The 57761-nt window shown below is 28.6% G+C and overlaps 5 protein-coding genes, 1 long non-coding RNA gene, 1 other non-coding gene and 1 pseudogene across 10 annotated transcripts; 5 read left to right on the forward strand and 3 right to left on the reverse strand.

The window, feature by feature from the left end:
• Positions 1-18216: 18216 nt before the first annotated feature.
• LOC111296877 (non-canonical heme oxygenase HOZ, chloroplastic-like) lies at positions 18217-23270 on the forward strand. Its single transcript, XM_022891351.2, has 13 exons — positions 18217-18559; positions 18755-18817; positions 18946-19032; positions 19834-19932; positions 20363-20458; positions 20610-20675; positions 20775-20865; positions 21126-21193; positions 21287-21352; positions 22039-22089; positions 22264-22328; positions 22713-22796; positions 23058-23270. The coding sequence occupies exons 1-12, from the start codon at positions 18392-18394 to the stop codon at positions 22768-22770; spliced, it is 978 nt and encodes a 325-aa protein (XP_022747086.2). The 5' UTR covers positions 18217-18391; the 3' UTR covers positions 22771-22796; positions 23058-23270.
• A 718-nt stretch (positions 23271-23988) lies between these two features.
• LOC111296878 (uncharacterized) lies at positions 23989-26395 on the reverse strand. The gene is made up of 5 exons (XM_022891353.2): positions 26211-26395; positions 25552-25768; positions 24736-25030; positions 24361-24438; positions 23989-24243 (listed from the first exon to the last, which is right to left on the reverse strand). Exons 2-5 carry the CDS (start codon positions 25764-25766, stop codon positions 24193-24195), a joined length of 639 nt encoding a protein of 212 aa, XP_022747088.2. The 5' UTR covers positions 25767-25768; positions 26211-26395; the 3' UTR covers positions 23989-24192.
• Positions 26396-27622: 1227 nt separating this feature from the next.
• Positions 27623-31060, forward strand: LOC111297410 (uncharacterized). 3 transcript variants are annotated; one of them, XR_016326248.1, is made up of 7 exons: positions 27623-28053; positions 28147-28233; positions 28798-28901; positions 29013-29070; positions 29160-29204; positions 30018-30500; positions 30877-31060. It is a non-coding gene; the product is annotated as an uncharacterized LOC111297410 (long non-coding RNA). The 3 variants fall into 3 exon arrangements; XR_016326249.1 differs by lacking the exon at positions 30877-31060 and adding an exon at positions 28516-28574 and having other exon boundaries at positions 30018-30834; XR_016326247.1 differs by lacking the exon at positions 30877-31060 and having other exon boundaries at positions 30018-30834.
• Positions 31061-35823: 4763 nt separating this feature from the next.
• Positions 35824-36387, forward strand: LOC111297008 (arabinogalactan protein 13 pseudogene; annotated as a pseudogene). Its single transcript, XR_016326250.1, has one exon. The product of XR_016326250.1 is annotated as an arabinogalactan protein 13 pseudogene (transcript).
• A 1513-nt stretch (positions 36388-37900) lies between these two features.
• LOC149515576 (small nucleolar RNA U19) lies at positions 37901-38045 on the forward strand. The gene has a single exon (XR_016326422.1). It is a non-coding gene; the product is annotated as a small nucleolar RNA U19 (small nucleolar RNA).
• Positions 38046-40741: 2696 nt separating this feature from the next.
• Positions 40742-42543, reverse strand: LOC111297346 (uncharacterized). The gene is made up of 2 exons (XM_089769052.1): positions 41566-42543; positions 40742-41068 (listed from the first exon to the last, which is right to left on the reverse strand). Exons 1-2 carry the CDS (start codon positions 42331-42333, stop codon positions 40952-40954), a joined length of 885 nt encoding a protein of 294 aa, XP_089625178.1. The 5' UTR covers positions 42334-42543; the 3' UTR covers positions 40742-40951.
• Positions 42544-45242: 2699 nt separating this feature from the next.
• On the reverse strand, positions 45243-49537 carry LOC111297192 (5'-adenylylsulfate reductase-like 5). The gene is made up of 4 exons (XM_022891828.2): positions 49043-49537; positions 46902-47083; positions 46037-46161; positions 45243-45911 (listed from the first exon to the last, which is right to left on the reverse strand). Exons 1-4 carry the CDS (start codon positions 49202-49204, stop codon positions 45481-45483), a joined length of 900 nt encoding a protein of 299 aa, XP_022747563.2. The 5' UTR covers positions 49205-49537; the 3' UTR covers positions 45243-45480.
• A 449-nt stretch (positions 49538-49986) lies between these two features.
• On the forward strand, positions 49987-53760 carry LOC111296793 (eukaryotic translation initiation factor NCBP). Its single transcript, XM_022891251.2, has 6 exons — positions 49987-50381; positions 51413-51508; positions 51659-51763; positions 51915-51992; positions 53107-53226; positions 53315-53760. The coding sequence occupies exons 1-6, from the start codon at positions 50199-50201 to the stop codon at positions 53444-53446; spliced, it is 714 nt and encodes a 237-aa protein (XP_022746986.2). The 5' UTR covers positions 49987-50198; the 3' UTR covers positions 53447-53760.
• The last annotated feature ends 4001 nt before the right edge of the window (positions 53761-57761 follow it).

Below are 57761 nucleotides of genomic sequence, written 5' to 3' on the forward strand. Positions count from 1 at the left end.
GAAATAACTAAGAGGCTGATACTAAATTAAGTATAATTTTAATTAATAATATTAATTTAATAAAAATAATAAATATAAATAAATAAAAACAATAACTATAACATAAATTATAATTCATTAAATTATTGAAAAATCAAATTAATATATATTTTTAATATCAAACTAGTATAATTACATATGTTATGTTACTTAGAAAACTTCTTATAATTTATAATATAATTTAAAATAAATTATATATTTTTAATTACCATGAGTATACCAGCATATCAATGTATCATTTAAAATAAATTATATTATCTCTTATAGTTATAATAGTAGTAGTATCAATTATCATGTGATTCAGAATAAAATATCTAACAAGCTATTGATTTGTATGTATACATATATACATGTTACATTTACGTTGTAATTATATTATTAAATTTTATTCGTGTAATTTAGAATAAATTATATAATAAATTACAACTATATTAAAATTCAAAATAAGAAACTATTGAATAATGAGCTATAATTATACTAAAATGATTATCTATATTGTAGTTACACTATTAATATAAAAAAATTACATATTAAATATATATCATAAATAAATATTTAAAAAATTTATATAATTATATTAAATTTGTAATTATGAATTATAATTAAAAGTTTAAAATATTATTAATATATTTATATTAAATTAAATTAAATTAAATTAAATATAAACACTTATTAAATTGTTAAACTTGACCAAGATATTTTTCATGCACCTGTACTCATATTGGACTATTTAATTAAATTTATTTTTGTATCTTATTTTTATCAAAATTTATGTCGACATGATTAATATCAAATTTTGTGCCAATACTTGAAAATTAACTAATATCGAAAATTCCTTTCACCGCTGCCTTGTGAATCAATTTTTACTGTATTCAAATTCTTGATATATGAATTTTTTTTCCTTTTTTCGTTGCAGGCTGGTTATCAAGGATGTACTTTCAAGCTTTGAATTCCTATTCCTAGAGGTGCAGAAGATGGAAAATGAGATCATCTTTTATCAAAGATTTTCTAGTCTTTAAAGAAACTTTTCTTGATATTTTACTTGTCATCTGTTGTTAATCATTGGTTTTACTTTTTATGTAAGGCATCTGCTCCGAGATTCTCATCTTAATTTCTTTTTCACAATGAAAATGAAATTTATACCATTCTGGCAAAAGCCACTGAAATAAATGGGGAGGACAAGGAACATTATCTTATTTGGTTTAGTAATTTATGTAGGAATAACGGGATCGTCTTTTCATATGGGTTCTTCCCTGAGTGGTTAAGACTTCATGTAGAACAACAATAGCTCGAGAGAACACTTTGGAATCTTTGATTGTGTTATATGCATTTGTTTTCTTGTTCAATCTGGTTTTTTATGCAAGTCCTTATGTATATTTTAGGGATGTGAAAACCCTCATAGTTGATATGCTCCAAGGTAACATTTTTTTTTATATTTTGTACATAATTTGAACATGATTATAAAAATGAAAATATCATTATACCTTTTTATTATTTTATTTTTTATTCGATAATATATATTTTTTAAAAAGATATGTAATTTATTTTTATTTGATACAAATTTTATGTGTATAAATATTATTATAAATAAAGATAATATAAAAAGAAGATATTTTTCTTTTTTTAAAATAATTTATTTTTTATGAAAAGTTAATTAAATATAAAATTTTTTATATATTATAAATTTTAATATTGGAAACTATCCTTAAATTACCCTAATATTTTCAAATTTTTATTCTAAGAAAAAAATTGACATTTTAATTTTTTTCTTAGCATTTTTTAAAGTTTCTTTTATTTTTATTTATCTTATTTTATTTTTATTCTTAAAGAATTTAGGAAAAATTGATATTTCAAAATTTTTTTAAATATTTCCAAAATTTTATTCTAAGAAAGAATTAATAGTTTAACTTTTTCCTTAGATACTTTAGAAAATAAAACTTTTCATTTTTCATTTTTCTTTTGTTCTAAAAGTATTCAAGTAGAATGATATTTATTTTTACAAATATCTTTAAAAAAATATTTTTTCACTCAAATTTTCCTAAATATTTTTTCACAACTATTTTATTTTTCATATTAAGGTTCACTCAAAATAGAATAAAAAATAATAAACAATAATAAAAACATAAAAACAGTCAGAAAAATGACAAAAATAAAATTTTATAAAAAAAATACTAAAAATGCCGTTGGTCAGCGCTGGTCAAAGATTTAGGGATAGTTCAACTCGTTCGCCACAGTTCAACAATCTGTAGCGGTTTTGAGCGATTCAAAGTGATATTGATCGATTTGGTACGATTCAAGTCGGTCTAGATTGGTTCAATTTAAGGGGGATAGGTTTTCAGGTTGATTGTGCAGATTTTAGGTTGGGTCACAAGTCGGCACAAAATTCCTTTGCTTGAAACAATATTGTTTTGTTTTTTTAATAAAAGTAAAAAATTTCTTATTTCATTTTTATTTTTCACTCTCTCTCTCCCCAACACTTTTATTCTCTCTGTAATCCTCAAACAATCGACCAATCTCAAAACTCAGAAACCTGCAGTTGATCACTATCACAGGCTATCATTGCCGATCCCTTAAAAAAGCATAAAGCTAAAAAAATACTCTTCTTTGCCTCTTGATGACAAATCTAAGTGTGGTTTTACAAAAAGCCCCCAAAAGCCTAAATCTTAACTAAAAGTTTCAGGTAAATTTTTTTAAAAATCTTTGTTGTTTGTTTGTTTGTTTTTTTTTTTTTTTCTAGTTCTCAAGGATGTGTTGATTTGATTTTTTTTATTTTTTTAAGGTTTGTGGGTCTCAATTGGTTTAGGCTCTTTTATTTTTATTTATGTGGTGATGGGATGGGTTTTGATTTAAGGTTTGTAAGGGTGGCTGATGGTTTTCTTTGTGGCGGTGAACCAAAAAAACAAAAAGGGTATGCCAAAAAAATATTTGGATGATTCTGTTTTCTTTTCGTGTCTGTGTTTATAGGCTATATTTATAGAACCTTTTAGGTGCTCAAATCCTAGAAAATCTAGGATTGAGGATAACTTTTGAGATTCAACCGATGACTTTTAGTCAACGTTTTGATGCTACAAAATTAGGTGGCAGTAGGTGGTGGGAGGCTGGTAGTTGGCATGTGGTGTAGTAAATGCATCAAGGATTTTTGGTGAATAAAAAAGAAAAAAGAAGAAAAATAATAAAATAAAATAATAATAACAATAATAATAATAATAAAAAAGATGAAAATTAAAAAATAAATAAAAATTTAAAATGATCTAATGCGAAAGTAACTCGATGAATGTAATTAAGGTATTCAACCAAACCTGAATAAAATCAAGAATTGATTCAAATTTATTTTGACATAACATTTAGTTTTTTAGATAAATTTAGTACTTATAGCTACTTCTTTTTACATATTATTGAATATCTGAAATATAATAAAAACAAAAAGACAATAATTTTATCCAAGCAAACATATATGAAAGAAAAAAACACTAAACATGATGAAATTTTTAAATATATATAGTCACACACATGAACAGGTATTAATGATGCAATCTCAAACACATTCGAACCCTTTTTTTTTTTTTACTCTTTTTAAACATAAGTTCGGCAACTTTTTAAAAATTTGAAAAAATTCTTATAAATAAAGGCTAGACAATTTTAAAATTTAAAACATTATGCCCAAAAGACTTACGAATCATTCTTATCAACTTGAGATTATTCTTGAAGGTCTTACAAGTCTCGATATCTATAAATGCTTATCTAAACGGAGGTTTTACAATTCTAAAATATCATATAAAAAGAGCACATCTTAAACAAAGGTATTGAAACTTTAAAAACTCATCTGGTGCCAATTAGATTGTGCTTACTATCTTATTGATGTCAGTTAAACTGAACTTAAATCATATCGGTGATAACTAAATTAGGCTTAAATCTCATTAGTGCTAGATAAACTAGACTTAAATTTTATCGATACCAGCTAAACTAGACTTAAAATCTCATCAGTGCCAACTAAGCTGGATTTAAATGTCATGGGTGCCATCTAAATGAGGCTTAAAATTTTATTTATGCTAGCTAAATTGGACTTAAATTTATCAATGTCAACTAAACTGGACTTAAAATTTGGATGCAAACTAAACTAGCATTAAAATCCTATCAGTGCCAACTAAACTTGGCTTAAAAATCTCATCAAATGTTAGCTAAAGTGGACTTAAATGTTATCGGTGTTGTCATAACATATAGATCCATAAATCTATAGCTAGACTTAACAAATAGATAGAGTTACCACCAATCTTTTTTACCAGGGGTGTTTGGTCACCTAAGAAATTTATCCTTTTAAAGAGTTTTTAAGCTTGACTAAGGGTCCTTAAAAGAATAAGTTTGAGTCTACAAACCAGAACAGGGTTCAAGATTTCGGTTGCATATGAGGAAGGTCATAGCACCCCTACATGCCCATCCGAAAGATGGTATCATATTATTTTAAATTCATCTTAGGGTCTTGGTTCTAATGATTTTAAAATTTAATGTTCAAATATTGAGAATAATTCTTAATATTCTTCCATCAATTTGGTAAAGCTCTTAAAAAGATTCCCTCACCTCAAAAATATTCAAGAATCTCATTTGATTTCTTGAAAATGCTCTGTTGTCAAAAAAAATTTTTAGTTTTTATTTTTGTCAAAACTATATCTAATTATTCCACCATTTGAGCCAAATTTAAAAAAAAAATTTTGTTGGATTTCTAAATTTTTCACCATTTGGGCATATTTAGAATTTTTTTTCTCTTTTTTTTTTTGGAATGAAAATAATATGACAATTATTTCTCTTAAAATTTCATTTAAATTCTTCCACCATTTGGGACAAATTTAAAGAAATTTTTCACGTAGATATTTCTTAGAAATTTACCATTTGATATTTTTAAGAATCTCATCCTTAGATAATTGTCAAATATTTTCAACCAAAAACTTTTATTTGAAAAAAATATAATTACTTTTATTGAAATTTTATCTAAATTATTTCATAATTTGGGACAAATTTAGACAAAATTCTCACCTAGAGATTTCTTAAAAAATTTACCATTTGAAATTTTTAAGAATTTTATATTTGCGTAATTAGTATTTAATTTTAAAATTTTAAAATTTTAAAATTTTTTATTTCTTTTCTTTTTTTTGCTTGAAAATAAATATTAATTATTGTTATTAAAACTTTATCTAAATTATTCTACCATTTAGGACAAATTTGGATAAAATTCCTCACATAGGAATTTTATAAAAATTTACCATTTGAAATTTATATAAATTTCATCATTGGATAATTATTATTTATTCTAAAAAAATATTTTTTTATTTTTTATTTTCTTTCTAAATTCAATCATGCAAAAATACTAAAGAAAAAAAACAAACACAAAAATAAATTAAAAATATAAAAAAATACAAAAAAAAGACAAAACGGCTTGGCTAGGAATTTGACGCGGCTCAGCTCTAAGCACAGAAAACGGCTCAAAAGAGCGGATTGAAGGCATGGCTCGGCTTGGCTAGGAATTTGGCGCGGCTCAGCTCCAAGCACAGAAAACGGCTCAAAAGAGCGGCTTGAAGGCATGGCTCGGCTTGGCTCAGCATCTAAGTTTGGTTGGGACGCGGGTCAATGGACCGGGTTGTGATCGGGTTGGATCACCCACTAATAAAACGTGCGGATCTTGATGTTTATTAGGCTCCAAAATGACATCATTTTTAGTGGGTATATAAGTCTAAATCTTAATTTTTTTACCAGAATTTCCCTTCTCCTCTTTCTTTTCTCAGTTTTTTTTTCCCTTTCTCTCTACAAACCCATATTTTCGATTGAATATTTTACCAAAAACTAAGAAAAGCTATCGAAAATTGGAAAATGTTGCCAAAAAATTCAAGTTTTGTAAAAAAATTCATTGGAATCTAGAATTTTTCTAGAGAATTTCCAAAAAAAACTGCTAAAATTTTGAAAATTTTCCTAAAAATCCTATGATTGTTGTAGCTTTTCTAAACAAATTTTCCTTGCTTTTGCTTTCTGTTTTTCTCTATGTTTCGTGTCCTTTGTTGGCCTCTGATTAGTGGGTATTTATAGAGTTTAATTAGAAGAATTTCTGATTAACTCTAACTCTCACTTTGATAATATTCTTGCCTTATCCCATAGAAATTCAGTCTATATATGACTCTGCCCCTGATCGACAGAACCTTCTTCTCTTTTTTTAAAATTTTTTTAATCATTATCTAACAATAAATAAATAGTATACATAATAACCCAATGATATCGAGCTTAACCATTTGACCCCATTGGACCAAGCCCAATTGATCCGGACCTAGACCAAATTGAGTGTCTAAGGTGCTAGCTAAATTTGACTTAAATTTTATTGGTACAAGCTAAACTGGGTTTAAAATCTCATTAGTGTTAGCTAAACTAAACTTAAATTTTATCGGTGTCAACTAAACTAAGCTTAAAATCTCATAAGTGCCAGTTAACTAAGCTTAAAATTTAGCGGTACCAACTACATTAGGTTTAAATTGCATCTCTTTCAAAATCTCTTGACATTATCTTTTTAAAAACTCAACTTGTTGTCATATCTTATATTTTTTAGTCATTTTTTCAACAACCTTGCCCTTTCTGCAAATTCTTTTTTGACTTTTGAAACTTTTTTCTTCATTTTTGCCTCTTGTCAAACTATTTTCTCCTTTTCTTTTTTTTTCTTTTTCTTATGATAAACTTCCTTATCTTTTTTTATTTTTTTTAAACTCTTTTATGAAATACTTTTTTCTTTATTTTTCCACAACTAAAAATGTTTCTCATCTCTTTTCTTTTTCTCAATATTTACAAAGTCTACAAATACAATAATGACACAAATGCCTATTCTCAACAAATAATGAAGGTGCAAATTTCTTCATGCAAATGCAAGAATCTATGTTATGATGAAACTTTTTCATGATACAAACACTTAATGCAAATGAAAGTGACTTTTTAATGATGTCGATGTCAATGTTTTTTTTATGTAGATGACCTTACAATGATACAAATATGAATTTCTTTATCATGGCACAAATGTACCTAACAAAAATGCAATTGTATAACTTTTTACTAGCAAATTTCTTTTCATAATGCAAATGCCTTTTATGATGCAAATATCAATGTTTAAAACGGTGATGCAAATGTGTGTCAAAAGATGTAAATGCTAAATATACCCTTTTTTTCAAAATTTTTCTCTTTTAATTCTGCTTATTTCTTTTTACTTATCAAATTAAGTCTTTGACATCTCTCCAATAGGATTTCAACTTGCCATTATCCTATTCCTTCATCTATTGTTTGTTTCTTTACCAATTTATACTTTTTTTTTCTTTTTAAACAGACTTTCTTAATTTTTCTTTCTTTTTCAACACATTTTCCTTTTTATTTCCACCTTTAAGATACAATATGCAACATGTATTTGGACTTGATTTCAAAATTAAGAAGACAACCACCATATTCTTTCTATAAAAAATATTTTTTTGAACAATATTAATTCTTCAATGAAAGACATTTTCTTTCTTGAATTCGAATTGGTCTAAACGTTCCCACGATTTGATAATTTTCTTTTAACTAAGCATGGTTTCCTTATTTTTCACAAAAATTCATAATTGATCATCTAGAAATTTTTAAAACTATTAATAAAATTGCCTCACATAATTAAATTCCTCGACCAAAGGCAATAAAATATCCAAACAAATATGATTTTGAGAGTTGAAAAAAAATTGACTTTCCCTATTATAAATGAAAAAGATGACAATTTTTTTTAAATAGATTAACGGTTCAGCACGTCAAGATTGCAATTCATTCAAGAAGGCTTCAGCATTTCAAAACAAAAGAGATGGATTCATTTTCATATAGGCTTTGAAACATAAATTTTTCTAACAGCATGAATCTTTTCGAAACCAAATATGTTTGACACTTTTTTTTAGCCTCTAAATGTGGCATTTTGATCAATGTCAAGATTAGCTGTAATGAGTTCAAATTTTTGAAAAGTCATTTAGGAATGAGAAAAGAATATTCAAATTTTCAAAATCAATCCTTTTAATGGATTTCAAACTTTTAAGGCATCGATATTCTTGAATTTTTTACAAGTTTGAGTTGTTTCATATTGGCTTTTATTGTTTTGCTTAGCTTTAAAAGAAGCTTCAAAGTCTTTCAAATTTGTTCTAGACTACCCTTTTTGGAGGGTTTTCACACTAAAACTACATCTTTTTGTTTTTGTTAATTGTTTCATCATGCACTTAAGAATACAAAATTCATCCAAATTGGATTGATAACTTAAAAGGATATTTTTCACAAAGAGAAAGAGAGACAAAATCTTTGTCAGTCATGATGACTTCTCCAAGAACATGCTCTTTAGTTTAAGTATTTATGCTTGACCAAAATGGATTTTTCGCTACTTGTAACATAGGCTAAGGTTTAAGGTTCTAAAAGAAAAAAATGATAGGCCCAAAGTATGTGTTTAAGGATAATCAAACCAAAGATCATTTCCTATTTTAGGGGATTTTATCATTTTTATTACCATTTTATTACATTATTCATCTATTTTCTTTTTTTTCTTTGTTTTTACTTGCCTTTTTTTTTTTTAACTTCTTTTTACTTTTCTTTGCATATATCCTTTTTTGATTGTGTGAGTTCAAAACTTTTGAAAATTTTATTTTATTAGACATTTGTCCTTCGACATATAGGGTTTTTTTTATACTTGAAATAGATTTCACTGTACTGATTTTTAAAAGTGCCCTTCTTTTTTCCTTAATATGGAGGGTGATCCTTGAGTAAAGTTCATTTAAAAAGAATTTATCAAGCTCAAAAGGATAATAAGTAGATAATTTTCATGTTCGTGAAAGAATAATGAAAGATAGCCACTTGTCTTCTTAAACACAATCACATAAATTGAAAAATGATTTTTTTTGGGAAAATGGGTTAAAAGAAAGGCTTTTTCTTTTGAATGGTGTCTTTCCTAACTTTTTATTTCATTTTCTCACATTTGGCTTTTGTTTCTTTCAAAAACTTTTAGACCTCTTTTGTTTTTCCAAGTTTTTGTTTAGATTTATTTGAATTCCTTAAGTGCATGATGTCACAATCCACTTTTTTTTTTCTTTTTTTCACAACTTGCACATTAATCCACTTTGCCAAAATGCATTTCATGGAAAATGCCCCATTTTAGCATGCCATCCCTGATGAACTCATTTAGGGTATTAAATTGTGCATATCATTCTTCAAAAAATAGAGTTGTGGCATAAAATCAAGTTGTCTGTAGGACAATGAGTGATTTTATTTTTCTAGTCAATTGGTCTCAAGACGTGAAATATGGTAGGGTGAGAATTAAACTTCTAAGTGTTTGAGGTCATTTGATGAAATTTGATTGGTTTTGATTTTAGCATATTTAAGACTATAGCATAATCTTGACACATCAAATTATAAATATTTGGATTGTTTAAAAAAGTGTCAAGTTTGTCTAATTTTCTAAAATGTGGTGAAATACAAATATGCTTAATACAATGGATTTTCCTATGTATAAGGCCCAAATGATAAAAATCACATCACTTGTAAATGTGTATGTAAAAAATACAATGTTTGGTTGCAGGGTGGTGAAATGAGTTCACATGAAATGCACATTTGTACAATGCATGCTTTTATAGAATTATGTCTTTCGTGAAATCCACATGGATGGAATACAATGCCATACTTCATGAATAATGAGATGGATGTATATGACAGATGAAATATATTTATATGAAATGCATTGGCATAATATATGCGTGACAAGATATGTTTACACGAAATGTTATAGATGTAATATGCAAATTTAATGAAATCAACACTACTATTAAAATTTACATGAAATGAAGTGTATACACAACCTTATTATTTGTGTATAACTGATGAATCTACCATTCAAAAAAAGATAGCATGAAATGCAAGAGATGATAAAATTTTTTTCTTTTTTTTATTTTTTTAGGAAAAAATAAGAATTAAAAAAAAAAACACAAACACATAATAGAAACAGAATTCAAGGATATTTTATTTTTTTATTTTTGAAAAAATTTTGAAGATGCAAATTTTGTATAAATAAGAAACGAATAGAATAGTGTGTCAAAAGAAAATTTATTAAAAGAAATTTTATTTTATTTTTTTAACTTTAGTTTTTTCTCGCATCATTATTACCCTAAATACAAATTGTACCTAAGGTTCCTAAATTTGGGTAAATTCCACAAAAATTATCAGCATAGCTTTACCTAAGGTTTGCTTCTTAAGGTGCACTATATACAAGGATTAAAGTCTAATATCAGCTAAAAGGTTTCCAAATTTCTCTTCATTATCATCCATACTATACTAGTAAGCTACTTCAATCCTTACCTATGAGAGGTTTACAAACAAAAAAGATTTAAATTAAATAAAAGTATTTCACTAGTCATGTAAAGATGTTAGAATCTCACAAAAACATAGATACTTTACTCCTTTATAGAGGGATGAAACTTGGGTATAAGGATCATGTTATGCACATGCAAGATGAATGACATAATTTTAAATGCTAAAACTAAAATCAATAAATAAAAGAAATTCAAATACCAAAATCTAGAAAGAAAATTTGAAAATAATTTTTTAAAAAAATTAAAAAGAATTTTTCAAAGAAAAACTCAAGGTGGAATAATACAAAATCAATTATTAGCACGACTCTCGAGATTCTTCATGGACTCACCAAACTATCATAATATATTGGTCTATGTACTTAATAACTAGATGTAAAAAATCAAAAGTCACCATCAATCTTTTTTGTTTGGGTACGATTGGCTACCAGTCTCATCATTTGATAAATTCTAAAATTAATTAAGATTTACCAAAAAAAAAAAAACTTTCAGTTTACAAATCAAAGTTGGGTTCTAGAGTATGGTTATATAGAGGAAAGTTATAACACCCCATAATGCCTATTTGAAGACAACACCAATTAATTTTGTGTTAACCCTTAAGTTGAGCAAAATTTCCTAAGAATATTTTCAAAAGAATTTACTATTGAAAATTATCCATAAATTACCCTATTATTTTAGCAAAATTTTGATAATATTTCTGAGGTTCCTCACCTCAAAAACTCAGAAATATTCATGATATCTATTGTCACTTTTAAAGAAGTTTTATCGTCAAATTCAAAAATGTTTTTTATTTGAATCTTTAATATTGAAAATTTTTTCTAAATACTTTTCTAAATATTCTAATACTTTAGTAGTATTTAGAAAATGATTCATCACCAAGAAATTTACATCAAATTTATTATTGCAATTTTCTAGTAATTCCATTAGAAGATTCAAAACAAAACTTTTATGTTTCTCATGTTGCAACAAAAATTGAAATTTTAACTTTTTCCTAAACTTCTTTTAAATTTATTATAAGAAAAAATTGATATTTCAATTTCTCTTAGTTGATTTTGTTTATTTTATTTCATTTTTATTTTTAAAGAATTTAGAAAAAATTGATATTTCAATTTTTTTTAATATTTTCAGAATTTTATTCTAAGAAAAAATTTGATATTTTAACCTTTGCTTAGGATTTTTTAAAGTTCATTTTATTTTTATTTAACTTATTTTATTTTTTCCTAAAGAATTTAGGAAAAATTGATATTTCAATTTTTTTCCTAAATATTTCCAAAATTTTATTTTTTAAAAAAATTAATATTTCAACTTTTTCCTTAGTATTTTTTAGAAAATAATTTTTTTCATCTTTCTTTTGATTTAAAATGTTTAAGTAGAATGATATTTACTTTCAAATATCTTAAAAAATATATATTTTTCACACAAAATTTCCTAAATATTTTTTCATAACTATTTTATTTTTCATATTAAAGTTTACTTAAAAATAAAATAAAAAAACAATAATTAAAAATAACAATATATAAAAAATGAGAAAAATAAAAAAAAATTATAAAAAAATATTGAAAATGTCTATGGTCAATATTGGTCAAAAGTTGAGGGTTGATTCAACTAGTTTGGCACTATTCAGCTTGTTTAGAGTAGTTCAAAGTGGTCTAAAGCAATTCAAAGTGGTTCAAAATAATATAGAAAAACTCAAGGTGGTTTAAGTTGGTCTAGCTCGATTCGATTCATGGGCACAAATTTTCAGGTCAATTGCGTAAAATTCGGGTCGAGTTGTGGGTCAACATATGAATTTTTTGCTTAAAATGACATCACATTGCTTTTTTTCTTTTTACTATAAAAGTCAAAAATTTTAGTTCACTTTTTTGTCTAAACTCAAAAACTTGCAGTCGGCTGCCATTGTTATCGTTTGATCGCCATTGCCGAAAATCATCGTTGATAGCTGAAAAAGCCTAAAACTCTAGAAACATCCTTCTTTGCCTCATGATGCCAGATCTAAGCATAGTTTTACAAAAAAAAAAAAAAATTAGAAGCCTAAGCTAAAAGTTTTAGCTAATTTTTTTTAAGTCTTGTTTTTTTTTTTTTATTCCCTTCGAGGGTGTGTTAATTTGATTTTTTTTTTTTTTTAGGGGTTATGGGTTTCGATTAGTTTAGACTTTTTTTTCTCATTTTTTGTGTATGTGGGATGGTTTCAATTTGAGGTCTGTGAGGGTGGCCGATGGTTTTTCTTTTGTGATGGTTAACCAAAAAGACAAATGGGGTATCCAAAAAAAAAAATTAGTTGGTTCTCTTTTCTTTCTATGTATATGCTTGAAGGTTCCATTTATAGAGCTTTTTGGGTGCTCAAATCCCAAAAAGTCTAAGATTGAGGATGACTTTTGGGATTTGGCTGATGATTTTTAGTCATCGTGTTCGATGCTGCAAAATTAAGTTGAGGCAGATGGTGGGAGGTTGCTGGTTGGCATGCGATACAATAAATGCGTCAAAGATGTTTGGGAAGAAAAAAAAAAGTATATATGTATAATAATTTTTAAAAAATAAATAAAATTCTAAAAGTTTAATAAAATTTAAAATTATTCAATGTGAAAATAGTTCAATAAATCTAATTTAAATATTCGACTGAATTTGAATAAAATTAAAAATTAATTCAAATTTATTTTAATGCAATATTTTTTTAGATAAAATAAATGTCTATAATTAAAATATACAAAATTTTAATTTTTACCTTTTGGTTTTTTCTTTTATTTTTTAAACTTTATTTTAAATAAAAACTAATTATTATTTTAATATAAAAAATTATTATCTTTTACAGAGCCTTTGCCCCAATGCGTTCAGTGTACGTAGAACATATGAAAGAACGGTCTGTGTGACAAAACACAAAAGAACAAAAACAACAATAATCAAAACAAAAAAATTATCTTAATCAAATAATCACAGATGAAAACAGTGGAAATGAGTTTAAACTAATAAAGTTTGAGGAATTGAGCAATACAATGAGTTAGAGGAACGATAGTTGAGAGAAAGGAATGGTAGTTGAGTGGACAAGAATTAACATTAATATTTGTATATAAAGTGTTTTTTCGACAGTTTAATTAATTTTAAGTTAAATTATTTAAAATTAAATTAATTAAATTAAATTATTTTATTTTTAATAATTGAATTAAATTTATAAAATTTAAAAATTAATTGATTGAATTAAATTCGATCGATTCGATTAAATTTTTTTGAGTTAATAGAATAATACATGCATTTAAATTAAATTATATTTTAAACTCTTAATTTTTTATATTTTAAATAAATTTAATAAATTATTTAATAAAATATTCAAATTCTAAATATTATGTTAAAAATTTTAATAAGTTATGAAATTAAGTGATCTATTTTATATACTTTTTATTTTATATTTAAATTATATGATATTTTAATTAAAATTTTAATTAATTCATTTAATTTGATTTTTGAATTAAATTAATTAAAAATTAAAATTATTTTAAAATTATTTTTATTAATAAATTAAAATTAATTTAATAATTAATTAATTAATTGAATTAAATCAATCTACTCGATTAATTTGATTAAAATTAAATTATGAATGCTCTAATTGTATATCAACAGCGACAGAGCATGATAAGTCAAGACTATTAAATAAATGAAAAGCAAAGCCAGCTGGTCTCCATTGCGCGCCCCAGGGTCTCGAATTGTCCTTTGCATGCTGTAGCACTTGGCTCTGTTGGAAAAGTATTTTTTTAGTAAATTACATCAAAGTCCTTGACATTTAGCACTAATTCAAGATCACTCCATTAGTATGATAAATTTACATCATCTCCCAAGTTTTAAAATGACATACGACAAATAGATCCCCACATCAAGGTTCCGTTCGAATTGGAGTTAAAATATGGAGGTGCATCATATGCAATTTATGTTATGCCAAAAATAATCCTCTGTTAGGGGATAACAAATAAAAACTAAAAGCAACATGCCTTTATTACTTTATTTCTTTTTTTGGCTTAATACTAAAAAAATGCACTAAATTTTTTATACAAAATAAATATATACCCTCAATCTTTTATTACATGCAAATAAATTTATAATCTTTTATTTTGTTGTAAATAAATCCATAAACTTTCTAAATTATGTAATAAAATTTAATTTCAGTAAATGAGATTAATTTAAATTTATCAATTCTAGTCTAAACCCAAAACTCACCTAATTCACTCGAACCTAACTCATCGTGAAATTAAAAATAATTCAAACTCAAATTAACCCAAATCAACACGAACCTAAATTAACTCAAATTCAAGATGAACCAAAAAAATTGAAATGACGCTTAAAATAATTGAGAAGTCCACAATAAATTAAGTATTATTTTATTTTAAAATATTAATTTTAAAAAATAATAAATATAATACAAATAAAAGTAACAAATATAACACAAATGATAACTAACTAAAATTATTGAAAATATCAAATTAATAAATATTATTAATATCAAACGTGTATAAATTATATAGGTTATATTACTTATAAAACTTTTTATAATTTATAATATAATTTAAAATAAATTATATATTTTTAATTATCATGAGTATACTCATAAATCAATGTATCATTTAAAATAAATTATATAATCTCTTATCATTATATATAGTGTTAACTATAATGTGATTTAAAATAAAATATATTAAATAGGCTATCGATTCGTGCACAAACACACGTACACACGTATATATAGATATGTTATGATTATGTTATAATTATATTATTTTAATCATGTAATTTAGAATAAATTATTTCTTGAGTTACAATTATACTTAAATCCAAACAAAATAAATTAAATAATGAGTTACAAATACACTAAAATGATTATTTGCATTGTACTTATATTATTAATATAAAAAATTTACATACCGACTATATATTATAAATAAATATTTAAAAAATTATATGATTATGTTAAATATGTAATTGTGCATTATAATTTAAAATTTAAAATGCTCTTTATATATTTATATTAAATTAAAATAAATATAAAAAAACCTATTAAACATGTCAAACTTGACAAAATTATTTTTTTGTGTTTAATAAGTATACTCGTATGATAGATTTAATTAAAATATTTTTGTATTTTACACTTGTTAGAATTTGTGTTAACATAGCTAAACACGAAAATTTGTGTTAACATAATTAAACATAAAACACATTTTTCTAAAATCAATACAATTTTTCTCGTATCGTTTTGGTGTTATATTATTATATTGTATTTAAAGTTTTTAAGACTAATAAAATCACATATTTTTTCCTTTATATAAAATTAACTTCGATTAAAAGCATACAAATTACAATATTTATATTTATTTTTAAGACATTATTTTTTAGTTTTTATCTTTTAATAAAATTGTAATAAAATATGACTTGAACTTTATCAAATAATCTATTTAAAATCAATCTAATTTTATTGTAAAAATTAATAAATTGAAGTCAAAATGATCTGAACCCAAATAATTTAGGTGTTAAACTCAAACTACCTAAACTGATATGATCATAGACCTACTCATGGGTCGGGTGGCTCGTCTAAAGCTAAAAGTCTATCTGAAATTTTGAAAAGTTTGGATATTAATATTAAATTTGTTAAATGGGTATTGACAAATAAATAAGTTCCAATCAAAAAATAGGATTGGGTTGGTTTTCACTATTTAAGGCTCGAGTTTGGCCAAACCCAACAAAAAAATTAAAAAACATATTTTTATCATAATGGGACAAGACCCATTTGTTTTATTTTTTTATAATGGACAAGACACGTTTGCTTTATTACTTATAATAGGATAAATTTTATTTTTTTATATAAAATAATTTTGAATTGCATTCAACAAAATTAAATTGGACCAAGCCCAAATAATTTATAAATTCATTTAAAATTAATTAAATTAGTCAAATTAATAATTTACAAAAAAATGAAAAAAAAACCTTATTTTCTTCACTTTTAAAAGTCAAGCTTTGACTTACTTAAAATGCTAGAATATCATGTTAGGCCTCACTCGAACTTGATTCGACCCAACTCAGCCTATGAGTAAGTCTAGATAACTCAAACCATAAATAATTCGAACTTGAAATGACTTGAACAAAAAATAACCCAAAACCAAAATGACCCAACCTAAAATTGATCCATTTTTTTAAGATCCAAAATAACTTGAACTAAATTAGTCAAACTCAAATCCAATTTAACTTGCCTAATCAATAAATCTAGACTAACTACCTTTTATATTAGATAACTAGCATACTACATGGATGACAATATGTAAAATGATATGTAAATGGACTGATTACATGTCATTTTGATTGAAAAAAGCTTAATTATGCAAATATGCCATCAATTTTCTGTACAAAATAAATATAAGCTCTCAATCTTTCTTTATATTTTAAAATCATTTCTGAAAATTTTTATGTTTGAATAAAATAAAAAAGAACATTAAAAATATGCCAAAAATTTAACAAAAATCAGAAAAAATAAAAACAAACAAAAGAAAATTGAGAAAGATATTAAAATTTTTTCATAAAGTATAAAAATCTAAATTTTATATTAAAATTTTATTTTTGAAAAAAAATCAATAAAATATTTTTTCTTATTTTTTGAAATTTAAAAAATTACAAAATCAGAAAATAAAAAAATTGAAAAAAATATTTGTTTCATAAAAGGTAAAAAATATTTTTTATCAAAAACAAAATTTTCATATAAAATATAGATTTCTATTAAAAAATCTAGTTTGTGTTAAATTTTATTTTTGAAAAAAAAATCAACAAATATTTTCTACCTTAAAATTTTTATTGTGAAATAAAAAATAAAAAAAATCGAAATAAAAAATAACAAATAATAAAATTTTAGCTTAAAATTTAGTTTTTTAAATTTATGAAAAAACTTTAATCTCTTTCATGATTTTCTTTTCTTTTTTTTAAATTTTTTTACTTTTTGATTTTTTCTTCAAAAACAAAAAATTTTGAAAATTAATTTTAAAATACAATAAAAAGTCAAGAGTTTATATCCATCTTATATAAAATGTTGAGAGTATATTTACATAATTAAACTTTTTTCAATTAAAATGACACATCATTAATCCACCTAGATATCATTTTACACGTTATCATTCACGTATAATGCTAGTTGTGTACAAATGACTATAAGTCTCATTTAACAAATTTAGACTTAATTACATAATTTTAAAAGTTTATGAGTTTATTTTCAACAAAATAAAAAATTGCAAACATATTTACATAACATAAAAGGTTAGGAGTTTACATCTATTTTGTATAATTTGTACAAAAATTTGAGCGTATTTTTAAATATTAAGTCTTTTAAAAAATGACTTAACTTGGTCCGTCTCCCTCTCAAACATCTTGGCTCTCCCTTCATCCTTTGTTAAACCATATTATGTATGACAATTGCAATCAATTTTTGTTTGTTGTAGCGACGTCTTTTTGAATAAATGATAAAATTGAAAAATAAAAATAAAAATAAGATTAATTATTATAATGATATGATTAAAATTAATAGTAAAATATATATTTAAATATAAAAATAATAATAATGATGAGTTGAATTATAATAAAATAATAATTAAAAATATTAAATTAAAAATAATATATAATAAAAATTTAAAATTATTTAATATTTATAAAATAAATAAATAATTACAAATAATTAAATTATTTTAACGTCAACAAACTTTTAAATAAAAAAATAAATTATAAAGATATTTTTATATTTATAATATAATTTTAAGAGAAAAAAAAAAGGATAATTGGACCAATCACCTCACTCGTCTTCAATCTCCTTTCGGGCTATCTCTATTTTCCATCCTTCGCATTTTAAATTCCTAACAGCTTTTCAAATAGCCTTTGAACTTAAAAATTCATAAATAAAAATAAAATTGAAGTGGTTTTGTTTGGCAAGACTTTGTAGCAGTCTACCAGGTTGAGCATAAGGGATGAAGACTGTAGCATCACCTTCAACACTCTCCCTAATTTCACGCGTAAATGTCTATAAAATCCCTCTATATTCTCCCATATTTCGATTTTGCCACTTTCCTTTCTCTCTCACTCATCCTCCCAGACCGCTCTCCACAATTGCCTCTGCATTTCAGTCTTCCTCTCAGGTATTTACACACTCAACTTTCTGCTTGTTTGTATGTATAATATATATATATATATATATATTATATTAAAAAAAAAAAGCAAAACTGGGTTTTCTTTTTTATATTTATTTTTATTTGAAAAATAGTAAATTGATTGGAAAAGAACCTTTTTTTGTCATGGAATTAAGGATTTTATTTTTATTTTTATTTTTCCAGGCTGTGTCTTCTGGGGATGTTAACAAGGAAACCAATTTGTTTCAGATAATTCAAGCTCACCAGGTTTGTTGAATTTTGTGTATGTAATGCTTAAATGTTGTTGCTGTATATGTTTCCTTTTTTTTTTTGTTTTTATGTATTGTTGTTAAATGGGTTTGAAAGTTATTGAAATGAGACTGTTCTATGTCCAGGAGAAGGCTGCTAGGCTTTCTCCGCCGGAGGAAATTCGTACCGTGCTTGATCAAAGCACACGTGGCATGCTTTCAACTTTTTCACAGGTATGTGATCGTATTACTAGTTGATCATTTATGATTTCGGGTTAATTGAGCATTAAGAGTGATAGCAAGATACCTTTGATTCATGTTTAGTCTTTAAAACAGATTGTTTTAATTACAACTTCGTGAGTCTTAAAAGTGAAAGGTACTTTCCAATTACTTGTGACCTTGTAAGATTTTTATCAGTAACTCTACCCTTGCTGTGGAGATGATTAGGAATGGAGAATTTTGAAGGATTATTGTTTTGCGGATATAATCTTATCAGCTAGCAGAGAATTCTAAAATTGAGAATGGAATCTATTAGCCATTGCACATCTTCAGAACGAATAAAAACTTGATCAACTAGCTGCAGAAGACTCCTATATTCTGAGCTTGTACGAGCTGTAGTTGAATCTTGCAAAATTTCCTCTTTTTTTTCATCCTTCCTAGTTGCAGTTATGGTGTCTTAGACCATGCTGTTGAAAAGTTGAATGAATGCTGATGCAACTAATATTTTCTATATATAAACTATATGGTGGAAACAAGATCTTTCACAATGTAGGGTCCTTTGGCACTAATTGTGAAAGCCTTTGGATGGAACTAAAATGATGAGTTATATGTGCTTGAACAACTTATATTAGGATTGTTTGTTAGTTCATATGCAACTAAGAACTAGGATCAACCTTTTGCTTGTTTGCCAGGTCTTTTGGTCTTCATAATTGGTCATGACATTCATCACTTAGACATTTTTCTAGTTGTTGGCTCATGCATTAGGAATTTTTCTTCTTGTTTTCCTACTCATTTTGGCTTCTTTTTTGTATGCAGAAGCTTGAGGGCTATCCATCAGGGTCGATGGTTGACTTTGCATGTGATGCCAATGGATATCCGATATTAGCAGTCAGCAGCCTGGCGACTCATACAAAGGTTCTCACTTAGATTTTGAATTTTATGTGAATGAGTGCTTTGAATTGGAATCTATTCATCCATTGCCCTGGCTCAGAGGAATTAAGAGAAGGGGATTGAAACATCAAGAGGATATTGCATAGATGTTCAGATTTTTTGTATTCATGGAGATGGAGACCTGTAAATTCCAATCATGTTAAATATTAGGATTTTAAATTGATAGTTTCATTTTGCCAAAATTTGACAAAGCCATTGATGACAGCCAGGAAAGCTCTAATTTATGCCCATGTTCGTGTGATTAGGATTAGTTGCCTATGTTCTAGTCGCCAACCTGCCTTCATTCTACCATTTCGAAGTTTCTTCCTTGTTAATCCTATTGTCCTTTTTGACCTAATGGAGAAGTTTTGTCCTTTTTACCTAATAATTATTAAAAAATTGCTGCTTTTCACAGGACCTATTGGCTAATCCCAAATGTTCATTGCTTGTCGCAAGAGATCCGGATGACAGGACTGATTTAGTAATCACCCTGCATGGTGATGCTATTTCTGTAAGTTATTTGTTATTTCCATTCTCCTGTTATTCATCTCTTAGGGGATGCTGCTTTTAAACTCATTTGTGAGCTCTACATCTTACTATTTGACATCCTAATTCTTTGGTGTTCTGAAGTATTTGAAATGATGTATTGATCAATTATATAGGTATCCGAAAAAGATCACGCAGCCGTTCGAACTGCTTATTTGGCTAAACACCCTAATGCATTCTGGGTATTTGTCTTTCCTCCCCCTGCATGTTATGTCCCTTTAGATAAATGTCGTCACTAATCTGTTTAGATAGAGAACTCAGCATATACTTCCATTGTGAAGGTTGACTTTGGTGACTTCCAATTTATGCTCATTGAACCAAAGGTTGTGAGATATGTATCAGGTGTTGCGACAGCTTTGCTAGGGTCAGGAGGTTTGTGCTCTGATTACTTTTCTGTATCATATCCTATATTTCTTCCACCCTATAATATTTTTGAAGAATATTAATGTTGCCCACTTCATTTAAGACATGGCACCGGTGGTGCTTTTGCTGGTGCCTTTCACCCATTTCGTTTATTGTTTTCAGCAGCTCTTATGGATTTGTTTGTGGTGCTATTTCTCACCATCTCCTCCTTTTTTTTTTTATTTTTTATTTTGTCTTGTGTCATTTTGTATTTTTTTTATTATATTTAGAGTTCACCAAAGAGGAGTACCAGGGTTCAAAAGTTGATCCAATAGCCCAATTCTCTAAGCCTGTTGCGGTATTATGGCTGTTCATTTTCCTGTACAGCATTTCATTAGTTCATTAGAACTTCCTTTTGTTGTACTTCTTGTTGATGCACCTTTCTTTTCAGTCTCACATGAATAAGGATCATGCTGAAGACACAAAAGTCATTGTGCAATACTCAACATCAATCCCGGTAATTGGAAATATTACATTTTAACACTATATTTTATAGGAAATGTAAAATTTTATCCATATTGTATTCAAGAGACGATTCAGCTAGCCGTTACTGGTTGAGGTGGAAAATTGTAGAATGTGCCTCAATAGCTAGTTCTAGGCCCAGAACTAAAATCAGAATAAGAGAAATTAATTGAATATTTTTCATTAGGTACTATTAATAGTTTGACAAAGTTGGCTAAAATTGTTGAATTTATCAGTCTCAGTTCAAGCTGCCATGTGTAGTGAAATCTGCCCGAATTTTTCTTCAATCCAAAGTGCATTAGTTTTCTAATAATCTTGAAAATCCTGAAAACTGAATCTTTATTCTAGAAGATCCAATGTTATAACTCAGTTTTCATCTAAGTTTATATTTTCAGACAATATTGCCCCATCGTTCTTTTGGAGACCAATGACTGTTTCCCCCACATCACAAAACTGCCAATCTTTTCAATGATAAAATTAGAAAGCTTCTTGCCAGCTGTTGTCTTCTCAAAACATGACTTGCAGATCCATTTCTTCTCAAGCTTCTATCACTAGTATTCAATGTGATGATTTCCTCTTTCTGAAATTTTCACATTGAAGACCTTTTATTGATAGCAAGTTTAACATATCCTGTTATTGATTTTTTTTTTCTTTTCCTAGCTAATTTGTGTCTTTCTCCAGGTGAACTATGCTTACATGCTGGATTTGGATAGTCTTGGATTCAATGTCAAGGTTCTGATAACTTTTAACCTTTTATATTGAATTTATGTTATTGGCTAATGGAAAGTAATTTTGCCTTTACTTGGAAGTTAACTAATATAAAAATTCCCTTCAGCATTGCCTTGTGATCAATTCTTACTGTATTCAAATTCTTGCGATGTGAATTTTTTCCCGTTTTCCCTGCAGGCTGGTTATCAAGGACATACTTTCAAGCTTCGAATTCCATTTCCTAGACGTGCAGAAGATAGAAAGTAAGATATCTTATATCCAAGATTTTCTAGTCTTTGAAGAAGCTTTTCTTGATATTTTACTTGTCATTTGTTGTTAATTAGTAGTTTTACTTTTTATATAAAGCATCTGCTCTCAGATTCTCATCTTAATTTTTTTCTAAATGAAAATGAAATTTATATCATCCTGGTAAAAGCCACTGAAACAAATGGGGAGGACTAGGCATATTGTCCTCTTTGTTTCAGTAATATAAGTAGGAATTATGCTTCGTCTTTCATCTGGGTTCTTCTCTGATTGGTTTAGACTTCATGCAGAAAAACAATAGCTTGGGGGTAACATTTTGCGATGTTTGACTCTGTTATATGCGTTTTATTCTTGTTCAATCTGGTTTTTTATGTATGTCTTAGGGATGTGAAAACCCTCATAGTTGATTTGCTCCATGCTGCCGGGTCTCAAGTCAACTGACTACATTGCTAAAAGAGCTCTAAGAGGTGAGAAAGTTTCCAATTTCTTAAATCTCTGTTTCAACTACATTTTTGCCTTCACTAAGCAATAAATGAAAACTTTTGTTTGTATAAAATGAACTGCATGTCTTTATGATTGCATTGCTCAGCCTCAGCATTATATAGGAAACTTAGTCTGAATAAAAAACTATTAAAATGGTCTTATAAATTATATGAACAGCAATTGTAAGCCAGCCATTGTATCCGAAATTGCAGAGCCTTATCTTGCTTATTGACTTGGTTTTGCAGGATCTTGTGTTACATTTGAATCTAACTTCTCCAGAATATGAACCAACATAGAATTCCAAAAGACATGGCAATAAAGATACAATTACCTCAGATACAATTCCAGATAAACTTTCATTTCAAGTTGTTTCCATTAGTTGAAATTATGAGATGTGAAACTGAATGGTGATTCCTGTATATACTTTCCCATGATATAATAGTTTCGGCTTTCCCTTACTGCTCTTATAATGTAGAATTGGATAAAAATTGAATTATTGGATCCGAAACATAACTTGAAAACATGGGATACAAAGGTTTGGCTGTGAGCAATCAAGTTGGAATAATTAAACAGCCATCAGCCAGGGCATTTGGGAGCTAACAAAATATGAAATGTTTGATTTAACATGGATCATCTGTAACGCTGATGCAGCCTAGTTTTACTTTTCCTTCAACAATTGTTTGAACCTCCTGATTGTTTTCAGAGTACTCAGACACTTCATTTGCTTTTGAAATGGATTCTGCTGCTTACTATTCTTGAAAGATTGCAGAATTTCCATCCAAATGCTCCTCCAGCGTACAAAATCCAAAGCAAATTTTACATTTTTGGTTTCTCTAGGGAGAAAAAAATCTACTTCAGAGTTTGTAAGGAGAATCCAACCAGAACAGTCACTGACAAATGTTACCATCTAAATAAACAGACAGAACCTTTGTCATATGGGTTTTGCCAGCATAATGATCAGGCCAATCTAGCCATTCAAATTGGACAATTTTTTTACCATATGTACTGCTTCATTTGACCACATATTAAGGACAAAGTCTTAAAGGATCTCAATGTTGTATTTTTACCATCGTTGTTACCTAAATTACACAATTTGATCATGAAAAAAATAAAAAAGAAAGAAAGAGAGCCACATGCATTTGTCTGCAGTTAAAATTTTTGGAGTATGGGAATGAGTGAGAAGAAAAATTATTATTCTCATTTATAAAAATGAAATTTTAACTTCTATACAACAAACCAGGCAGAGACACTTTTAACTTTTCTATGTTTTTCTCTAATTGAAAACTCTAAGAACCCCATTAACATTAACAGCAAAAATATTCCCAAAAATTCAGAAGAGAAAATGCCTCTGCTGCTGCAATAGATGTATAGCATACAATCTCAATCTGAATCACTTTCCATACTCCCCATGGCCTTCAATCCCCTTGGTCTCTGCATAATTCCAAACCACATAAGAACAAATAAGAAAAGAAAATAACTACATCTGCAGAACATATTGAAACCAGCAAATAAAATCTAAAAAAAATAAAAATAAAAGAATTATTATACCTTCTTCGAACTCTTCTTTTCCCTAACTTCATACCTCTCTTGGCACATATCAGTCAACCATGCCCCAGGGCTCACCAGCTGCCAACCGCCAGAAGATGTCAAAATTAGACCAAGAAAGGAAACCCAAAATTTTAAGAAACCCACAACATAAATAATCGAATCTCAAAGTTGCATTAATCCAAATAGAAAATTCGGGGAAGGAGTTGTAATTGCTGGAATAATTTGATACCACCCTTACAGGTAGGTGGCTCTGAACTAAACTCAGGATTCACCAATTCAATTATTTGATATCACATTTCTTAACCCATCAAAAAACAAAAACTAAATATGCTTCAATTGTTGAAAGCTTTGCATAAATCCAGCATCGTTGCTTACGAGTAAGCTCCTTTGGATAACCTTGGCTCTCTTTTTAGGCCTTTGAGGGGGTTTACACCCTTTCATTGCCATAAAATCCTCCTCTTTTTCTTTGCTTGACAAAGTGATATACAGCTTTGGCCACACTAGCCCTTTGTTATCGTCTACGTTATTGCTATCGAGTGCAACCTTCCCATTCTCATCCACCAATCCCACTGCTGATCCCCTTGTTGTGTAGTACCTATCCTCCTTCTCCGGTGACAAGGCCTTCCGGTGCTCCGTCGTACCTGACCGGAGTACAGCTGCCTCAGAATTCCTAGAATCCAATATATAAAATAAAAGAGTAAATTTCACATTTGTACCACTTTGCTTGTTCATTATAAAAATTTTACTTGGGAAATTTCTCAACAATGTGTTTGGCTGCTAAGTTACCAAGAAAGAGTAGTCATAAAACGGACAAATTCAAACTTCCCTTCTCTCTATTCTCAGCAACCAAACAGGGGATAACAAGGTGCCCAACCTCATTTTCTCGGAAATTTCTTAAACACTGCTAGGTGGCTGACATAGAAATAAATAGATTTTCTTTCCTTTCTTTACCCAAAAAAATTCCATAGCCATCCACAGCTAATTTGGCTAGAAAATTTAAAACAAAATTCAATTTTTCTCTCCCCAAGCCAACAGCTTCTCACAAACCAACAAAAGGGTAACAAGAAAAATTCCAAAAAAAAAAAATTTGTAAGAACCAATGAAAATCTCATCTTTTTCCAAACGAACAAAAGGTGCCAAGAAAATTCATGAATTTTTTTAATGCAAAAAAAAAAAAATCGATCTTCTTACCTAGTGGGACGATGATTGGATTGAGAAAAAGGAGAGGATTCTTTATCTAAAAGCCGAGAAGTGATTCTCCTGCGAACTATAGCATTCGATTTATGAGAGATTTTTTGAGGGCCTTTAACTCTCACACATCTTAGCCTCTTTCTATTACCCCACTGTAAAAACAGCTCTGGCTCTATTGTTTTGCATGTTCTCTGGCTCCTCTCTTCTTTCTCCATCTCTGCAGTAAAAACAAAACAAAAAACAAATCAAAAGAAGTTTCAGTTTTTTTCCCTAGAAAAATAACAAGTTGAAGAAAATGAAGACATTTGAAAGACCCAAAATCCATTTTTTGTTGAAGAGAATGAAAATATAAAATGGGGCTTTTCATACTGTGAAAATCAAAGAGATGATGAAAATAAAGTACGGGTTTTTACTGTTTTTGATAAAGTAAGAACAGAGTCATCAGAGGAGAAGAAATGTAATTTTATCAAGAGAAAAAAAAAACCTTGGAACTTTGAGAGGAATTGGTTGCCTGATCTTAAAGATCTAAAGAAATACACTGTAATCTTTTCTCAAAAAAAGTCCTGATATTTCAAATAAAAGAGATATCAATTACCAAGTAAGAAAAAACAAAAGCTTGGGAAGTAGAAGAATAAGAAGAAAAAAAAATGAAATCTTACAGTGAAATACTATCATCCCAGAAGAAAAAGTTGGGTTTTTTTTTGCCTAAATGATTGCTTCAATTTCTCTGTTTTGTATTGTTGATTGAATTTGAGGAGGGCTTCTCCTCTCTTCTCTTCTCTTCTTGCTCTTTCTCTGTTTCTCTTCTGTCTACTCTGTTGTATTTCTTCTCTCCAACCTTTCTTTGTGAATTCTGATTTATTCTCTCTTTTCTCCCTTCTGTTTTTTTTTTTTTTTAAATATTTATTATTATTATTATTACTACCAATGCTGAAAATAATAATAAAAAATTAGATTTTATAAGGACCGTCTGATTTCGAATTTTAGAATATGATGAAATATTGGGTCCATTTTAATTGATTATTACAAAAAAGACAAAACTATTGTATATAGATATACTGAGTGAGTTGGTTAACCAAAACCACTTTCTTTTCGGGTTTAATTTGGGCTTTCGATTTGGGCTTTTAAGTAAGGCCATGATTGCAATTTCTTTGGGCTTTACAACACCTAAAATGTTTCAATATTGGCTTCAGTTCAGGTCCAATTAAAAATTTAAGGACAAACAAATATAAGAAGCTTTTTATTCTCATAAAAAAAAGATCCATTAAGATTTCGCATATATATATATATGAAGGAAATTTCATCACACATTCTGATTTTTATGTACTATTTTTAATTAATTCATGATTTTTAAACTCAAATTTTTTAATTTGTGATCTTCAAATTTTTTAAATTCATTTTTTAATTAATCGTTTATTAAAGTTTGACAAAAATTACCACTCTATACCACATGAATGTCCATGTGGACGCTCACGTAATAAAATACGTGGATTTTTTATTTTTCGGCTAAATTATATGCCACACGATATTTCATTGAAATTTTTAGGATTGTTGATGAAATAAATGAATTTAAAACTATTTTAAAAAGATTATAAATTTAAAATTAAGTTTTAAAAATTACAAATAAAAATAAAATATCGTACAAAAATTATGAATGATTGATGCATTTTACTCGTGTAAAGAAAATGAATGTATTACTTATAATTATTGCATTACAATTAACCAATTAGAATTTAAAGTTTTGTGTGATTTATGAAAATTTTGAAAATATATTACCTATAATTATTATAGTATAATTAATTAATTATAATTTAGAATTACGTAAATTTTATCAAAATTTTATAAAATTTATATTTATAAGTGATAGATCTTTACATAATTTTTTATTATAATTGAACAATTATAAGATTATGATAAAATTAATCATATGCACTGTGTGTTTGAAAATTTTATATGAAATTTACACTTATAAATAATAAATTTTTACGTAATTTTGAATTGTAATTGAACAATTACAATAAAAAAAATTATAAATGAAAAGTACTAAAAAAATAGCTTTCTATCCTTTTATAAATTCCATTCTTGTCATTTTAAAATTTAAATTCAGAAATAGAGCTAAGATAGAATCTTTAGCTCTAACCGTTGGAATGGTGTGTGAATTTTTTACTCGGGCTAATCGATACTACTCTATATAGAAAGGATTCCTTAAAAGATCTTAACTCAGCACCTGTCTTTTTTTCAACTAGCCATTTGTTTGATGACAATCATAATTTAAACTTACTCTTTCCTTTCCCTTGTCGATTCCTTTCCCCCTATTTCCCTCGATCTTTCCTTCGACCACCTCATTGACTCCGCCCTTTCCGACGTCGATCAGTCTTTTCTTATCGATCGCACTTACAAGCTTGGCTCCTGTTCCTCCATGCCGCAAATCGCTCTGCTAAAAAACGTGCTTCGCATCGTAACTGCATTGCCTAGGTCCTCCCGTCTGATCTCATCATTAAGGTAAAACCTCAATTTTTTGATCGACGGTTGTAATTTTTTTATTTATTTCTTTCCTTTCAATCTTTTTGGTGGTTATACGTTTTTTTATTGCAGGTGTTTTCAATGCTAGATTCGCAAAGTCTTTACTATACCGCCAGCAACATGTCCAATGTTTAACAAGTGTGGCATGGATCCTTTGTGGTATGCGAATATTGACCCCACCACTATCGTAGCCAAGCTTAGTGATTTCGTTGTCTCCACCATGATGCATGTTTGTGTATTTTTAGAGATTGGTTTGTGTTTTTGTTTAATTACTGTTGCATGTTTGGTTTTTGTGTGGGGAACGGACGGTTTAGAGTAAAAGAGTGGGGAAGATGGTGGCTCCAAAAACCGATTATGATCGGATGGTTTATTTGCATAATTTTAATTTTATAAACATGTTTAAGTAAGTGATTATTATTATTATTATTATTTTGTTTACAGTAGAAATGACAAGATGCAGGAAAGAACACGACCGAAGCCTTGAAGCCTACTGAGGATAAGTTAGTTGACTTCATTATCTTTTTGTTTGTTTAAATATAAAATGTAATTTTTTAGATTTTTTTGGTGAGAATTTGCTAATTGTTGTGATTGTCCTAGCTAATGTGGTGATTGCTATATCAATGAATTTAGTGATACTAGTCGGAACTTTATATATGGATGGTTGATACAGTGGGTACATGGATATTATAGTGATGGATTATGTTTATCTCTATTTTTTTCCAGAAAGGTTGGGAAATGGAAGGCATCTGCCAACAGAAGCAGCATATGGAAAGCCAAGAAGGAGAAAAAGGCTAAAAAAGATGCTAATAGACCAAAGAGGCCACCTGGTACTTTTTTTGTGTTCCTGTATGTATATTGAAGTGTGGCTCGTAAATAGAAATTACTTGAATGTTGTGTTTTCTTATTTTGGTTAATTTTATGTTACGTTTGGGTAACAGTGAGGAGTTTAGAGCTACTTTCATTAGGGAACATCCCAATGTGAAGGCCGTATTAGTTGTAAGTAATTAGCAATCTTTGATAACGCTTTTGAATCAATGTTTTTTGAATGACTTTGGTGTTGTTTCTTTGAACTTCTTTGCTTGAAGGTTGGAAAAGCTACTGGAGAGAAGTGGAAATCCATGTCTATGGATGTAAGTTTCGAAATCTTTATATAGATGGCAACATGTTTTTTACAATAATAGGTCAGTTTGCATGCCAATGAATTTCTCCCTCACTTTCATTGGTTCATTGTTATATTATGTGTTAAACCTTTATCATCTACTTCGGTGACTTTGGAATTCTTTGTGGCTTATTATTGTCTGAATATACGCATTTTCCTCTAAATATTTGCCATTTTGTTTCTGTTGCTAGTGCTATTATTGTCTGAATGTATGCATATGCATTTTCATTTTTGTTTTCTTTCTAAATATTTCCCATGCCATTTTTATTGTTGCATTAATTATCGTGTAAAGTAGATTAGTGATCAAAGTACATAAAAGTTTCCCCTTCATGTTATGCTTATAAAGTAAAAATCTGTTTATGAGGCCTAAGCTGCAAAATGGAAGGTTGACTGTGAAAAACGAATGAATCTCTACAAAAGATGCGATATAGTTTTTTCATTTCAAGGCTTAAGCAATGCTTTGCTTGACTTACTACTTGACTTTTTTTGTTGTCATAATTGGTAGGAAAGTGTTGCTAATGGTGAGGTGAATGATGAAGAGGATGAAGCAAGTGCTGAAGTAAATTAATTTTTATGGTTGTGTTACTTCGATCATGTTTCTTGTGCTATAAGATAAATAATTTACAGTACACATGATTAGGACTTTTACCGTTAATTATGGTCTAACTTTTTCAGCGAAAATTAATATGGCCTCATTATTATTTTTATTATTAGTTTATGTTTATATGTGCAATACTAGTTTGTATATCCCTTTCCGTTCTATATTTATGATGTTTTATTTTAGGACGAAAGAAGAAGAAGACAAGGACACTATATCATGGATATTATAGTGATGGATTATGCGTATCTCTATCCTTTACAGAAAGATTGGGAAACGGAAGGCATCAGCTAATATAAGCAACCTACTAAAAGCCAAGAAGGAGAGAAAGGCTAAGAAAGATGCTAACAGACCAAAGATGCCTCTTGGTGCTTTCTTTGTGTTCCTGTATATATCTTGAACCATGGGTTATAAATAGAAATTACTTGAATGTTGTGCTTTCTTATTTTGCTTAATTTAATGTTATGTTTGTGTAACAGTGAGGAGTTTAGAGCTACTTTCAAGAGGGAACATCCCAATGTGAAGGCTGTATTAGCTGCAAGTAATTAGCAATCTTTGATAATGCTTTTGAATCAATGTTTTTTAAATGACTTTAGTGTTGTTTCTTTGAACTTCTTTGCTTGAAGGTTGGAAAAGCTATCAGAGAAGTGGAAATCCATATCTATGGATGTAAGTTTTGAAATCTTTATATAGATGGCAATATTTTTTTGACAATGATAAGTCAGTTTGCCTGGCAATAAATTTCTCCCTCGCTCTCATCGGTTCATCGGTATATTATATGTTGGACCTTTATCATCTGTTTCGGTGATTTTGGAATTCTTTGTGGCATATTATTGTCTGAATATATTATGCATTTTCCTTTAAATATTTGCCATTTCGTTTCTGTTAGTAGTGCTATTATTGTCTAAATATATGCATATGCACTTTCTTTTCATGTTCTTTTAAATATTTTCCATGCCATTTCTTTTGTGGCGCTAATTATCATGTAAAGTAGATTAGTGATCAAAGTACATAAAAGTTACCCTTTAATGTTATGTTTATGAAGGAAAAAGTTGTTTATGAAGGAAAAAGTTGTTTATGAGACCAAAGTTGCAAAACGGAAAGCTGACTATGAAAAGCGAATGAATCTCTACAACAAGAAACAGGTGAACAAGCATTGCTTTGCTTTACTACTTGACTTACTTGACTGAATCAAATATCAATTCTGTAATAAACCAAGCCAAGTTGGCTAACCCCTCACAAGTTATAAATAAAAGGGCCACAAAATCTAGAGTTCCCCGTAAAAAACAATAGTAGTGTTCTTTTTTTTATTCTTGAATAAGAACAACAATCTCTTCTTTTGGAATCTGCAGAGAAGCAAAACCTTAACATGATGTTTGGTTGCCCATACCATTAACATTTTGTTTTCCAAAACAAAGCCTCACTTAGAGAAAACAAAATCATAGGTTTGTTTAACAAAGATTTAGAAGTATATTATCTATAATTATTATAGTATAATTAATTAATTATAATTTAATATTATAAAATTTGTCAAAAACTTTTATAAAATCTGTATTTATTTTTATATAATTTTGAATTATAAATAATTAATTATAATATTATAATAAAAAATAATAAATAAAATACTCCTTGAAAATCCGAAGACGAGATAAAGATGACAATCAAACGTGATTGGCGCAATAAAAATCACTTTCCATTCATTGTCATCGGGCGATAAAATCTCTTTTCATTAATCATTTGAAAAGCATCAATCAACTAAAAAATAGATGAATATATATATATATATATATATATATATATATATATATATATTCTGATCCTCACTTTCCCTATTTTGTCCTATTAGGACCTACATTTCATTTCCATTGCTTGATTTCAAAGCATATGAATTTGAAAATTTGGCCTTGAAATTCAACCTTATAATTTAGAGTAAAACAACCATTTTTAACTAGGAGCTAGTCGTTTGGGGAACCAGCTTCATCTTAGAAATTTGGCAATGTAAGACTTTATTTAAATACATAATGAGATTAGTTACAATAAAATAAAAAAAAATTATAAACATTATTATAATCATAATTTTAAAAAATTATTACAATTACAATTAAAAATTTTTTAATAAAAAATTTATATTAATTTTATCTCATTAAAATTAATATTTAAATTTAAATAATAATACAATAAATTTAATCACTCCATATAAAAAATACGATAGGATACAAACGGATGTTAAGTCAACTAAAGCTATCGCAGAAGCCGATTATTTTGACTTATTTCTCATTTCATGGGATGCTGCCTTGAACTAGGGTTAACCGAGGCTTGTCAGAGGTTCAACCATAAATGTACTTTTTCTATGCAAAAAAACAAAAAACTTTTAATCAGACTCTTAGATGGATCGTTAATCATTTGATTATACTGAATTATGAAATAATAAGTACTTTGCATTTTTCCTATCGTTTTTTATTTTCATGCATGCAATGGGCAGATGTAAAAGATATGTTGAAAATGTTCTTGGATGCTTCAAAAATTAAAAAATAAAGAAATTCAAAGGAAAATCTTTTTCTTAACATTTAAAAAAAAATTTAACACCTTTAAAAATTAAAATTTTTTTTCCTAAAACACTCTGAATTTTTTTTTTTTGAATATCTTCCTTATCGATAAAATTATCAAATCCATCAACATTACTATATATATATATATATATATTATAAATGAATACTTTCTAAAAATTTTTTGGGTCCGTCGTTACATATATATTAAAAAAGAAGTTTTAGTTTTTATGTATGTAATATCATAAAATTATTTTTTTAAAAGTATTGATGTACCATATTTTTTATTATTATAAATAAAAAATTGAAAAATAAATTTTAAATTTAGAAAAAAGCAAAACTAGAAAGTGTTTAAAAATTTTACGAAAGTCATTTTAGGACATTAAAAAAAGATGGACACTTAAAATAAGACAAAGGTAGTATTTCTTTAGTTGTGTTGTAATTTAAATATGCTAAAGGTAGGATTCTATTGATTTGGTAGTTGTACCAAAAAATTTGATCTTATTGTTTTTTTGTGTTCTAACCAGTCTTTTAGCTCTCCCTCTCACTTAAACAGCAATGAGCTAAGCCGATGGGTAGCTCTGTTTCACTCTATTCTAGCAAAGGAAAATAGTATACACCAGGGCAAGGAAAAAAATTGAAAAATAAAAAAATTAATTTAAAATTATAGTATTTAATTTAGTTTGGATTGATTTTTTTTATTCGGTTTAAATTAAATTTAAATATTATATATATTAAATTTGGATCAAATTTTGAATAAAAAAGTGAAAAATTAAATAAAAAAATGAATCAACCGAATTATATATATATTTTAATATATATTTTAAATTTTTATAAAATAAAATTAATAATTTTATATTAAAATTTACTTAAATATATTAAAATTTTATATTTAAAATAATATATAAAAATTAAAAAAATAAAAAATTAATAAATCGAATCAATAAAATTCGATTTAGTTCAATTTAAATTGAATGAAGGTTCGGATTCAAATCGAATTTTAAATTTTTATAATATTATATAATATTAAAAAAAATCAAACTTATTCTAATTCAATTCGAATCGTTATTACTCTTAACATACATGAATTCTATTAATTTCCACAATTACAAACAAATTAATGATAAATGCCAATGAAAACTTTTTTTTTTTTATCATAGAGCATGATTAAGTTTGGACAAAATTTCAAGAATGTTCCTTATCGTATTATCAAAAGATAATAGAATATGATTCAAATCATTGATCTCTAATAAAATTTTGCTCGTATTCATCGCTTGAATCAAGTACAAACAAAATGAAGTACAAGAAGTGTAATAACAAAAGTCAAATAACATTTGATAAAATTATATTAGTTAGAGATGCAAAATTGCATATTAAGCGAAATCTCAATTTTAGACATGAGTGATTATAAAATCTTTTATTTCAAATCTGATTGATAAATTTGGTGTGATTTCATTATCACTTTTTTTTTTTTTTGTATTTAAGTTTCGAATTCAAAATTTGAATCTAACGTATCAAAATAATCAAAGGAAAAACTGGGAAAAAGTTCAAGACAGTTGGACCGTTGCATTTGGAATGATAACATGAACAAAGTCAGACTAATCAAAAAAGAAGGGGACCCCATGTCATTGATAATTTTGCCAACGCCATAATTGCTACTCTAAAGATGATATATGCAAAACTTGTCTCTAGGCACGAAATTTTAATTGAAGATTGGTTTGCACTGTTCATTTTCAACACCTGATGTCATTTTGCATTGACTTTATCTTAATGGTACTTTTCTTAAATTCTGTTGCGTTTGGTGACAACTTCTGCATATATGGATTGAAAATTAAGGAAGAGAAAAGGTAACGAAAGGGGGAGAAAAGGAGAGAATAAATAGGATTGCTTAGAAACAAAGAGAAATGAGAAGCAATGAAATGATATATTATGTGTTTTATTTTATTAAATTTAAAGTTTAATTTAATTAATTTATATAATATTTTTTTAAAAATAACATATAATAAATTTAAATTTTAAATTTTAATACCTAATGATTCATAATAAAATGATATATTTGTCTTGTATAAGAATGAAGTTACATTTTTTTAAGCCTTTCATTTTCTATTTAATTAGTTGAAACTTTTAACATAAAAATATTGAAATAAGTAAAAAATTGGATGGAAACGAAGTATTTATCAATTATTGCATGATTTATTAATAAAATATTAAATTTTAATTTTAATTATCAAAATTAAATCTTTAATTGCCTCAAACACAAAAAAAAGAAAGTGGATTATCATGATTAATTTGCCTGATATTGATTATGTGGATTTGAACAATGGAAGGAGATTTGGCTTTGTTGAAATTAGGGGAAAATGAGAAAGAATTTGGCGACCCTTAGGCATGAAATTTGGTATGACGCATGGCTCTAAACCATTGCACGTGAACCATATTGTTCTCTTGTCACGAAATTGTAAATGTGAGGTTGAGATGTAGTTGGGGTTCTAATTTTGGGACTCTTGATTGGTTAATATGAATTGGGTTAACTTCTGTTGTATTATAATTTCCAAACCTCCAATAAAAAAAAACCCAATTCACTTTAAAAGTTTTTTTTTTTTTCTTTTCACATAATTTTGGGCACAATGTTTTCAACCCAAAATTTATAAGAATCATGTTTCATCTACAGTTTAAATCACAATAATTATAATTTTTATTTTTAAATTACGATGTTTTTTTTTTTAAATTATGTATCATCTAATAAATCTTAATTTTTGTCTTAAAGAGTAATCACCTTGTACATTTTGGGTTTTCTCTAACAAAAACTATAGCCAAAAGAAAATTATGAACAACTATTATACCTCACCTTTAATTGCCACAAATTTGCAATTGATAAAGAAAAAATTGGTTATAAATTATAGGTAAACCCCAATGCTATCCTTTCAAAAGCAGTACAAAATTGGGCAAATGATTGATCATTGGTGCATGCCAGTGAATCATTGGTTCCCAACAGCCTACACCAACTTGTATTTCCGGCAAATAATTAAAAATTTTGAACTTCAATGATTATTAATAAAAAAACACTAAAAATAACTTCTGTGAAACCCCAAGAGCCAAATACCTTGAAATGATCTTTTATTATCAATTAATCACATCAAATACCAAAATTACCATAAAAAATTGAACTCAAACCACAGAACAGGATTTCATATAGGGTTAAAATAGTCTTTACAAGGTACACTGACTCAAAAAAAAAGGGATCGTTAAGGCAAGGGACCCTCCAAAGACTGGCCACAAAAACATGTTGGCGACAGCTGTATGGCACCTAAAGATTAAAGCCACCCTGTCCCAACAAACGGGCAGCCCCAAAAAGGAGAAGCATGTGGACCAACAGTCACCTCGGGCAGCCAGCCTTAACCCCATAAATTTTCTCTTGCCCCATCATCTATATAAAATCCAAATTTATGCCAACCCACTTTGCTTCGTGTCCCAATTTGCTTTGCGAACATTTTCCATCCACTCATTGCAACAAAATTTCCCTAGGAAAATTCTACCAACACTTCATCAACAATCAATGGAGGCATTGAGGATGAGGCTATTTTTCGCCATGGTGATAGTGTTGATGGCCGTGTTTGCGGTCCAAAATGTGGCGGCAGCTGATGCCCCAGCCCCTAGCCCAACTTCAGATGCCACCGCCTTCGTGCCACCGGTGTTTGCTTCCCTTGTTGCTCTTGCATTTGGCCTTCTTTTCTAAAATGGTGGTGTTGAATGAGTTACAATATATATATGTTTTTTCTGACTGGGGCTTACGTAGAGTTCTCTCGTTTCAAGTTATCTTCTTTGATTCTTTCTCCAAAGGGCATACAACTCTTGTTAGTGCATTATATGGATGAGAAAGAGAGCAAAGCTTGAAGGATTTTTTTTTTCTTTCTACATGTTCATACTTTTCTTTTTGTTTTCATTTTAATGTATAATTGATGTGATTTGTTTGTTTGCGACCTAATGAATTATTTGTTTGCTTATTGTTTCTATTTTTTCTCCTTGAATTCTTTTTTTTTAGGAGGATTAATTTGTTTTTCTATCACACTTGTTAGGATCGATTTTCAAATTGAAGATTGAATTTTTGAAATTAGGGTGAAAGAGAGCAATTAAAAGCAAAAATAAAAAATATTTTTTGCATTTGTGCTTTAATATTTAAATTAGAAATCTATTATAGGGGATAAAGAGAGAGAAATAAATGAGTAAAGTAGAAAAAATTATATGAATAGATAATATTTGAATGATTTTGTTTATAAAAAATATATATATCAAAAATTAAAATTATCTTTAACTGTTTACTGATCGGCCTCTAAAAAAAAGCAATTTGCCCTTTGAATTTAAAAGTAATCCTATTAACACCAAAATTTTTTCTTTTGGTTAATGAATCATTTGCTTGCTCATCCTTTGGCAATTTGCTCTTGTAAATGGGTGTTAATCTTCAAAACTTACTCTTAAGATTAAAAAAAAAAAAACACAAATTGAAGTGAGGAAATGGACGGCCAAGCTGGTTTTGTTATTGCAATTGAAACTTGAATTTATGAATTGAAAGGGGAAATTTGAATGGCATTCTTTAATTAGGTAAGAATGATTGCAAATAGAAACGACTATGGAAAACCAATCATAGCAACAAATATGTGAACCGTGGAAACTCTGACTCTCACATGATGATTAGCTTTCAATTTGGCATCTAAATTCACAACACCGATGGTACGATTGACAAAGTAAACATTATCATCGTCCATAGAACATAGGTCTTTTTTTAGATATTTCGGTATTTAATAATTATTTTAAATTTTCATTAATTTAAAATTAAATTGAATCAAATTTTATAAAGAGAACAAATTCTCTTAATATTTATTTTTTTTTATTTATAAAATTCGAAATAAAAACATTACTTAAAAAAAATTGAATTCTTTAACTAATTGGATCAATAGGCGTTAACGTCCATAGAACATAGTTACTATGTTCATTTAGTTCTCATTAAAATCCTATATTTTAAAATCAAATTAAAATTTTTTTTATAACAAAAATTATGTATAGCATCATACTAAAATCGCTTATAAAAAAGATTAAAGCTGTAGCAAAATTTAGTTATATCTAAAGTATAGGTACATCCCATCCGAAACCAAAGCCCTAATGTTAGACTTATCCATGAATCGGACTAGCTGCTCGACCTGATAAATTTGATTATTGGATAATATTTTTCAAGCCTTGACTCGATCAAAGACATTGTTTAATCAATAAAAAATAATTCTTTTTTAATATAAATTTAAACAGTCTCAATTTAACAACAAGAAATTAAAAAAAAAAAAAAGAATGAAAAAGGGCATCTGTGTACTATTCTAAACCATCACTATAATAACCTCAACCAGAAAACCCTAATCGATCTCTCCGTATAAAATCTTGGGTTTTTTTTTTTAATCGTTATTGTTTTCCAATTAATTCTCTTCTTGGTTTATTTGTTTGCCTCTTTGAGTAGCCATGTGAATGAAATCAAAGTTTCGCATTTGGTTTAGTTAGGAGGCAAAAATCAATTCGAAAACCAGAGCTATCGGTTCTGATATTTTTGGCCACTTCAACTCAGGCCTTTTGAGGGGACTCTTTGCTTTTATTTCTTCGTCAATTGTCTCCCAAGCAGCCCTGGACATATATTTTTTTTTTCCAATTTCTAATTTTAAAAATATTTAAAGAAAATCCATTGTTTTGGAGATGAAGATCTTTCAAAAACTACCAAATACTACTGGTCCCTGCACCAGCAGCCTACGAGCATGTTCAGGAACAAAAACAAAGTACTGTTGTTCCTTTACAACATATGTTTGACGTACCACCAAAAAGATTATTTACTGAATCTAAAGTTTAATTCACTTATTTCATGTGAATATCTTTAAATCACATTCAGTACATATAATTCAAATTTTAGTATTTTTATTTTTTATTTTGTAAAAAAATTTAAAGATGATTTCCATATAAAATTTATAACTGAAATTTTCAGGTTCTTTTTTTTTTTGGGTTATATAATATTATTTATTTTTTTGGAAGTTGACTCGCATATAAAGAGGTATAGGAAACCGGAAAAGCCTTCAGTTAAACCGGAAGGTGTAATTTGGTGGAAGACAATTTGGTTCAAACAGAGGCTGAAAATGAGAGAGAGTTTAAACTCCTGAGCCTAGCTCAAAACCAAAGCCAAAGCCATAGTTTGCTTTGAGCAATGATAATTATTAACTTGCCTCAATAATCTAAAAATAATTTAATTAGAATTTTTTCTTGTTCCCAATTTTTTTTTTAAAGAATTATTCCCATTAAATTAAATGGACTTAAAAATAGTAAATTTATAAAAGAGTAAGTGCATTAATTTGATTTAGACATTATAATTCGTATATTCGTGTCGTATAAAATATTAAAATTTATATATTTTTATTATATTTTATATTAAAATTATATATAATAATTTATATTATACAAATATTAAAATATAATTTTTTATTTTGTTAAATTCACATATAATTATTATTATAATTTTAAATTATATTATATTTATATTTTATTTTTGTATCATATTTATATCATATCATCATATTTTATTTTAAATTATAAATCTAATTTAATTGCTTAGAAAAGAAATAATGCATTTATTCGTTAATGGGCTCACTTGCAAATTTGGCAACCACCGGGATATGAGGAGAAAAGGACAACAGCCCAATATCAGATGGTCCAGCACTCCAGCTGTGCACATATCAAATTCTCAATTCTCGCAAGCAATTGAGCTGTAAATGCATTTGTAGCAATCTCCGATGTGACAATTCTTGTATTTATATTATATTAAAAATATATATAAAATATATAAAATTATTATATTAAATTTATTGTAATACATCAAATAAAAATATATATTTTTATATTTGATAAATTTATATATAATTTTTATTAAAATTTTAAATAATATTATTTTTATATTGTTTTCATGTCGCGTTTAAAACGAGTGGGGTATTGATAACAAAACCAAATGCAATAAATTCACGAGGGAAAACCTCATAAAATCAAGATTCCGATCAAAGACAAAACAACTTTTGCATATTCTGAATTTTTTTTATTTGTTTTGGAACTATTAACTGTTTCTATTAAGGTTTGCCTGCGATGGCAACCCAATCACCCAACTTGCATTATATGCAGGTTTTTCTGGGCAATCATACACGGCATCTAACACATCCTTCCGAGAAGGCAATCACATCAGTAATTTCTAGTGAACCCCAAATCACCGATTTTTCCTTTTTCCTTTTTTGATAATTACGCACAAAATACAGCATTCAAATTGTAAGCAATGTTGGACTCATCTTTTTCTGAGGTGGGACATGACTCAATAAATCCTATTTGTTTGGATGGTTTGGCTGTTCAATCAGTCATCTTCTTTTCCTTTCATTGCCTGTTAAACTATTTTCATGGGATTGTAATGGAAAAAAAATTCTCATACGACAGCTTATTGGGTGGGTTTGGGTTGGATCCATTTTGGCCTCCACATGATGATTAAAATTACCACCTAAAGAAGATATTTTAATAGGGAAAATATGTCTTGTTCTGAATTGAAATCAAGAAAAGATGGATTATGGATTAAGTTATTCAACCCTTGAAGATAAGTGTTCTTCAAGAATAAAGCCAATGTAACCAGAATTTGAAAGAAGATTAAAAAGCCTGTCCATGTGCTTCACAGATTGACTATTAGTTGAAGTTGATAATTCATATATTTTTATTATATTTATTTTATATCAAATATATATAAATATATAAATTATTATATTATAATTTTTATTTACATAATAAATATTAAATATATTTTTAATTTTTATTAAAATTTTAAAATATATCACTTCCGTATTGTATAACTATTACATTTAAAATTGATAAGTGCTTATAAAGAACAAATAAAATAAAACATAAACTACCATCCATAAAATACTGCTTGAATAACTTTTTAATTGTCAGAAAATTTTTACTAAGCAAAAAAAATTAAAAAAAAAAAACCAAAAACCATTACAAGCAATTCTTGACCTTTGAATGCCTATTTTGGTATTCCGATTCTTGGTTTCTTTGATGAATTTGTTTCATTTCCCAGTCCCCAAAATCAATCATGACACTAGTTCTGTATAGTTATTTTTCTGTCTAAAGGAGGTTCAGTCATGGGACAAAAACTATTCAAGAGATGAAATCTAAATGGATAACAGCTTGCCAAGAATGATAATCTTGGTAAGATTTTATTGTCATGACAATTTCTGCCTTCAGTTTGATTCCTTTGATCATATACTTTAGCAAGTGGTGAATTTGTAGACATTTCACTAAGGTCACCTCCCACAGTTGAAACTATTAAGTGGCTAAATAGACACAAAAATATAGAAATTCAGGAGTACCAAACAGGATTCAGAATCCATATAATAAGCATCCATATTATGTACAAAAACAGACACACTATATGAATCTTGTAGAACTGGCATGGCAAATCCATCACACTTCACAAACAATTGATCAAGCCGGTGAACGGTTCCGGATTCTCTAGAAGGCAGTGCTTTAAAGACCATCATAATGACCACCAAATGTTATGTGAGCTCTGGTGATTGGAACTCCTCTAGCTGCAGAAATTGCTTCATTGAGTTTGGTTGCATGATGAACCACTTGCTTCATCGTCTACAATCACAATAATTAGGTTACTTAAGCTACAAGTATCACTTAAAAATGGGGCCAGAAACTTACGTCTCCATGCCCCCTCCCCCTTCTAGTTCTTTTGCTGCACTGTAAATTGCAAGAATGCTTTTAAATTTGGACTCCAAATGATAAAATGTGTATATCCTTTTCAATTATTGTTTGCATTGTAGGTAGGAGTACTAGTGGAGACAAAATATATACTCTGATTTCACGTCAACATGTTTAATTTCAAAAGTATATTTATCAGATCTGTTAAAACTGAAAATTTACCAAGATTCCCAGTACAAATCATTAATATGATCTCTCGTTATTTACTTGCTTGATCATGGCCCCATTTTCTGAGTATCCATTGAACATATGGCCAGGATCACCAAAAAGAATCATGACACAAACTAAAAATGGATAGAATTATGCATAAACATAGGTAAGCAAAACAAATTAGATACTAAATTTTTCAAGAATTCTAAGATTTTTCATACCTTGTCATCAGTGTAACGCTGGAAAAGCAGCTTCTGGTTCTGATGTTGCTGTTTGTGTCTTTGTTGACTTCCCAATACGATGATAAAAAAGGTAGCAGCAGCAACACCAAAAGAACAGATGGCTCCAATACCAGTTAAGCTCCATTTCCATAAATTAAGGCCACCAGAGTTCTCCTCCCAGGTGACATCTTCTTTGATCTCAAATTTCTTTTCCACCAAATCTTTCTTTCTTGGGGAAGTCATGTTCTCCAAAACCTCACCTTTTTCATCAAAATTAAACGTACCTGCTGCATCAATTTGAGGAATAATTCCCCTAGTAGTGGACTTTGGTGAGTCCATTTTGTTGGTCATGTCGACAGATTCATTGTAAGTTGGTTTCCTAAAGCAAACTTGTGTCTTCACTTCTTTACCACCTTCAAATGATCCAATATCAAGTTCTTCGATCTTCTCAGGGATCATGGCTGGCGTAGAAGTGACATCAATAGGCACCCTTGTGGTAGTTTCCTCCCCCAGCTCATTTTCTGGAGCCTTAAAGATTCTTTGTTCCAATGGAAATGAAACTGGAACAACCTGTTTAGGGACCCTCCTTGAATTTCCTGATGGTGGAGGCTGTTCCTTGTTGAAGTAATCTGTCAGGAAAACAAGTTTTGTGTCAGAATTTCTTTTTCCTCCATGAACTTTTTTTTCACCATCCTGATTGATATCCAGGAAATTATTATCAGGCAGGAAAACCCACTCATGATCAATATCCATTTCCTGGTGAATCATTTTAGGAATTGGAAATCTGATCAAATGGGAAACTGATATAGCAACTGGGGTAAAGGGTACGGGGGGTTTGAATTATTGGATCAAAATAAGATGGCTTTACATGGAGTTTTCTGCGTCATTTTCACTTGTAAGAACAAAGGCCAACTCCAAAATGTTGTCCTCTTGCTCTTTGGAGTGAAAGATTGAACCTATCAGCAAGAAAAACATGACAGTTTCGAGTGCTTATCCTCCAAAGACGATAACAAATGGATGGTGGTCCAAGGGACCCACCTAGAGAATGCCTTCACTCAAGGAGTTCCTGGATATTTCTTTTCAATTCTTTAATGTTTTTTTTTTTTTACATGGCTAAAGTTTGATAACAATTCCAACACTTTGGTTAAAAACAAGCCAACAGTCCAATTCTACCTCTTCAAAATCACCATAGATCTTCTTCTTTTGGCTTCTTTATCAAATTTATGGATAAAAATGCAGACACGGTGTTCATTTTTTTTTACAAATAGAGATTCTTCTCACTCTTATGAAGAGAAATAAAAGAAAGAGTTTCGGTTGCTTGTATGAGTTGGTCTGGAATGACAATGACTTGTAGGTTTTTGAGGAAGAAAAAAAAAAAAAAGCAAGGAAAAGATGAAAGTGAAAGCCCCATACAACTGTCCATACACTGGTATCTTCCATTATTAATTGTTTTTCTTTTTCCCATGCTGACAAAAGCAAGATAAAAATTTCTTATCGCCTAAAGCTTCTAGATTTACCTCATAACCTTTATTGTCTAGGCATATTTTCACGATCACTCTTCCTCGTAATTCATAAAAGGATGATTAAAATATATTGTCCTATAGACAGCCACACTCTAAAAAAATAAAAAGTCTTAAATGGATCTTAAGACTTTTACTTTCAAACGAGATATAAATAAGAAATTAATTTGATAATCATTAGTAATAAGTTGAATGATCATCGTAGAAAATGAAGATGGTTGTTTTAACAAATTTTTAGACCAAAAATTTCCCTATAAATAATATATTTTCAGTGTAAAAAAAGGGTAAAAATTACAAAAAAAAAGGTGTGGTAAAGGTCAAATAATTTGTCATGAAATTCAAAAACTGACATTTCAAGATATTATTATTTTATCCGAACATCCTTTAAAATCCAACTTCAGTTACACTCTTTGCATTTGCAGCAATGTTTAGTTTGTATGAAATACTAAAATGCAACAACCAAACTAGAATTCAGACAAGTTTAGGTTGATGACAACCGAACACTTGCTTGCTTCTTCAACATGCATTTGCTGTGTCGGTTTATGCACAAGAGATGTGCTTATCTTTCAAGAAATCATAAGAAGGAATTTTTTTTTTCTATTCTGTTTGCGAAGTCATTTTCCATGGAAACCGAACACGTTGCAGCAAAAGGCTTCCTATATTGCATTTGGAGAATTTGTTGTGAATTAAGCAGGAGCTGTATTTGATTGTGAAGAATAGCAGAATCCGAAGCCTTTATTTTGTTAACTTAAGGCTTCTTATCTGGGGTTTTCCACAAGGAGGAATCGGGGATTCACTTGGGAAGCAAACAATGGCAAAAGTGAAGCGTGGTTCAGGAATCAAATAATAAAGAAGGGAATTTGACCGACGTTTGTTGATCCACGTGATTAAAGAGTTTAATTTTTTTAAAATAAAATTTTAAATTTTATAAATAAAAAAAAATGACAAAAAAATTTATTTTTTTTATAAATTTAATTCGATTCATCAAACATCATATGGTCTTAAAATAAAGGAACTTGTATTTGAATGTTTAAGCTTGCATTGCCGATCAAAGGCCAAAGGGCAGTCTGATTGACGAAATTAGGAAAAAAGCCAAAAGTCAAAAGCAACATGGATGCGACATTTGATCATGAATGGTGACGACATAACAGTGCTAAAAAAAATTTTTCCTGGGTTTATAATTCCATATAGAAGCAATTACTCATTGGCATATCTTTTTAATTTTCGTAATTGACCTAATCTTGTTGATCCCTTCCACGGTTACATTTCATCCTCTTTTGATTTCTTCATGGGTTACATATCATCCTCCCTTTGCTTTCTTCGTGGGTTATTATATGATTTAGCCCTTTAATTATATCATATTCATGATTTGACATTTATAAAAAATTTTCGATGACATACAATTTCTGTGGGTAAGTTAATGAGATACAAAACAATTATAATATCGTAACGGATAATATATTATTACATTTTATAGATTAAAATTTATCACGTCAACATTTTAACTAATGAATTTAGTTAATAATGCAAAATGATTGATAAAAATAAAATTTGAATCCCTAATTTTTTTTCTATAAATATGTTGAAAATCATATAATTTGAGGCTAAATTACATATTAATTTTGCTGTTTTAATTTGACCCCTTTATTAAAAGTATAATCAATCAAATTCAAATTTAATTAAATATTTTTAACTTAAACCCAATTCGAAATAAAAATTAAATTACTTAAATTCACTCGATTAAATTCAATTAATATATAAAAATAAATTTAATTTTTATATTCAATAAAAATTTAATTATTTATACTCAAATTCAAGCTTCAATTCAAAATATTTTATTAATTAAAATAATAAAAATATATTAAAATACTAAAATTCGATTAAACTCGCGAACTACTCAAATTCAATATAAAAATACTTTAACTCGGTTCGATTAATAAATTAAACTACTTGAATTTAAACTCGACTCAATAATAAACGAGTCAAATTCAAATTTTATTTGAATAATTTGTGAGTACTAATATATTATTTATACTCTTTTCCTGTATCACTCCATCTCAGTGAGTGCAAAGATTAACAGTTTGAAGGCGAATAAGGAGAGTAAAATGTTCTGAATGGGAAAATATCCTGATCTACAACAATTAGGAGAGATTCAGAGAAAGAAAAAAAAGTTACGCTTACATTCCACTAATGTGCTAAGTAAAGATGTTCCTCCAAATAATAAAGCTGTTCCCAGATTTACATGCTAGTTGGTTTGCTCCTCCCCCCAAAAAAACCCAACTCAAACAAGCTCAACCGCTTTAGGTATCAACACTATCAATATAATTTAATATTTTAACATAAGAGTGAAGTTTGTAATACACTACCTGATCGACAGCTTCCATAAAACTCTAACCTAGGATGAGGATGAGGATCTACCAGAAGCAGATTCTCCCAAAGAGACAGAAGCCAGTGAAGTAGCCCAAACACGGGCACTCTTTGCACCTTGATGAAAATTCCTGTTCTTGCATAGCCTCAGTTTGGTCCAAACTCTCCTCACATCAACCATGTGAAGGGCTCGTCCAAACAATTGACTTCTCTCACCAAATATTGCCAAGTTCAAGTGTGGTGCATATGAAACCCTGAAAGCCTTGAGACGAGATAGTAATTCAGCGAATATGGATAGAAGTACTCTTAAACAGAGAAACAACACAGCAAATGCCAAGTAGGGCTCCCGTTTTACTATCTCCATTGAGGATGATTCATTCCACAACTGTATCATATATTTATTGTGGTCTCCTGATATAACCGGTTCGTTTTCGGTAACATATTGAACTGGTTCAAATCCTGAAATGCAAACACTCATGTTAAGAAACATGTATTTATGATTTGACTCACAAACTAGGCTTAGTTATTCCCTTAAAAAGGCAAAAGCGGTAGATCATGTATCTTTGGCATGGGAGAGCAAATACCTGTTGCTTTCTCATAAAATTGTACAATTGAGGGGAGATCTTTTGGACCATGATATCGTACCCTTGACGTCTGGTTGACAATTAAAATTGACGGCAAGCTATGAATTCCGTACCTTGAAAATATACTGTGATACAACATATATCAAAGGTATTAGTTATGATATTTGTCATTAGATATCAAGGGGCAGCAAAAGAACAGTTGTTTGATTGATAATTCTCTATCATGTCATAATAACAATGAAGCAATGTCACCTGAAAGGAGATTCTTCATAAAAGGAGAACTGATTCTGGCATCAGTTATGGAATCATGATTAAGGAGCAAAAGAGAAGGCATCACACAGCAGAATTGTAATATTCAGTTTTTTCCTTGAGTAGCAGACATAAGCATCTAATGTTACATCATGGTCGGGATAAAACAACAGCAACAATATATAATTGATAGGGGTCTACTTAGAAAGGCGTAACAACTTTGTAAAATTGAAATGTGGACGTAAATGTTTGTTTCCACAAGTAACAGTTATACCAAATGACATTAGCAGACAAATTAATTAAATTGAATATGTGCACACACACACACAATTTTTTCTTAAGGAAGCTTTCAAGTGCATTTGATCACCATACACCAAACTAACGCCACTAAAATTGACTAGAACATAAGGATGCAATCATAAAAAATACCAAATAATTGCATGTTTAAAGTCAAGTTAAACACTATAAGCAGGTCAAATCTAACAGTTAAAATTCTTTCAGAATATGCCCTCTTTAAGGTTTGGCAGCCATTGTAATCAAGAACATATAAATAACACAAGAAAAAGCAATTCAATACTTCGTGCACAAACACTAAGCAGGAGAAGTAGCTACACACCTTGGTGAAGCTGAAGACTCTTCAACTGCCAGATGCTCTAATTGGGGAAACATGGAACTAAGAACGTCAAATTTTGGGCTTATACTGAGTGAAAATGGGCACCAGGAAGCATAAAAGAGCACAGAAGTGTAACCAATTCTCTGTTTGGAAGTCAATGCTCTGTCCAGGAAGTTTCCATCCACCTGCAAACCAAATGAGAAATAAAATATTATCAGAATGTTTGTCTTTAAGAAACAGCAAATCATGCAAAATATTAATCCTAGAAACATATCTTACAGTCAGATGGCACAATGATCTAAGCTAATTTACAGGATATATGGCAACTCTACGAACCATAAATGTGTTGATTAGAGGATCCTCAGCAATGAAATTGCATATGCTAAAGATAATGGCATCATTTCCCAAAATTATATAGAACTCCACAGCAAAAAAAAAAAAAAAAAAAAAAAGAAAAAGTAAACATTGCCCTTGAAGGTAGAGAGGAAAAAGGTAGGAAATGAAGAAGGAGTTGTATCCTATCCCTGATTTGAGTCATAAAAGGATAAAAAATTTACATTCCTAGTAATCAAGCCATATAGATTCTTTTCCAGCCACATTAAATCAACATAATGCTGCCACCATATAGACCTGGCAATTTATATTTCCGCGTCGTATTTAACACGTGTAATGACACAAATTATTAAAACACAAACACGATACAAATTATAAAACGTGTTTAAATTTTAAACACGAACATGACATATTTAATATACGTGTTACATGCGACATGACACGATTAACATGTATATAATTAAGTAGGGTAAACATGATACAAATAAATACGAATAATATGGATATATATGAATAGACACGACTAACATGGATATATAAGAATAGACATGACTAAAACAAATATATACAAGAACACAACTAAAATAATAAATAAATATAAAATATCTATCATTTACAACTTAATAAATTTGGTGTATTAATAATATAAAAAAATACTTACATATTAAAAATATAAAAAAATTTAATACTCATTTAATATGTATTTAAATTTAAATTTATATTACATAACTATATTAAATTTTAGTATCAAATTCAAAATGATAAATTATTAAAGATTAAAAAATAAAATAATAATATATAGGACTAATATTAATACTTATATTGTATTTATATAATTAATATAAAAAAATAATGTTATAATAATTATTAAATGAGTATCCTAATTAAATGTTTACAATAATTTTTATATGAAATTAAATAGCTAATTAAATATCATAATTAAAAGATTAAAAATTAAAACAATCTTTATATCTTTATATTAAATTAAAATAAATATAAATAATATGTCAAACGTGTTAAACATATTAAACGTGTATTAATATAATAAAATTAAATTAAACATATTTAAACGAGTTAACATATATATGATATGAATAAACACGAAATACGTTTTTTTATAACACGTATGATTTTTCCTATTTTTTTGTGTTATATCACCATGTTGTGTCTAAAATTGCTAGGTCTACCACCATAGAGCCACAAGTATGTCAGTTAACCGAACAATCCGGCTTATATTCAAGCTGAATTGCATAAGGATTAAATCCTAGAATATGAGACTCAAGCTGCATCTCTATTACTTTCACATAGTCCTAGTTGCCATAAATACTAAGTGCTCTTATCTCGATTCAAAAGCTTCTGGAAGCAAATAAATACTCAAAGCCATTAACCAAGGCTAATAATATAGGATGAATGACTAATAAATTTTGCAACTTCATTTTTATTTTCTCTTATCAATTTAATTTTGCAAAATAAATTATACCATAACAACCCAATAGCCCCAAACATTCAAAAAATCAACCATAAACTTTTATTCTTCAAAATTTTACAGCCATGAAAAAAATCCATGATAATAACCTAATATTTCAAGGCAAAAAACCCAAAATTTTCTAAAAATTTCCCTTCTTTTAACAGAATTAGACAAAATCACAAACACCTAGAATCCAAAATCAAACAAAAAACTAAAAAAATTTTTAGTTTTACTTAAATAGAAAAATAATTAAACCCCAAGAACCCAGTTTTCCTAAACTAAAAAACAAATCAATCTAAAAATAAAAATAAAAATTCCACCAAAATTAAGCCAAAAAAGGTACCTTGAGAGGGGGAATTGGAGAGGTTGAAGGAGAGCATTGAAAGTGAAGATTTTTAAAGAATACATCCGCTTCATGAGAGCAAATAGAAGAACACAAAACGCAGCGTATTGAATGAATAGCTATGATATAGAAGAACAAAAGAAGAGAAGAAGAAGAACCCATTTTCAATTTATAAAACACAAAAAGAAGGAAAATTCAAAACAACAACAACAACAACAACAACAAGAAGCAAAAGAAACTGAGCAAATTCAAACCCAGAAAAAATTTAAAAAAAATAATCTTGAGAGAAAGAGAGGGGAAGGTGGTGGGTGAGGGCTATTTTTTGGAATGGCTAACTATTATCTGCCGGCTTGGTTGGCAGTTAATTTTATTTAAAAGAAAAAAAGAAAAAAAAAGAGCTGTAAAAAATTGTGCTGCTTCTTGGGAAGTCTTTGGGGCTTTAGAATTCAAGATTTGAACAGTTGAATTTGAAGCGTATTTATCTTTGATGAATTTGATGACGCGATGGGCCGTGTGTGGTTGTAAAGCAGTTTGATTAGGTAGACAAAAGGAAGAGAAATTATTTAAGTTTATAATTTTTATTGATTATTTTTATTGAAATTAATTAATTTTAAAATTTATTTTAATTGAATTGAAATTTTAAATATTTTGTATTTATTATAATAAAAGAATAAAAATTTATATAATGATTGAATTTATGTTTGAAATTTTTTTTTATCTTTTAACCTAAAAAAAGAAAAAAAGTGGGGCCAATCTTTCTTTAAGGCTTCAAGTTCAAGGTTGTTGCTGTTTTTTTTTTTTTTTAATTATTATAGAAAGATTAATATTTTGTTGTTATAGAATCAATAAAAGTATTATTTATTGGATTTAAATTCAAAACTAAATTTGTTTTAATTTTTTAATGGCACAAATCAATAAATTTCATAGGATAACCCTATCAGGATGAACGATGCCAAACAGCCCTAGGCGGTTCTAACCAACCGACTTTCCAAACACGACACAAACAAAAAATATCAACAATCAACGCACCGTTTCATCTCTTTTCCTAACCCTTTCTCCCTTTACTGATTGGATTGTTCCCAGAAAAGAAGAAAACGAGTAAAAGGAGTTAAAGCAACGTTAGGGCTTCTTCGAAAATTGGGAAAAAAAATCGAAAATGGAATCTACGGAGAAAAAGGAAGCAGAGAGCAATAACAGTAGCAAAGATTTGAATAATAATAATAATAATAATAATAGCAGCGAAATTACGGATTCTGATAATAATAATAATAATAATATGAATAAAGACGCTGAAGAACGCCAAGCTCGTGAACTCAAAGCCGGTTTGCATCCACTCAAGGTATTTTTCTATTTTTTTGTGTTATTTATTTTATATGAATAAAGTTTTTCTTTATAGATCGGTTTATAGATCGGTTTACAATTTTAATTTGTTTTGGAAATGGTTAGGTTTAATGGTGGATTATAGCTCTTTTTCTTTGTTAAGAGAACTGATTATTTTACATTATAAAGATTTAATCTTTCATTATTCTTTTAGATACTGAATTTTCGTTTCAATAAATTTATTTCATTTTGCTAAAAAGTTTTTTCTCGTTTTCAATTTTCGTGTATACAATGGAAATGTTGATATTTTTCTTTCAAAACTGATAAATTTTGAATTGATTTACTCGATCTAGCCATTTGACTAAGCAGTGAAAGAATTTCTGCAATTGACAAGCTGTAGGTTTTTTTTTTTTAGTTCTGTTTGGTATGGAGAGGTAGTTTTGAATTGTTTAGTTGATTATTTGAATTTGTTTTATCATGCCAAAGATTCTGCTGTGTTTAAATTTTAGGTTAATCATATTAGTTGCAAAAGCGCATGTTTCACTGAGAAGTGGAAAATGAGTACCTACATCCTATCATGGGGATTCCTACACTCTTGACACTTAGAATCTCATATTGGATTAAGCAGTCCAAGTTCTGATTAAAATGTGAATAGACTCCAATAAAAAGGATGAAACCATACCTTAAAATGATTCTCTTTTGTTTTGTAGATAGCCTACTACCTTAGTGTAGTAATATATAACTACAATTAAATTTCTGCACGTTCTATAATTAATCGTAGTTAACTAAGGTTCAAAATGAATCAACTTCAATTAAAGGGAAAACAAAATTATCTCCACTATGCTACCATCTGATCTAGGTGGAGTTTTATATTCTAGCTCATGTTCCATTCCATGATCAAAATCAATCTGTGTTCTGCGTAACTTAGGTCTGCTATTTTTATGATGTTGATATATTTCTCATTTTTCTGATACACCATTGGATAGCTTGTTAAATACTAAATTCATTACCTAGCAGTCCCTTATTTTGTTCTCGCATTCCTTTGGACAGCACAAATATGTGTTCTGGTACACTCGTCGGACACCTGGAGTTCGAACCCAAACAGCCTATGAGGACAACATAAAGAAAATTGTGGATTTCAGTACAGTAAGTTCTATTTATAAGACCATAAAGCTAAATGCAATCGCTTGTAAATCCTGAATTTGGTATAAGTGTTTTTTTTTTTTTTTTCTTTCCATTTGTTCAAATTCAATTTGCTGATCATGGTTGTAACTTCTAAGCATAATGTGTATATAGGTTGAAGGTTTTTGGGTCTGTTATTGTCATTTGGCCCGTCCTTCTACTTTGCCAAGTCCAACAGATTTGCATTTATTCAAAGAGGGAATCCGTCCACTATGGGAGGTAATTATTGAATACCTGACTTTGAAACTGCTTGTTCCAATAACAATAAAATTTTGTCATAAAGTTGTATAATTGAAGTGATGCTGTCAAATCTTGAACATTTTATATAATGTGATTCATTTTTGACGTCTTGAAATTTGTTATATCTCAGGATTCTGCAAACTGCAATGGTGGCAAGTGGATAATTCGGTTCAAAAAGGTTGTTTCTGGTCGCTTTTGGGAAGATCTGGTAAGAAAGAATAGTGCATAATTGCATATACTAAGTGCCTTTCTATATTCCAATTTGGTTTTGTTGTATGAAGAAGTTCACAAGTCTCTTTTAAATCAGCAACTGAGCTTTTCAATTATAATCTTAATGATGGAACTTCACCTTAATTGAATCATATACTTCATTCTGACCCGATCTATGGCTAAATGAAAAGTTTTATGGTTTATTTAACTTCTTTAGACCATTTCATGGAAGTATAGTGATACGGTAATATTGTTTAGGATGAAGGTGCAGAATGTCATTAGTCAGTCCTAGAAAATACTTTACTTCGAGTTTCATTAACAGTAGAACTCCCTGACTGCTGGGATTAAGCTATGAGAGATAGAAATCTTAAAATTATTGAGTTCAATATTTCTATCTCTCTGCTTCCTCCATGTGAGGTATTCTTCTCTGTTAAATCTACCAATGGTCGGGAGGTTTTCAAAAAAGATGAAGCAATGCTTTAGTAAGTATGTTCGTACAAATAGAGGTCATTATTTCTGTGCATAAAGTAGCTAGGTACATGTACATCTACTGATATACATTGGGGCCCACTATCAAAGGAAAATTTCGTCCCTAAGGTATTTAATGCCTGAAAATGCCAATTCCCAATGTATACGATGATAATGGACATTTCTTTTCTTAGATGGGAAGAAGTTGGTCATATTTGTTTCTCACCAACCTTTGGTTTGAAAACTAGTAGTCTCTTGTCATGTCAAAAGGTTCATGAATTGTAGTTCAAATTTCTCCAGTGAAGCACATTTTTACCCTTTTTTTCTGTTACTCATTAACGTTTAGGTTTTCCTGTGGCTAATGTATAGCCTAAATGTTACCACATTGCTCCTTTAAAGAGGCATCCCAAGTTTAAACTATAAAATAAACTAATACATAGAGCATAGGATTTCTTATTTGCTAATGTGCTTCTGTATGAAGTACTGTATACAGTAAAATTGTGGACGCTCATTAATCTTTCCCTTTGTGGCCTGTGTGAAATGTGGTAGTTAATCTGTGATTGGTTGTCTGAAATAGTGCCTTGTGTTGGGCACCAGATGATGGACATTTAATATTAGTCATTTACTTTTGCATGTGCTTGCAGGTTCTTGCCTTGGTCGGCGATCAACTTGATTATGGCGATAACATTTGTGGTGCTGTACTGAGCATTCGCTTCAATGAGGATATATTGAGTGTATGGAATCGTAATGCATCGGATCACCAGGTTAGCAATTAACAATTACCAATTTTCCTATTGTGTTTCTCTGCCTTTCTCTCTGCATAATATCTTGATCATGTTTTGTTTATACCAGGCTGTTATGGCCTTAAGAGATTCAATTAAACGGCACTTAAAGCTTCCCCACAGCTATGTTATGGAATACAAGCACCATGATGCATCTTTGCGTGACAACTCATCATATCGAAACACATGGTTGAAAGGGTAGTGGTATCTTATATGCTTAAATGAAAACAAGTGGATTGAGAACAGCTCAGAGATCAATCTGTTCAACAACTCTTCTTATCCTTCACTAATCCTGTATTTGACATGAGAACCATGTTGAATATCATCATTGTGAGAATCCTTTAAATTGAATTGCAAGATAATGACATTTAGACTGGAGTCTATGTTGGTTTTATGGATGACATTCCTTCATCCCTGGGTATCATACTATTCTGCATATGTTTTAAGTAGTTGGTTCAAACTTTGTCGAATGTTTGTAGAAGTGCTTTGTTTTTCTTATAAATTCTAATTTAGGCATAGTGGTTTTATAAATGAGTCAATCAAGTTTAATGTCCATGATGATGTGAATAACAAGGGTCATTTGGCCAACATCATGGAATAAAGAATACTTGGAAAGATAGGTGTGCCGCCCAAATATATAGTTCCATATATACATCCTATCCGCTCCCCGTTCCGTGTGTTAAAGAAATGTTAAAAGTATCCCAGAAACCAACCATTCAATAAGAAATAAAATGTACCTAAATTTGTTTAGTTGAGGGTGTAATTGAGAAGGCATTATTCATTGAATGGTTCAAATTCTGTTTGATTTGACTCGATTCATTATAAGATTCAAATTTAATTTTATTTGAAAACCTCAAATTCGAAGCTTCAATTTGATTTAAAAATTAAAATTTCAAGACTCATCTTGAGTTTGATTGAGCTTTTTCGTTTAAGTTCAGCTCGATCAAAAGCTGCTTTCAAAATATTTTTTCTAGGTTTAGGGTTTAATATTGTAGAATTCATATTGCTTCATGGGGCACAACTGGGACTGTCTCTTCATCTCTATTAGCCACTGGTCCTCACTGTTTTAAGGTGCTATTACAGTAGCACATTTCACATCAAGCTCGAAATTGCACACGACAAATGTAGACAAACCCATGAGAATGGAATCTACGTTCATCGCATGTAAACAACAGCTCAGCAAATAAATCAGAGAAGAACTTGCGGCAAAGCTGGGGATGAAAAGGTTGTAGCACCTCATACGATCAATTATAGCATGTTTTGTGTAAAAATAATTTAAAATATTGATATAATAAAAAAATAATATAAAAAAATGGAAGGTGATATGATATAAAATGTTAGTAAAAATTATATATTAATTTAACAAAATCAAAATTTTTTGTGTTGACATAAATTATGATATGTAATTTTTAAATAAAATATAATATTAATACGTAAATTATTAATATTTTATAAGATATGAATATATAAATTATGATATCTAATATCATTATTTAAGTAGTATTTTTAACTTTTACAACCATAGGGTTGACCAGAAAGTTGTATAGTAGCAAGCCTTGCAGAGAAGATTTTCATTCGGTTCGGCAACCTCATTAAAGCTCAAGATATGTGGATGATCAACATGATCAATCTTCGTCTCCAAGGAAGATGAAATAAATTGAGTAGCCTAGAAAGTATCAGCACATACAATTCTAGACTCGACTGCCACCATTCAGTTCTAGGAAAATTAATGTATGTGTGGAATAATTTTTTTTTCAATTTCTTACATTAACTTCAAAAAAATTAAATAAAAACTTAAATAGAGGGGTCAAGACAATCCAATAATAATTGAATGGGAAAAACTTATATGAAGTTTCATAAATAGAGTTCGTGAAGTTCCTTACTAAAAATGAGTAAATAAAAATTAAAATTGAAAATCAAAATTGATAGATTAAAAAATCTCATCACATAAATTAAATATACAAAATTTAAAATTTTTTAAATAAATTTAGATATATATATATTAAGTAAATATTTTTAATAAAAATATTGACAGAATTTTTACCAATAAATAAGTATTGATCAAATTTGAATTATAAAAAATATTTTTAATAATTTTTTTTACATATTATTAATCTTCATAATGAATTCTATTATTCTATCTGTTTAGATTTTTTATCAAAATTTTTATTTACTTATTTTTAGTAAGGAACTTCATGAATTCTACCTATATAACTTCATATAAGTTTATCCTAATTGTATTGTCCTTGATATTGATATTAGTGCATTTAATTTTTTTTAATTTTTAAATTCTGATTTTTTTTATAAGAAATTAATATTAAATGATAATTTTTTTCTTTTTTTCCTCCACTTCCCCTCCCTCTTCTTTCTCTATCTTGCATCTCATTTTTTTAAATCTATTTTCCGATTTTTTCCCTTTAGGTTTTCCCTCTTTCTATGTTCTTCTTCTTTTTGTTTTTTTTTTCAATCTAAAAATGAAAAAAAATATGTAAGCAGATGATATTCCAAGCTATAGGCTTTTTTTGGAAGATATTGCATATCATTATAATTAATTGCTGGGCCTTCATCGTTGCATTACCACTTTTTTGGTACATCATTTATGCATATCTTTATTGGTTAACAGTCGTAGACTAAAGTCTCAGTAAGATGAAAAGGAAAGCAATGCCTTTATTTTTATATGCAGCTATATAGAGGAATAAACTAGGAAACATTTTTCTTTCCAAAAGAAATCGTACTTTGATATAGACAAAAAAATTGCATGAAATAAAGTTTAAATTTCAAACGTATTAAATGTCACCGTAATTACGTAAATCAATGAAACAAATTGCAGGTTAACTAGAACCATGTTTTAACACATCTACTAAATCTCTTATAATTTATAGATTTTCCTATACATTTGGTTGCTTATATATATGTGTATCAATATCAAGTCTCACTCATTTTAAACAAAGTAGTGGAGAGAGGAAGAGAAGGAAAAATGGGAAGTAATTGGGTATCTTCCTCTTTTTGAAACAAGGCCAGCCGGGGGAGTAATAGTCTTGTTTCGATTGTATGTGACTTCAATCTTCACAGGCATCTGCTTCATTGGGTATTTATGGAGTGAGCTGTTTCCCAGTGGAAGGAAAAACTGAACGATGGGTTTGGGTTGGAATGTTTCTTGCTGAACTTTGGTTTAGTTTTTATTTTTTTATCACTGTAATCATTAGATGGAACCCTGTCTTTCGTTACACATTCAAAAACAGGCTCTCTACCAGGTCTCTCTTAATTGATTTCCCTCTTTCATTTTTCCATTTTTTAATGGATTAACCGTTGAAGATATTAATGCAGGTATGATGAAGAAGCTTTGCCAGAAGTAGACATTTTTGTTTGCACGGCAGATCCTGGAATAGAGCCACCAGTAATGGTGATCAACACAGTTTTATCAGTTATGGCTTATGACTATCCACCTGAGAAGCTAAGCATTTATCTGTCAGATGATGGTAGCTGAGATTTAACATTTTATGCTTTGTTAGAAGCTGCACGTTTTTCCCAGGTATGGTTACCATTTTGCAGGAAGCTCAAAGTAGAGCCAAGGCCGCCTGAGTCTTATTTCATTAACAATCCTGAACCAGTTGATAATTCTGTCATGCCCAAAGACTGGTTGCTTATCAAGGTAATAATTTAAGTTCTCTTAATTTGAGAACCATATGGTGATTGACATAACTCTGAAAATAAAAGTTATAGAAAAAATTCGAGTCTCAAGCATGTCTTGATTTTCTGAAACTGAAATTTAGTTGATTCATTCTTTAAAAGGTATCATTCAATAAATATGAAATTCAAATTTTAACATTTATTATCTTTATTCATATCCTGTTTTCGATATCCTTCCAATTGTCTTTCCCACCCACCATTCTTAATCGATGAAACAATTACAAGGGCTTCGGGGACCATCTGATGGTGACAGCTCGATGATGCCTTTTAACATCTAATGGTGAGAGCCGGATAATGAAACAATTACAAGAGTAGTAATGTATTTAATTTCAAGAGTCATTTGTGTTTAATTTCAAGTTTAGATTATCTTTTGAATACTATAAATAAGTGTAGAGTTCAATATGTTTAAGCAAGTCCGTCAAAATTAAAAAAGTTAATTATAAATACTTCCATTTTTTAGCATTAAATTCAATATTCTAAAGATGGATATTAAATTAAATTGATAAATTCAATTTGATCCAAAAACTAAAATTAATAAATCAAAGTCAAATCTCTTAACAAAGCTCCAATGATCAATTAGTGCAATTTTTTTCAGAGAAAATGACCATGAAAAATAGAAATAAAAGCAAATAAATAAGAACCCATTTTCTAGCTTTTATTAGGTTGGATATAGTGAATATATAACATAATATATCGTAGTCTTCTGTTTGATTTAAGTGTTTCTATTATGCATGAGAATGAAACTTATTTGTATGAATTATAGAAATCATATGAAGACATGAAGAAGCGGATTGAAACCATCACAAAATTGGGAAAAATTCCAGCTG

Source organism: Durio zibethinus, chromosome 12 (genome assembly GCF_047325235.1).
Source record: "Durio zibethinus cultivar Kanyao isolate XHJ-2024 chromosome 12, ASM4732523v1, whole genome shotgun sequence".
Lineage (NCBI taxonomy): Eukaryota > Viridiplantae > Streptophyta > Magnoliopsida > Malvales > Malvaceae > Durio > Durio zibethinus.

Excerpts from the sequence above, each read along its gene's own strand:
- LOC111297346 (XM_089769052.1), bottom strand. The coding sequence starts at position 42,333 with ATGATTCACCAGGAAATGGATATTGATCATGAGTGGGTTTTCCTGCCT. Across the intron at positions 41,069-41,565 it reads AGCGTTACACTGATGACAAG|ACGATGAAGCAAGTGGTTCA; the intron begins GTATGAAAAATC and ends TTGTGATTGTAG.
- LOC111296877 (XM_022891351.2), top strand. The coding sequence starts at position 18,392 with ATGAAGACTGTAGCATCACCTTCAACACTCTCCCTAATTTCACGCGTA. Across the intron at positions 20,459-20,609 it reads TGCATGGTGATGCTATTTCT|GTATCCGAAAAAGATCACGC; the intron begins GTAAGTTATTTG and ends TCAATTATATAG. Across the intron at positions 20,866-21,125 it reads AGCTTTGCTAGGGTCAGGAG|AGTTCACCAAAGAGGAGTAC; the intron begins GTTTGTGCTCTG and ends TATTATATTTAG.
- LOC111296878 (XM_022891353.2), bottom strand. The coding sequence starts at position 25,766 with ATGGAGAAAGAAGAGAGGAGCCAGAGAACATGCAAAACAATAGAGCCA. Across the intron at positions 24,439-24,735 it reads TTATCCAAAGGAGCTTACTC|CTGGTGAGCCCTGGGGCATG; the intron begins GTAAGCAACGAT and ends GGCGGTTGGCAG. Across the intron at positions 24,244-24,360 it reads AAAAGAAGAGTTCGAAGAAG|AGACCAAGGGGATTGAAGGC; the intron begins GTATAATAATTC and ends GGAATTATGCAG.
- LOC111296793 (XM_022891251.2), top strand. The coding sequence starts at position 50,199 with ATGGAATCTACGGAGAAAAAGGAAGCAGAGAGCAATAACAGTAGCAAA. Across the intron at positions 51,764-51,914 it reads GAATCCGTCCACTATGGGAG|GATTCTGCAAACTGCAATGG; the intron begins GTAATTATTGAA and ends GTTATATCTCAG. Across the intron at positions 51,993-53,106 it reads GTCGCTTTTGGGAAGATCTG|GTTCTTGCCTTGGTCGGCGA; the intron begins GTAAGAAAGAAT and ends ATGTGCTTGCAG.
- LOC111297192 (XM_022891828.2), bottom strand. The coding sequence starts at position 49,204 with ATGGGTTCTTCTTCTTCTCTTCTTTTGTTCTTCTATATCATAGCTATT. Across the intron at positions 47,084-49,042 it reads CTCCAATTCCCCCTCTCAAG|GTGGATGGAAACTTCCTGGA; the intron begins GTACCTTTTTTG and ends TTTGGTTTGCAG. Across the intron at positions 45,912-46,036 it reads ATTTTATGAGAAAGCAACAG|GATTTGAACCAGTTCAATAT; the intron begins GTATTTGCTCTC and ends TTTGCATTTCAG.